Below are 72,089 nucleotides of genomic sequence, written 5' to 3' on the forward strand. Positions count from 1 at the left end.
CATGGCACCACACAAAATCTCCTGAAAGACATCCAACCTGTGATAGCATGTCTCAACAAAGGCACATGATGTTTGCATGTCACCTTAATCCTGATGGAACTACACTGACCCCTCCTTCCAAGTCTGCATCATCTTCAAGACAAACTGTATCACACACAAGGGCAAAAGAACCAGCACACCTCCATTCCTTGCACAGAATCAAACCATCTCCAGTGATCAGTGAAACACCTGAAGCTAGGCCTTTGCAGGACTGAAAACAAAATATGGCAAAAACAAATAAATCCAGAAACCAGCCATTCTTCATATATGGTGCAGAGATCTGGTTCAATACCCCCATCAACATCAGAACTGTCCTAATCCTTCTGCACTTCAGAAAGGAGAGACCTCTGGAGAGACCACTACATCTCTGCATAATTGGATTCAATACCCGAGAAAATAATGCTTGATTTGAAACAATCCTGAACTGTAACTCAGGGTTCTATCTTTCGTGTGTACTCTATTACGCCCTATAAAGATTTGTGCTCTACAAATGCTTATTCATTCAAGGCAGGAGTCTGGGGGCACCATGATGTATCCCCAATACAAATAGTAGGAAATATATTTTTAAGGTTCATTTTAGCAGTTCCTCAGAGCACTTCAGTTTTTAATTGCCACGATGAATTGGGAATCCCCTATATTTCTGACATGATTAGAATACAACCCCTACTATTATGACATAAAGTATGGACGACTGCAAACACAGGGCTGAATGGGGAAATCATTGGAGACGCCATGAGTTTATGCTATGCAAATAAGATCCCCTGATTGAATTTTATCAGAAACTTTTTTTAAAGATTTGGATAAACTTGACGTTTTTACTCACCCTGAAACTATGAGCACTATTTCCGGGAAGGACTTCAAATTGTTATGCCTGCCGCACTTAGAATCCTTAAGAGTCGCAATGGAAATTAAAAAAAGTACTGTGACCCAGCACCACCTAATTCTGACAACTTTTAGTATACAACCATATTTGGTCTGGTGCATAGGAGGGTACGACAGGTATGTCCTTACTAGACTAAGATTCAATAATTTCCATCGGTTAGTTAGCTTCCCCTTGGCAAATGACTGGACCAGAGATTTATGCCAATGTCCATTTGATGATAGGTCTACCCCATTAACAATACATGTGATTTTGTTTGTAAATTTTATCATTGCGAAAGAATAAGATGGATTTTACCAGTGTTAAAACGAGGGGGATGGAAGCAATGTTGCCCTGCTTTTTTATATTTACAAAAGTTGGAAAATGTCTACTGCGTGGGAATTATGGCCGTTTTTTAAAAAAGTGTATTGAGAAAAAGGAAAAGTATAACTGCCTAAAACTGGATGTTGGTCTGTTTTTAATTTTTGTAGATTGGTAGGATTGTGATCTCTGTAACAGATGGAAATAATTATATATATGTATTAAAGTATTATCTTTTAACCATGTTACTTTTATGATTTTTAATGTGAAAAACAAAATTGAATAAAGTATATTTTGATTTGCCTATTCATTCTTATACATACATTTGGTCACACTGACTATGAGATAGAAAATGCTGAGTAATCAAATTTGCTTTGAGATTTTGTCCGTAGGGCTGCCAAAATATGTCTCTAGCCTTTTTGTATTGTACCTCCTACACAGCTATACTTTTGTTATGTGTATGCACATGAGATTGTGCTCATGAACCATTTGATGATTGCTCTTAACACTTAGTGAAACGGAAATTGTAAAAGAGTGGTTACAATGATAACTCACAACTAAAGAGTGGCCAACAGTGTCCCTTCCAATTATTTGTGATGTTTACACTTGCCAGTTGTATTGCTCAGCCTTAGGAAAGATCACTCCATCTTTAACTAATATAAACCATGCATGAGGTATGTGGCTGACTTTCTTGTGTATTTTTAGTTGTTCTTCATTTTAGGACAGTTAGATTTTTTATTTGGGAAAAACATGGATCTTGAACACATCCCAAATCAAGTGGGGAGGGATGTGGGTGTGTGGGGTGGATTCTGAGGGTTCTGTGCATTTCACCAGATGGTGACATTTTAGTCCCCCACTAAAAACCAGTGGTTAAAATACAAAATGACTTCTTACAGTCTATCCTGCTTTCTTTCTAGACAGGCACACTTAAAATTAAAGACTCAAAAGATTAATAGATTGTTTATTACTGTCCAGAACAAAACATACAAGAAAAAAATAAAGTGGATTACAGCTAAAGTATTACAAATTAATAATACACTGACCAGGCCTCAAAAAATCATAACCATCCTTATTATAAACAATGGTTATAAGAACTGAGAAAATTAAAAGTATGTACGTATACAGCATAGAATAATGTAGAAAAACATCCTAAGAATTATCTTTTGTTCAGGTTATTGTCAGGAATCAGTCTCAAACTAAGGATTCTCCGGGGGCCAAGCCTACAGAAATGCATTTCCAACCAGGACAATTATTTCCAAAAGGTCCTAACAAATTACAAAAGTGGCATGTGCACAGGCATGGGAGCTCTGGAGGATGGGCAGATGGAAACTTTGAAGACCCATCACTGCTGGGGCTGCGAGGATCAGGCCTGAGGGGTCAACTATTGGTTTCACTTCTGGTCTATGAGAGGCAGTGCCAGTTTAAAGGACAACACACATGGAGTACAGTGCTTGGTAACATCGGTTGTTGGGTTTCATCTCCTTTCAAATAATGGCACCCATTTGGCAATCCCTCTTTTTTGTGTGTTTTCCCATCCTACAGTTCCCTTAGTAGATAGCTCCATTTTAGACAGGGCTCCATCACTTTCCCCACATCCCTCTATGCCCCTGCTACTTACCAGTTGAAGTTCTTTCAGTATTTGTGCTCTGTTACCAATACCTCCATGTCCAAAGCCCTGCCGGACCAATGCACCTACCTATTCGGTTCTCTGTTTTCAACTGGGTAGCTAGGGGGCTAGTTACAGAGCTACCCTTACTTTATCTTAGTAAGCACCATATTTAGTCTTAACTGTGGAGTGAGGCACTATTAACATCTGTCTCTAATGTGCTATGTTCTATTGCAATAGAAACCCAAAGGTCTAGCAAGTCTTTGTGACTTCCCAAAACGTGCTGCGCTATCTTAACATCAGTACCCCAACTGTCTCTTCCTGCCACCTGACCACTCATTTCACCAGTGCAGCATCATCTTTAGAGGTGATCTTTTCTCACAAATGTGCTCTCTTAGGAAGCAACACCTTGACTGGATTATAGTGTCATATCACTTTGTATCATGCCATTGTCCCACCTTACCAGGTGATCCTACTGGGAAATATTAAAACATTACAGGATCTAGAACCTGATGCATGCTCTAGTTTCTCTGACACACTTAGGGTGGTCTTCCCTCAAATCTTTTGCCTTCCTCCTCCATTTTTGCTGATCTGTTTTTGCTGGCCACTGCTATCTAGTGTTAAAGTCCACATGCTCACTCTCTAAAACATGGCAACTTTGGCTTATCCTTAATTGTCATATTCAATTTAGTTATACGTCCCTAGTAAAGTGGTACTACATGTGCCTCCGGCCTGTAAATTAAATGCTACTTGTGGGCCTGTAGCACTGATTGTGTCACCCACTTAAGTTGCCCTTTAAACATGTCTCAGGCCTGTCATTGCAGCCTGATGTTTGCAGTTTCAAAGTGCAGTTTCAATCTGGCAAAATAAGCCTCTTGAAAGGCCCAAACCTTCACTTTTAATGCAGATAAGTAACCCCTAGGGTAGGCACTGAACAGTCCAGAGGGCAGGGTGCAGTGTATTTAAAAAGATGGACATGTACTTTTAGATTTAACATGTCCTAGTAGTGAAAAACATTTACATTTGTTTTTCACTACTACAATGCCTTCTTCTCTTATAGGATAACATTGGAGTTACATTATTATATTTAATCAGCTATAATTTTTAAATGGGCTCAAGTAACCAAGTCATGTTTGATGTCTTTGGAATTGTAATGAAAAATCCTCTCTTATGGTAAAGTCAGATTTGAAATTATATTTTTAAAATGCCACTTTCAGAAAGTTGACAATTTCCTGGCTTAGCCACTTAGTGCCTGTAGCCTATCTCTCGGTCAAATGACTGGGTGTCGCTGATAGTTGGGCTTTGTGCATTCCTACTAGACAGGCACACACAATAGCGAGTGTAGGTGTGCCAGGATGACCCATCACTGGCAGGATGGGAGGGTGGAGATGGACCCAGCCCTACTTACATTTGAATAGGCTGTGTCCTACTTTCATGCAAAGGGCTGTATACCCCCTGTAGTTAGGCTGGAGCCAAGGCTGAGTAGGCAGGATGCCTGGGGACTTTCAACGGATCCCTCTGTAAGCCACTTCCCCACTTCAAAGGCACAACTGGGTATAAATACTGGACCTCAGACATCAATTCCTCACTACACTTCTGGGCCTGTGGATGTGCCACTCTTCTCAGCTGCTGCTCTGAAGGACTGCTGTCTTGCTGTGCTGGCCGCTGCATGCTGCCCTCTGGCCTGGGTGAGAAGGACTGGAGCTGCATCTGTTGAACCCAGGATCCCCAAATGACTCCAACTGCTAGTTGGCTGTCCTCCTGGCTTGAGCTTAGGGGTCAGAAGGCTCCAATAACCTTGGTCCAGCAACTGGGCTCTGCCATTTGTGAGTCTACCCTGCCAAGTGGTGCCATCCCAATCCTGGACCCTTGGAAGTGGGCCTAAGGTGCTCTGCCACCTCTGTGGATCCAGCAGAGCTGATGTATCTCCTTTGCTGTGATACACAACCCCAAGCAAAATTGATGCGTTCTGCTGCTGCGTGGATCAGAACTGCTGCAAAGACCGGCACTGCATTGCAGCCAGTTGCCTCATCATAACCACCACTGCCGATGCATCTTCAGTGCAGGCCATTGCATCCCTCATCGACGGCATCCGCGATGACTCCGCCGAAGTCTGCATTACAGCCTTGCAGCTCCTCAGAACCGACACATCACCCTGACTGCACAACACACCCTCTACGCCAGACTTCACATCGCAAACCCTCATAGACGGGATCATCAATGACAACGAAGGGCCTCACACAGCAGCCTCACTGCATCTCGGAACTGACGCGCTGCTTCAACTGTGCAACAGATCTTTGGCGCGGATCCTCGCAACACTCCCCAAACCATGATTTAAGGTAATTTGTTGTGCGGTCCAACTGGGTCCCTATAGCCAGCCTGTGCTGCATCACGGTCAGCCTGAACTTGTGCCTGTCCTGGTGTGGCACGACTAGATATCCACAGTTGGTGTTTTGTACTTGTTGATGCTATTTTACAGAAACTTACAAACCTGCATATCTTCGGTTCTATCGTTTAGGTCTTGTTTTATTTAATAAAAATTACTCTATTTTATTTAACTTGTGTGGGATACTTTTGTTTTATGTTTTCACTGTGTTACTCTTTGATGTGTTGCACAAATACTTTATACATTGCCTCTGAGTTAAGCCTGACTGCTCTGTGCCAAGCTACCAAAGTATTGAGAGAATGTTAATTTAGGGTTTGCTTATGACTTCACCCTGACAAGGATTGTTATTCCTGATTGAGAAGGGTTTCACCCCCCTCAACTAGTAATGCACTTTCTTACAATAATGCACCAGCCGCGGTCGGTAGTAGGAGTAACTGCAGGGCGGTGATGTGGGGAGGGGGAGGGGCAGGGTGGGGGGTAGTAAATTATGGATTACAGAGGTTTACAGGTAAATTAACGTATAAATTAATAAAAACGAATTTCGTTGCGTGCACTGCATCCCCAAATGCGATGCAGTGCACGCGACAAAATTTGTTTTATTAATTTATATGTTAACTTACCTGTAAATATCCGTATTCCATAGTTTACTACCCCCCACCCTGTCCCTCCCCCTGCCCACGTCACCGCCCTGCAGTTACTCCTACTACCGACCGCGGCTGTAATGCACTGTGAAACACCTTTACAGATGCAGTCCTATCTTCGGAGTACACATGCAAGCCGAAATCTAGCCAGAAGCATGGTTCTTCTATTTCCATTTCACAACTTTCAGGGCCACGTTTGTCTCACATGAAAGACTTTTACAATGAGATAAATCACCACAAGGCCCCTTTGTTGAAGCTATTGCGCACGCCTCTGCAAACAACAGCATCTGAAAAATATATTCAATTACATTGCACCTGAACCCAATGTCATATGTACTGCTGAAACAAATGAGCTGCACCTGACTTTACAACCATGGCTGCACCCGTACTGCACCCATATCTATGAGGCACATGCAGCCTCTGTGACATGCACCAACTTGCCCTTAATGCCCCCTGTACCTGCATACTGGTCTGTAAGATATAAATGCAGCGATCAGGTTACCCATTCGCAGAGATAGTCAGACCTAGGGAAAGGTTATAGACTCAGAAACCGAACAAGGACACATGGTCACTGGGAGAGGGATATATACAGTCTGGCCAAGGATGCACTGAATATGGGACTGGGAGACATAAACACTGGGAGAAGGAAACGGTGGAAAAAGAAAGCCAACTGAGGTACAGGTCATTCCACCAACACACATATTGTGCTGGAGCGATTCTTTAGGAACGTTCGCCATACTGGTATTTGCCTTTGTGTGTGATCTGTATTATGGATGTGGGTGCAGAACCATATCAATTGAGACTAACAGGAGGCACACTGACTGTGCACCACAAAGAGGTGGCATAGAGTCATTCCACCCACTGAGCCTGACCTCTACAAAAGAGGAAAAGGTATTCCATGGACCCACCCAACGTCCCCTTGCATGTGGATGCAGTCACTTCCTTCAGCTGCCTGCAAGAGGATCTTTGTCTCCTTTTCAGAAGCAGGCTGAGGGCTGCCTGCATGGTGAAAGGCTGATCACTTACTCCAAACAGCCAGCCCACCTTTCACTAATGTGTGACACCCAGGGCAGGCACCCGCTATTGGCTTTCCGGGGACGGAACATTATCTGTGATGGAAAAACCTGCATAGAGTGTTCAAATGCTATTGCTGCTACAGAAATTAAATATAGAAATCTGGATCACACCTTACTTTGTTTTATTTCTGTACAAAATATGTTCACAGCTGCACTAGGGACAGGACTGGTGGTAGATGAGATAGTTCAACCTGTTCTTCATCATTCCTAGACAAAAGAAGTGAAATATTAACCCTTCCTTCATGTTCTTTCTGAACAAAATATGTTCACAGCTGCGCCAAGGACATGATTGGTTGTAGACAAGATAGAGCAACCTGTTCTTCATCATTCCTAAAAAAAAACAGAAGTGAAACACGTTTGGGAAGCAAATGAGATTTACATCAAGACATAGGAGTGGAAATTAATATTTAATGCTGCAGCATCCCCAGAAATCACCATGCTGGAGTTCAAAAGGTGAATGAGAAATAAAGATGTCTTTACATTTTGTCTTTATCTTGTCCCATTTGCTTTGCGTTCAAAGACAGAGATCAATGTCAGACTATGCCTTATGCCAAATTGATGCTTAATCCTTTAACATGGAGATTGGTGTTTAATTTTCATTCTCTAACCACAAAGCGAGAAGACTTTGTGAACTATGTGACAATCTTGCTAGAAAGTCTGTAACATTTAAATACTTGTGAATGGACTGTTCAAATATTTCAAAATATATCGGATAAGCAGATAAGACAACACAAATGAAGCACATTTTTGTTATTCTGAAGGGAGATGGAAACATTTTAATAGGATCAAAACAAATCAAGGCACTTTACTTAGTGATGTGCAAATGATAAATATTCACTGAATCCCGATTTCCACACGTTGTTTGTGTGCTATATAGTTTTATCAGCAAAATTGCATGTCTGAGCAAATTTAGTTTCCATTTCAATGAACTTTGTGCTGTTTGTAAATGACAGTGCACCACGACACCATGCTTTAGTAATAAATTTTCGACTGTGTGCTACAAAATACACTACATGTACCATGGCCTTACCACTCTCCTGCTGAATCGGCGTGGCTCATTTGTTCTTTGTCTGATGCTTGGATATTTCACAATCCCTATGACTTGGGTAATGTAACACTGATGGCTGCACCCACACTCTGAAAAGTGTTCCAGCTCCACTGTTCCATTTCCAGAAGTACAGGTATAGTATTCTTAACTAATCAATAACCATCCCTACTCCAGCTCCCAGACTATTTCCATTCTGGCCCAGAACACTGTCTCCCCATGCCACTCTTAGCACAGCACCCAATAGGGGCTATGCCACTGAATGTGCCAGAAAAGAGCAAAGAAGACCAGTCCCCTGCGGTCTGACCTGCACACACTCATCTAAAATGATATTCTGCACAAATTGATGCTCACAATGGCCAAAGCACCTGTAACATCTTCCATTCTCCAGAACTAATTATCTTCCACCCACAGTGCCTCATGAGTGCCCCTAAATTTGTCTCACTTTTGCCCGTTCCCCCCTCCACCAAACTTTCTAATTTTCACGGCTTTGGTAACTCTAGGAGGGAGATATTACTGAGGAGTATGAGGTGTACCCGAGGGTACCCTCAGAAATAAGGAATTAGCTGGAGAATCTGGAATACTGCTCCTAATTCCCCTAATAAATCAAATTATCCAGGTGAAGCACCCCAGATCTGCTGATTTACAGTGCACCTCATAATCCTGATGTGCAGCTCCAGAGACCAGCCCCATGACAATTACAGGTCATCATGTAATGAATGCCATAGAATAGATTCCATGATTTCATCTCTACATTGGTGAAATATGTGAAAAAACGAATGGCCCTTAATTGGCAATGAATGATCCCTGAAAGTGATGTTTAGACTCAGACGGGGAGTGTCCAGGCAAGATGGCCACCTAGAAGCTTTCCACAAGGGCTCTGCCGTGGCAACCATTCATCTGCAGCAAAACAAGCCAAAAAGGAGTGATCTAATGTTGGCTGCAATTGCCTGCAACATAACCTGCTGAGAGCTATTCAGATGGCAATGGTGAGATTTTTGCATCACAACTGTGAATCAAGGGTAATCCAGCTGTGAATGTAGTCTGTGCGCAGTGCCTAGGAACTAGCAAGATGACAGCGCCAATGGAAAATTAATCCTACCGCAATACAATTTAACCACTCTGGGCCCTCAGAAAACTTTGGCTCTGGACCGGCAGCACTAGATGAGGCATGCAACCAGGTGGGGGGGGGGAGCAGATGATGAATTGGCAGCAGAGGCGTGCCTGGAGGGTCTGAAGGGAGCAGTACAGTGAGCCTGAGCAGGGAGATTCGAGCTCCTGCTGAAGCCCAGCCAACTGCAACGAGTCTTGCTCCTTAAGAGTGAACCTGCCAGCGTGGGTCCAGAAGGAGAAAAGAGGCATCACACAATTTAAAATTGAGCACTGCAGGATCACTGGGACTGCCCCCTAACCCCAATAGGTATGCCTTGGGCTTCCCTACTGACCCATTGACGCAGTCTGCAATGAGGACGGTCCGCTTGTCCCGGGGCATCGGCCAGTTGCAGACTGGGTAACCAAACAACACTGGCACTAGTTGGGACTCACTCTGGGGCATCAATGAGAGGTATGGAGTGAAAAGAAAACACATGGCATATACATGTGAATTAAACTTGTGCTTATGGCAGTGGTGGAGACCAGGGAACCAAGTATGGACCACTCCCTGCTTTGAGTCTCCTAGCAGTGTCTAGGAGGCTATTGAAAGATACCTGGCATGGTCAACTGATTCTCTGTGATGAGAAGTCACTCACTGTATCCGCTATGATGCACTCAGACCAGGAATAAGTGTGCAGAGACACAGCAAGGGTTTTCAATACCGCCAAAAAGCACATTAAAAAAAGGTTACACATGATGACATTAACCAAGGAAGACCTTCTTTCTAGCCTCCTCATTTGAAAAACAAACCCAGATAAACAAATGTACCAAAACCTCTGAGAAACCTGAAAACTGACCTATTTGCATCAAGATTGAAACCCTTCACGCTGATGTGGACACAATATGAACTAGGCAGTTGAAAAACTGGATAACGAGAAGACCACCATGCACCGAAATGCCGCCTCTGTAAAAACTCAAATAGAAGCAGCTAACATGAAGTGCAAGGACCCCGGCAACAGAGGCAGGCACGACAACATTTGTGCTAGGAGAAGTGTAATCTTAAGGATTTGGGGGGCTCTGGGTAAGACATTGTTTTGAGGCCCCTATTTGGAACAACGTTGTGTTTTATTTTCAATTTTTTTGTATTTATTATCAATTTTTTGCTAATTCAAGCCCCATGTTGTCTAACAAAATTGAATTAAAGTGAAAGTTTAACATACCAAAAATACACTGAAATGAGCTACAAACAAAGTTCACTTTCAAAGGGGACCCTAGAAAGGAGGAGGGCCTGGGCAACGGCCCACTTTGCCCATGCCTTAAAACGTCTCTGGCTGGGGCCTGAGAGAAGAAGTGGAAAGTGTGCCTTTGGAATCATTCTAGGAGAAGGCCACTCAAAATTCCCTACTGATAGGGAGCAGAGTTGGACTGAGGCAGAGAGGAGAAATTAAATGCCCCAGTGGCATACATGCTAACTTGCAAGTTTATAAACTGAAGGCCTTGTTGGTGGCCAGACGCAAAGATTCAAGTGCCTTCCAAGGCCATACATTGTCCTTGTTTCAGAATATCGACCCATCCACTATGACATGGTGCCAACTTTATAATCCAGATACAACAATAGGGCAACCCACTCTTCCCCAAGGAATTGGGTATATTCAGTAAAAACACAAAAATAAACCTTGAGGATTTATTCACCATATATTGATTATTTAGATAGTCACCATAGTGAACACAATTTATAAGAACTCAAAACCAGTATTCAAAAAGACCAAAGTTCATTTTTTGTATTATTTTATCAAAGTTTGAATCATTTGATATATTTCAATATTATCATTCAATAGAGTAATGAACATCAATCAATATCTCTTTTCATGAATGGCAACACAACACTACTGTCTCGCTTTAAATCACATATGCAGTAGTATATGATACTTTTTACACACAATTATGAGCCATACACATTTGGTCATACAATGAAATCAATTAGTTCATACAGATGTAATTCTTAATAGCATCAAATGATAATTGTATGTATGAAAGAAGTGTCGTAGCGTCGACGTTTCGGTCTCAATATTGTCAGACAAATCACCAAGACAATCTTCAGGACAAAAGTTGCACCATGAATCGTTCCTAAAAACAATATACATATATTTATATATTTAATAAACCAAATTTCAACATGTATAATCATCCGAGTTCAAAAGTTTGTATTATCTATATACAAAAGGAAAACAGGTGTGGTCTACTTCAACCACCCGAGATAAAGTGCCAATCCAATGATCCCTACAAATTTGGAAACACCCATGCTGTAATGTGAAACACAGAGAGACCAACAATTCACCCTCCTGTGAAAACTGCATTTTCCAAGTAAAAGCCAGAAACTCACTCCATCGTAATTTCAAGACTCTCCGACCTGTTTAATCGCTTTACAACGTCCTTCAATAAGGAAAGCACCAGAGCCTAATCAAGAAAAACCAAGTCAGTGAATCGGCTCACCACATTGAAGCGTATTATACCATCAAGCATACACATCACCACAATGGGGAAACCGGCTGCTACTTACATATGAGACGGCAACGTTCGTCTGCACCACTTTAATCTGTAAGGTAAACATAATACAATCCATTCAGACCCGAGTTCTGCTCGATCATAGGAGTCAGATACCACTAACTCACAGATAACTTACTTTTTTATTCCTATACCCACGACTTAACTTTCGTGTGTTTCACTCGCCACACAGACTGAGCAACAAACGCGTGCTGTCTGAGAGAATTTAAAGCTCCGCCCTGTCGGCGTACCAGCGTTAATGAGGCAACGTGTCGGCCATCTTAACACTATGCAGACATTATCATATTCTCTACGTAAACTGAAGTTTACAGGCTAAAATCCCCCATCATCTTTATTTTCTCACCTATATATGGCTTTTTACTCATTGCGAAGTCTCAGTAATAAATAAAAAGCAAACTATAGAGATAAAAAGATTTTGTTCATAGAACGGCCCAAGGTGTAGCGCAATTATCACGTGATTAACACCCGTGATCCCCAAACAGCAGTATGGGTCCACTACCAGTAATGCCATCTATGATGATAAGAAAACAGTATCTTGTTGTTATTGGTTGGTGAGGCATAAAATATCTTACTAGTCTCTATTATATCCAGGTAACTCAGTTTTAATGCTGATAGTATCGCCTTAGGATTCACTAAAGTTTTCAGAAAGTCATAAGATAGATGCAACACCATCATACCAAAGGTTCCAATAGTGAACACCAAATCCACTTAACTGCGCCCTCATGGCAGTCGTGTAAGTGCATAAAAGCCAACTAGGACAAGCAAACTAAGGATTTACAAAGTGGCCAAAGCGTGCCATTCAACAAAGGAATTTAGTCCCCGTTCTAATGTTTTGGCTGACCAAATCCACCTGTTTTCCTTTAGCGTAAGAAGACGGTCTACATTTTGCCTTCGTTTAGTATTCTTTACAGTCTCCAACACAAACCATTTCATGTCTGAAGGACTATGCTCTTCTGCCAGATAATGTTCGACCATTGGTGCAGTTACAATTTTACATCTGATACGTGATTGATGTTGAATTATTCGTTTTTTAACTTCCTGTGTTGTTTTACCAATGTAATATAATGCACAAGGACATTCTATACAATAGATAACATTTTTGGTGAGACAATTTGAATGTTGTTGCAACGTCCATTCTTTCCCATTAAGCACGCATGATTTCACTACTGATGGTGTAGGGTAGGCAGTACAATATCCACATGGATAGTGGCCAATTCTAGGCGGCAGCCCCCACAAATTTGTTATTGTATTGGGGACTGGTTCTTTATATGCCTTCACTAGATGATCCCTAAGATTTCTAGCCCTCTTAAATGCAAAACGGGGTAATGCCATCTGTGGTTCAGCTTTCTGAATCAGATGCCAGTTCTTTTTCACTATCTTTATAATAGAGTTGGACTCAGTTCCAAACGTAGTTAAACAAGTGATTAACTCATGTTTGGGTGCCATCTTTACTCTGAAGTAGTGCCTTAAGATCATAATACCAGGCTCTTTTTAGAGAGCGTTTCACCAGCCTGTACGGATACCCTCTCATGACCAATTTCGTTTGCAAGGTTTTAGCCTCTTTAAAATAATCCTCCTGTCTGGTACAGTTTCGTTTGATACGTAAAAACTGGCCAAACGGAAGGTTATCAGGTAAATTACGTGGGTGATGACTTGTGTATTTAAGGAGAGTATTCCTTGCCGTTGGTTTAGTGAAGAGACTTGTTGATAGCTTACCATCATCATTCCAGATTTGTAAATCTAGAAAGTTGATTAATTGCTCATCAAACTCCATAGTGAATTTTAGATGGTTATTCTGTTGGTTTAGCCACAGATGAAATTCTTGTAGTCTAGATATAGATCCTTCCCAAATCAGAAATATGTCATCTATATATCTGAGGTACTTCTTTATCTGATCCCCAAAGGGATTTTTATTGTAAATCACCTGTTCCTCAAATGCGGCCACATAAAGGTTCGCTATATCTGGAGCAAAAATTGCTCCCATGGCGACTCCCTTTATTTGGCCATAGAAGTCCCCATTGAAAAGAAAGTAGTTCTGTTCCAGTGCAATTCTTGCGCACTTGGTAATGAAATCTGATGGTACCTGGTGAGGGCGTGATCTCTGTTCTAATATTTCATTGATCACTGTTAAGGCCTCCACCTGGGGTATGCTTGTATACAAGCTTTCTATGTCCATTGTTACAATGATGTTGCATTGTGTGTTATATGGTTGTCCCTCCAACCCCACGATCACATGTGTACTGTCTCTAGTGTAAGATTTGGTCAAAGGCACGAATGGTTTTATGAAAAAATCAACATATTCTGCCAATGGTTGTAAAATTGATTGACAACCTGCCACAATAGGTCTACCGGGGGGTTTTCTGTCATCCTTATGAATTTTCGGTAGCGTATAAAACGCTGGTATTGAAAAGTCATTTTTATTCAGATATTCAAATTCTTTTGGACTGAGTCATAGGCCATCTCGTCTCAAGCTGGTAAGATCTAAGATCTCTCTTCTGATCCTATCCGTGGGATCTCTCATTAACTTAGCATAGTGATTAGTATTACTGAGCTCAAGTCGATGGTAATGAGCTTTATTTGGCAGTGGCCTAGAGTGAGTGAGTCATGAATTGCTACGACTTCCCAGATCTGATGGGGCTTTAGCACTCCTAGATTTTCCAATTATACTTTAAGGCTGCACACCTCTGGGCTACTGTGGACTGGTCACTCAGAGTTACTGACAGGCACCAGCAGTGCTTAATTTGTAAATAAATAAGAGCCAGGGCCCTCATCAGGAAGCCACTGCATCTTGCATCACCCATGGCCCTGATCAGTGCTGCCAGTGTCAGTACCTACACGAGTACTAACCCTCATATACCTAAAGGTTTGACAATGTATACTATTCCAGGCCCGCAAAGCTTAAAGAATGGCTTGGGTGGCAGGCATTAGTATTTTGTAATGTAAATTGAATTAATTCACAATGGTGGTTGTGCTCATCTCTAAATTAGACATAGAGTGCCACCGTGTGGCAGACTGTCACAAGTGCAAGTGTTGACAGTTAAGTGCCCTTGTTCAGCAGTGGAAACCTCTGGCTCAAATTAAGCACTGACACCAGACACATGTGGACAGAGCAGTGGTTGGCAGAACACTCTGGGATTTGATTTGGAAACTCAGGGAGAACAGACTGCCAAACCCTTTATATCAGCACACCTACTTCCCCTTGCTGGGTTTTGGGGTCTCTCTTTTCAAAAACACACACAAGGAGCTGCTTTCCCTTCACTATATAACCCCTTAGATACCAACCCATTCTATACCCCGCCTCACATCCAGGCCCTTCTGATAGATGGAGAATGGGGGAGTGCCTCATGATCTCGGACACATTTAGTGGACAGGAAATACTGTGTTTGACTTTTGGTGGTCCAATATAGACGAGACTGAAAGCTATCATTATGCTCGGCTACAGCACAAGCTCATTCACCCCCAGATTAGGCTCAGTGACCTGCAATGGGTCCTCCTCAGAGACATTTGTGAACATGGCGGGAGCAGCTCGAGGGCAAGCAATTTTGTCATGGGGAGCCATGGTGAAATATTGAGAGGATGCTTCTTAGTACTCATGGCATCTCGCTACATATAGCTATCTGTACTCTTCAGCAGTTGTGAACTCTCTCATAAAAAACGATATGGTTAAAAAACAGGGTTTGTCTATGAACAGAAAACAGGAATTGTATCATAAAGCTGTTTTTTTCAGGTTAATTGGTTTCTGCTACCTGAGTAACAAGCATTTGCAATGCAATCGGTCTCGCCTTTGGGACCTTCCATGTATTTAGCTATGCAGCACATTAGCCTGGGTGCTGAAACATCTACTGTTCTTTCTGTTCTTTAACATGGAGGAAAAGTAAGCACCAAACTGCATGGCACGCCAGGTAAGGAACACATGGAGAGAAATATTGCCTTTCAGCGGAAAATGGTATAATCCAAAGCTCAGTTTTTAATATAAAATCAGGGCCTACGGTGGTCATATCACTGAAAATACAAGATTTGAAAAAAATATTATTGTATTTTACTGACCTATGCTTGTCGTTTTCCACCAAGTATGTTGAATAGAGGCAGTTGTCAGAATTTTTTTTTAAAGAAAGTCCCTCAGCAGGAAGCAATTCTGGTATTTTACTGACAGCTGCTGGTCGTTTTCTATCAAGACAGTTAAATAGAAGAAGTTGAACAGAAACAAAGTCCCTAAGCGGAAGCAGACAAGTCCTAGGGCTGATCTCCAGAGCCCACAAAGTACATACACATAGAGGTATGTAATAAGTATAGACTAAAGTATATACAAGAGGTCTTAAATGCTCGACCTAAAAATGGAAGAATGCAAGTTTTTTTGCGGGAAAATGAGACATTTTTTTCAATAAAAGCTTGATTCTAATAGATGGGATCTTGCGTTCAGTCCAGCCCGAACTGCCAAGCCATGTCTTCCCTGGACCAGAAACAAGCATCCTGGGACTGGTTTCTGGCTAATTAGCTGTCATCAGCCAGGCTAGCTTGAATCCAGTGGCAAAGTGAGCAAGGGAACCACGTCTGGGCATACCCTGTCAACTTAGGGCGAACAAAGCAAAACCAAAGGGGATGATGGACGGAGTGTTGAAAAAAGTCAACTGATCTGGGTTTAATCCATCATCATTCTTTAGCTCACTCCGCCACCCCAGTTCCGACATGGCCATATGCAAATCAGTCTGACCCTGTGCCTCACGGGAACAGTCCAGCCCGAACTGCCAAGCCATGTCTACAAGATTTCACTGCGCCACTTCTAGGACACCACTGCGTCATAAGTGACGCAGTGTAGTGGGAAAAGGCCTCAAAATACATTGCTGAAGTTGCGTCATACTTGCGACACGACTCCAGCAATGCATGACTTTTGCCCCAACAGATGCATCAGAATTTCTGACACATCTGCCAATCTTTGCGCCTTGATGAGCTGTTTTGTAAATACGGCTCATCCATGGTGGCGCAAGGGTTTTTCAGGGTGGCGCTTCTCTACAGATGCATCACTTTCTTGTAAATTCCCCCCCACACTTTTGTAATTTCATGCTGGTCCCTCTAACACTGCCAGACTGCCCAAAAGGCCTGTCCAGCACTGGTACTATCCATTAGCAAAATACCTTTTCACCTTGTTGGGTGTGAAAAACTATATAAACACAAGCACAAAGCCCTCGGAATATAACTCTTAACAATATATAAGGGTCCAAAATTATTAACGCACATGGCGGAAAATAGCTGCATTTTGCATCCTAAATTACGGCAAACAGTGCTATATTTTTATCACTGTGATATATTTACACAATGCCAACTGAACCGATACTGAAGATTCATAGCAATGATATTCAGAAATGTTGCTTTCCTGACATTGTTGTTGACTTCTGCTGAGCTGCCGGGCCCGAGGTCTCTTATTACAGCAATCACTCACCTGCAGAAAGTAAACCTCGCATTTGACACATCTGTGATCCGTCACCCTTTGCTGCCTTGCAGACGCCCATCTTTCAGCGCACAATTAAGCACCTCACGAAGGTCGGCCTGCGTGCCCAGGCTTGCCGGTGCTAACACCATGTGCTATAAAGACTGGGAACCTTGACGTACCAACCACAGTCAAGACATTCCGTACCTGTACACGTCCGTTGAATCCAAATATGATCATTGATGACAGTTAGATAGCTATATTTTATTTTGTACCTACATTGGTTCTTGTTCAGCGACCAGGTGTTTCCGGACTCCAAGGCAACTTTGTTTCAGAATGTGGAGTTGTTCAGCTTTTTGTTGCTACAACGCCTGCCTCCAAAATTCCTTTTATTTGTAAACCTGGGAGAAATTTTAATTACGCTGGAGTAATGAGAGACATTTCAGTTATTAGCATTGTTCTCGAGATGCGAAATTACGCGATTACGCCAGTTTGTGTAACTAAGAGTAATTTGGGGCAACGATCCTACTGCAGGAGCACAGGAACAACAATCCAAGAGAGCGAGCGGCTTCCGGCTACTGTGGAGTCTAGTACTGCATGTGTCTCGTAGCATTTAGTGCTATTTTTTTAGCTCAGAATGCATCCTCTGTCCTATTTTAGACACAAGGGTACATTTTGCACTATGAAAATCACGCTAAATGCTAGATTACGCTGCTCATGTTATTACGCATAATTACAAGTATTTTTTCTGTAATTGCAAGTAATTACGCTAGAGAGAATTACGCCAGTCCCTAATTATTTGGTGTTCTAATGTTTCTTCTCCTCGTGCACTACAATTATGACTTTGCATTTAATGCCAGTGACTAAAGCCATATTTATGTAAGGCTTCTTAGAGAACCTGCTTATTGTGGTAGTACATTGTTTCTCAGTTATTATTGCATGTGTCCAGTGTGGAATGTAAGATTACTTTCTTTCAAGCACAGCAAGGACGTGAGACTTCAAGGCTAGGGGGCAGATCAGAAAACATTTTTGATTGGCGCTAATTCCTTATCAGTAAGTATGGTAGTGCTTGATGCAAACACCTTTTGTCAATGTATCATGAAAGAAACTTTGGGGCATATTTACAACGAAGTGACGGAGCGTGGCGTTAGTCTTCATGGCTTAACGCCACGCTCTGTCACTTCTGAAAAGCAGGACTGCACCGTATGTGTGCTGCTTTGTGCAGCACACATTAAAGTTGCAACTCGTCATTTTTAAAATGATTGTTTACATGCAGAAAGAGAAACCTTCCTGCACATAATCAGGCATGGCGTTAGAAACAGCAAAAACGAGGAGAAATAAAGCATTTCTCCTCGTTTCGCCATGTTAAGACCAGGTTTTCCCTGGTCTTAATTTTGGCGCTGCCTCCTATTTACTCCATCCTTGTAAATAGGGAGGAGCGTCAAAATCAATGGGTGTTGCGGCGGAACACCCACCGCAACACCCATTGCCCACCCATTTCACGCTAAGTATAGCATGAAAGGGATGCCTTATTTACAAGGCAGCGTTAAAGGCGAAGCCCGTTTCGCTGCATGAACGTCTTTAAAAGTGACGTTTCTGTGGCGATAGGGGCTTGTAAATATGCCCCTTTGTGTAGGTGGTAATATGTAACTAGAATATTGGTTTATATGTGTTGTGTATCATTTTGTAGAAGTGGTGATCTTTTCTATTTTGTGCTGTGTATTACATTATGTTGTATCATGTTGTGCAGTCATTTCTTTTACCTCTTTTGTCATGTGTGTCCTGTTATAGTTTTTTGATGTGTTGGCCTTTTGATTGTGTTAGTTATTGTGTTCTATACTCACTTTAGAGATGCCAACATATGCCCCTACATTTCCTAAAGCAGCACTTTTCTTTAAAGTGCCAGTGACAAACAGCCACTTACCGTAGTCTAAGCCTGATTCCAAGTTGTGCAGATTACGGTGGGGTATTTACCATACTTGGTAAATACTATTACTTTGGGTTTAAGATTGTGCAGACAATTTTCAGCCCACCAAATTCTGCATGTTTTGCATTTTTCCTTGCCTTAACCACCAATAAATTTCACGGATTTGATCTGCAATAATGTATCAGGAGACAGCAGCTGAGACGTGATAATTGTCTCATAAATCCGAATACCACCCCCTGCTCAAATTTCTGTTTGCACAAGGATCATAATTTTACCCCCAGTTTGTAATCAGCGCCAAAGATGGTAAAATACTGCTGTCCAACTTTTCAACTATTTAAGACACACCAGCTCAAAACTGTAGCAGAAGCCATGCCCCAAATTAGCACTTTCAGTGATCAATGTATGTGATACGGCCCAGAACGCAGAGGCCTTACTTTTTTTGTCAGGTGCATGAATGGTGGTTTTCATCACCAGAGATGGAGGGGGGACATAGGGCGGCTGGTGGCTGGGATCTCATAGATGTCATCTTGGGCACTCCATAACCGACTCTCTCAGGAGTTAAACTTTCCTCTTTTGAAGTGCTTGTTAAAATCTACAAGTAAATAAGATTTCCACAGAGAAGTGGCAACAGACAGACATTCCTTATTACAGCGTTGTACAATTCTTCATATTTAACCTATGTTTTAATGGACACATTTTCCCATCTGTTATCTGATCTCTGTAGAAATGCCATCTTTATGTAGAATGATTTCAAAGTGCATCAATCTATTCAATATGTAAGGAGTTCTTCGTAGAAAATCTGACGACAGGTGCACTGTATCTGGCATTAGAGCTGCTTCATGTAAGGAGTCGAAAATGAACGATAACACGCGTATCTTTGCATAGGAAAGACAATATGCATCTGTATGTGAAGAAAATGAATCAATAATGTTCTCCTGCTTTGACACATAATACTGCGGATATCTATGTCCATGGGTAAGTTGTCTCTCTTCTTTGCTACCCAGCGACAGACAACTGGTTGCCTGTTACTTGCAAGATCTTGGCAAATCTTTAAGGGAGCAAAAGTAATAACGCATTTGAACATTCCATACACATAGATGTGATTCTCATACAGGAAAGTGCTGTAGGAAGAGAACTTTCTGGTTGCCATGTGACTGTAAGCATTTTGGATAAAGAAGATAGGTGATGGTGTCGGGAGAGGATGACTGTAAAGAATTTACGAATGTGTGAAATTTGTGTAATTTGCTTTTGCATAATTATATAACCATTTTGGTAAAATTATATGGAGTTATGCATAAATATGCAAAATGCAGATCCATCTAGTAAAGTGGTACTATATGTACACAGGGCGGTAAATTAAATGCTACTAGTGAACCTGCAGAACTCATTGTGCCACCCACTATAGTAGCCCTTTAAACATATCTCAGGCCTGCCACTGCAGCCTTTGCATGCAGTTTTAAACTGCCATTTCGGCCTGACAAGATAAACATATTGCAAGGCTCAAACGAAACCTCCCTTTTTATTACATTTAAGTTACCCCTAGGATAGGCCTTAAACAGCCCAGATGGCACGGTGCAGTGATTTTTAAAAGTTGAACATGTAATTTTAAATTTTACATATCCTGGTAGTGAAAAACTCTTACATTTGTTTTCACTGCTGTGAGGCCTACCTCTTCCATAGGATAAATAACATTCAATTCCGTCATTACATTTAATACGTGGTAACTTTCAATTGATACAGGAAGCGATGTTGAGTTTAGTCTCTAAATAATTGCAATGTAAAGCGCGCTTTAATGACAAAGTCAGATTTTGAGTCACCATTCTGAAAATGCCACTTTTTAAAAGTTGGCATTTTCCTGTCCCTACCATTTGGTGTCTGCAACCTTTTTCCTTGGTCATATGACTAGCTGTAGTTGGTTTTTGAATATTGCACCCAGACAGTGAAATAAAGGAGCATAGGTGTTGGCAGGCTAGGCCATATCTGACTTGGTGAGGGGGAGGAGCTGTCACCTACCACACATGCACATCACAAAGGCTCTGCCTGAGCACACTCACAAAGGGGTCTGACACGAGTATATTGTGACCCCAGACAATCTAGGGACACGGCAGGGAGGGAGAGAATTACAAACTCCTCTGTTGGTGGAAACCTCCAGAACCTTCTTCTCTTTCAAAGTGGGCACCGGGTATACATATTGGACCCTCAGATCAAACTCTGCAGTACATTTCTGGACCTGTGGAAGACTCCGAAGGACTGTTGTGATGTGCCAAAGTGAATGCCTGGACCTACATTTTGACCTCAGGACCACCAGAGGGACTACAAGGGCCAATTGGCTGGTGTCCTGATCGGACCCTCAGGGACAGAACAGGTTCTAACAACCATGATCCCCGCACCTGGACTCTGACAGCCGGGAGTCCTGCCCTCTTAAGTGGTGCCACCCATGTCCTGGACCCTTGGAAGTGGGCTTGAAGGTGCGCAGTGAGCCCATCTGTGGTCCCAGCAGAACCAACATAGCACAACACATCACCTTGCAAGACCGCATCAGACCTACTGGGCAATGTATCCCTGAAGCAGGACTTCGTATCGCAGCCCGCAGCCCTCGGAACTGCCTCTGTGTGACAAATCTCCACGCAGGATATTGCATCACCACCACAGCTCCTCGGACAACGCATGTCCATGCACAGACCTTGAATTGACACCACAGCTCCCTCTGAACTGCCACTGTGTGATGCATCTCCACCAAGACCTTGCATCGCCTTTGCTTTGCGACGCTTCTACGCATCGCTCTGCAACCAGAATTTAAGGTATTTTTGTTCAGTGGGCTTAACTTTGCCGATGTAACTGACCTTGACACCACTGTGGAAGGCTTGAACTTGTGTCATTGTCCTGGTCCTGCGCAACCAGATAACCACAGTCAGCACTTTGTATTTCCAGGAACTATTTGTACTTAAAACCTTGAAATTGCATATCTCCAGTTCTCCTGATTGGCTTTTTGTTGTTTTGGTCTCAAATAATTTATTACATTTTTCTCTACTTTTCTCAATTGCTGTTGGATTTTTCATGTGTTGTGTTTGCACTTTATTAATGTTTGAAGTGCGGTATAAATACTTTACACATTGCCTTAAATTTAAGCCTGACTGCTTTGTGACAAGTTACCAGAGGGTTAAGCGCAGGTTAATTAGGGGTTTGGATGTCTTTCACCTAGATCTGAAAGCAGCTTTTTATTTAGTTGATAGAGAGAAGCTGTGGAGAACCTTGATAGATTTCGGAGTTGATATCTCCCAAGTGATGGCTATAAGGGCGTTTCACACCAGTAACACGGCTAGAGTTAGGTAAGGCCTGGGTGGGGTGTGTACAGAACCTTTCCTGGTTGAAAAGGTTGTCCAGCAAGGGTGTGTGCTGGCGCCCTTACTTTTTAGCCTCTTTCTAAATGATGTAGAGGACTAACTGGTGGAAGATCCCCAAGACATTTCTATCATAACTGGGAACAGGGCACCAATATTACTATACGCGGACAACGAAGTACTGATGGCGTGAATGGAAAATGCCACCCATAGGCTATTAAAATGCTTTGAGGAATACTGTGACAAGAAGTCACTGCCCATTAATGGCAGCAAAACAAAGAGTATGGTACTGAGGCTGTCCTGCAGCTTTAAGTGAAAGTCTTCAATTGAAGGTGTACCCTTAGAAACTGTTTAGCTGTTCGACTACCTGGGAATACAATTCTCAGAGAAGCTACACTGGGGCAGTCATATACAGGAGGCAACTTTAGTCCTGAGACAAATGGCAGACGCAGTTTTGAAGTTCAGGCGCAAGGCCGGTTCTAGAAGTCTCAGTGTCATATTGCAAATATATAAGCAAAGGGCATTGGCGGCTGCATTGTATGAGGCGGAGCTCTGGGGGTTTGGGAATGTTAGATCACTCCAAGTAGCTGAGAATAACTTTCTAAGAGCTCTGCTGAGGCTGGGGGCAGTCACCCCTTTATTGGCACTTTATGCGTAGCTTAAGCTCACCCCAGTATCGGAAATTTTAGCTGTTAGGCCAGTTCTTTTTTGGGTTAGGCTAGTAAAAAACCCTAAGGCAGAAATATATCTGAAAGAAGTTACTTACACCGGTGTCAACGGCGGGCACACATGGTTGTCCCATGTACAGAATATTTTAAACGAGCTGCAGATGGAGTCTTTGTGGGCAGTTTCCTGTAGAGTCAGGCAAAATACTGCAGATTTGATCAAAGATCGGTATAACGGATACATGCAGATAAGAATGTGCCTGGCATTGAGGCCTGGTTCTATTACGTGGGATGAATTCAGTAATACTTCTGGTTCTCCTTGTATTGAATATCTGAATGTGTTATTCCCGGAACTGAAGTGAACCCTGTATGTAAAATAGAGGCTGGGTATCCTGCCAGCTAGGGATTATTTAATTCAAACCCATAGGATTGCTGTTAGATCTGACCACTGTGACTGGAGTTCTAGGAGGATAGATAACTTAACCCATTTTACTATGTTCTGTAATAAATATGATTCTGCAAGGCGGTGATGGCTCCCCCCCTTTTAAAATCTATGGGATTAGATCTGTTAAATCGGCAATGTTGCTATACATTAGATTGGATGAAACATATGTGGTCAACTTCGCAGCATGGTTTTTATGGGTTACGCGGCCCCGCATGAGTGAGCTGTGCACCGCGCCTGGTCAGCCACGGACTGTGAAGGTAGGAGCGGTGGGGCAGTGGGGTTAGGTGGGGGGAAATTTCGACAGGTGACGATGAGGGAAAATTAATTATTTATTTAACTTCCCCTCGTGGTCGTATGTCGAATTCCCCCCCAACCCGGCCTAACTGCCCTACAGCTCTTATCTGCAAGAACCGCTCCTGCGCCATTTATCAGTTTAACCTGATAACCTATGCAGATCTATGTATGTTCCATCACACACTGTACTGTTAGCTCTTGGTTAAATTGTACGCCTCCACATTGTACCTCTGCACTTCCACTTTTACATGCTTGGTGAATTGGTTGATTGTATTTTTGGGATGAAATATAGCTCCTAAATGCTTTTATGTCACCCAGTTAATAGGAATGTATTTGCTTCTTAGGCAGTAAGATTTAGTTTGAATTATATACTTTTTTAATGCTGACAGCAACATAGAATGGAAATGAGGAAAATGATATGGAGTAGAAGGAGCAGGGCTGGAGGTGAGTCCTGGGAAACAGCACTCAGGGGGCAGGAGGCCACGTCTCCTGAGTTGGAACTCCCTTCCAGAGCAGAGAGCAGTGTGTCTTCCCAAGGACTGCCCCCAAAGGAGATGGCAGACAGGAAGAATGAGAGGAAATTTAGGTTTGCCAAACTCAAAATGGAGGAAAGGAAACTGGCCATTGAGAATTTGGCCTTAGAGCAAGTGGCTCAAGAAAGGAGCTTCAGAGAGCTGGACTTCAAAGCCAGGCTGGCAGAGTCCAGCAATAAGGGTGGCAGCATACCTGCAGTGCCCTCTGGAGACAATAGTGTTCACATCCCAAAGGATCTGATACCTAACTTTGGAAGATGACATTAACAAGTAGTTTGAAGCCTATCGGGTTGCTCTGGAGTGGAATAAGTTCCGTAAGGAGGATTGGGGAGCCAGTCTCTAGTGGCTCATATCTAGTGAAGAGAGGGATGTGTTACCGGCCCGAGAGAAGAGGAGCAGGATGAGGTATTTCTCATGAAGGACACCCTTGTCAGAAAGTATGGGTCACCCCAAAAAAGTAAAGACAGAGGTTTAGGGACAGCCAGAAGCTGTCCTGTCAGTACTGGGTGGAATGGGTAGATTCCTTTTGCAGGGCACTGGATGATAGGGTCATGGGCAGTGAAGTAAAAGATTACCAGGGGCTGTACAATTTGCTGGCAAGAGTGCATATGTTCAGTCTTTATTTTGCAGATCTGTGCCAACGCCTGATTGATAGCAAGTTCACTGACCTCATAGAGCTTCCCAAGGAGGTAGATGGCTGGCTCAGCACCAAGGTCCACAAGAAGCTATCTTGGGAGGAGCAACCCAAGGGTGGGAATGATCTCCACCAGAGTAACGAGAGGGGAAATAAAAATAAAAAGGAGTTCTCTAAAGCTCTCCAAAATAGTTCCATGGGACAGGATTCCCAAACCCCACCTGATCAGAAGAAGAGTAAGTTTCCTGACCATCAGTCCTCAGGCAAGTTCACCCCTTGGTCATATCAAGTGTGACACCAAGTGCCTGCTAGTGTAGCACTTCGGGAGGAGATTGCCCCAGTTAATATGGGTGACAGTGCAGAGGTTACTCAAGAGTCCCTGTGTAAAGGTGGGACAGAGCCAAGAGCCAAAGTGCTTAGCAAAACTAAGTAAAACAGGCAGTGGGTCACCATCAGTGAGCAGAAGGTAGAGGCTCTAAGAGACACAGGAGCCAGAATGACAACCTTCAGGTGTCATTTGGTTTCCTCAGAACAGGTAGTCCCAAATGTAGTCCACCAGGTGGCAGTAGCCGAAAACTGGTTCCCTTTGAATAGTGGTGGGGTGGTTCCAGGTTCCTTGAGCATAGCTGTGAGTCCATCCATGCCTGTGGATTGACTGCTCAGTAATGTGTTTTCACTTTACTACTGCTTGAAGTGGTGCATACATTCTTTACACATTGCCTCTAAGTTAAGCCTGACTGCTTTGTTGCCAAGCTACCAGAAAGTTAGGCGCACATTAATTTGGGGTTTGCTAATGTTTCACCCTGACAGAGGTAGCGGTTTCTGGTTGAGTAAGGTTTCACCCCTCTCAAACAGTACACCATTTTTCAATGATAGGCTAAACTCTAAACTCCATTCTTGGAACATGACATATGCATTGCTCTCACAATCAACCAATGGCAAATTTAAATTGCCAGCTTCAAAATAATTTTGTTTTCCTCTAAAAGATTTAGAATAAATGTCTGACAGCAGTCAGGGGACCATCTAGTAGACAGGGGCAGCTGGGACCAAACCTTGGTGCTTAGAGTTGCTTGATGTCCTGTGGTCAGTCCTACTAAGGCTCTGCAAACATGGCCAAGTACAAGCCATTCCACACTTGTCACTCATGATAGCAAAGGCAAGCAGTAAAAGGCTTCTCAGAGAGGTAGTGTGGGAAACAAGGGCCTAGAGCTCAATAGTCAACCAAGAAGATACAATAATATATTGTTCCAGCCTAGTGTCATAACATAAGAAAATACTACACAACCCAATAGGAATCACATTTTATAGGATTGTAATCTCAGGTAAGATCATTCATAAGGCACTACAACCCATATCTATACCCTCTTCCCATTCTAAGAGATTTATAATGTCTACTCTCCAAAGGATGATGCAGGTATAAATATTAATTAGGCACAGGCACAGATCACTTCTATTTACCCACTAGATAGATATTAACATTCCTTCAACAGTTCTCTCCCTAGACGTTCATTCCGGTAACAAAAGTCTTATATCATTGCTCTAGATTTCTCTGTATGCTTTCAGGCACTTGTACCACTCGCAAGTTAAGCCCTGCTTTACATGCTTAATGTTCTTTGTCGTTGCAGTTATAGTGGTGCGGCGAGTGCAGCTCATATTTCAACTTTTTGCAGTGGCAGCTTCTCGAACCCTGGGGCCTGTATAGTGAACACCCTTTGGATCAGGAATCGTTGACATAATTTTTGTGGCAGTTCCTGTGCCACTGCACAAGGTCTTCGTGAGTTGCAGCTCAATCAATCAATCAGGGATTTATAGATCGCAATACTCACCCGAAAGGGTCTCAAGGCGCTGAGGGGGAGGTGGGGGCGCACAGCTCCCAGAAGATTATGGAGTTCCGTCGAAGAGCCAGGTCTTAAGGTCCTTCAGGAACTTGGGGAGTGATGGAGTCTTCCGGAGGTGGAGGGGGAGGGAGTTCCATGCCTTGGCAGCGAGGAGAGAGAAGGAACGTCCTCCCGAGCTGGTCTTCCTCTTTACGCATGGTACCGTCGCAAGGGAGAAATGGGCCGAGCAGAATGATCTTTGGGTTGCGTGGAACGTGAGGCGGTGGTTCATGTAGGCGGGTCCGTTGTTGTGGAGGGCTTTGTGGGCTTGGGTGAGAAGCTTTAAGGCGATTCTCTTCTCGACGGGGAGCCAGTGTACAATCCATAGGTGTTGGCTGATGTGGCAGTGGCTGGGTAGGTTGAGGACTAGTATGGCGGCAAAGTTCTAGACGTTCTGTAGTTTGCGGGTGAGGTTCTTGTTCATCCCGGCGTAGAGTGCCTTGCCGTATTCTAGTCTGCTGCTGATTAGGGCGTGGATGATGGTTTTCCTGTGTTTGAGGAGAATCCAGTTGAAGGTCTTTTGGAGTAGGCGGAGGGTGTGGTAGCAGGAAGAAGTAACGGTGTTGATCTGGCAGTCCATTCGATTTCGGAGCCCATGATGATTCCAAGGTTGCGTGTATGGTCCGTGGGGGAGGGAAGTTTTCCAAGGGCAGGGGGCCACTAGGTGTCGTTCCAGGCATCAGGGTGTGGGCCCGTGATGAGCACCTCCGTTTTGTCCATGTTGAGTTGTAGGCAGCTGTTCTTCATCCATCTGGCGACTGCTTCCATGCCGACTTGAAAGTTATGTTTGGTGAGGTTGGTTTCGGTGGACAGGGAGAGGATGAGTTGGGTGTCGTCTGTGTACGATTCGATGTTGAGTCCGTGTGGTCAGGCGATGGAGGTGAGCGGGGCCATGTAGACGTTGAACATGGTCGGGCTGATGGAGGAGCCTTGGGGGACTCCGTAGTTGGTCGGTGCGGGTTCTGAGAGGAAAGGAGGGAGTCTGATCCATTGTGTTCTGCCGGAGAAGAAGGAGCAGATCCAGTCAAGGGCCTTGTCCTCATTCCGGCTATGTGGGGTCTGCGGGTTAGGGTGCGATGGGAGATTGTATTGAAGGCTGCTGTCGAGGAGGGAGCGGATGTCGTCTGTCACAGCTAGTAGGGCAGTTTTTGTGCTATAGTTCTTCCTGAGGCCTGATTAGGATGAGTCGAGGATGTTGCTATCTTCTATGAAGGCGGTGAGTTGGTTGTTGACGGCTTTTTCCAAGACTTTCACTGGGTACGGGAGCAAGGAGATCAGTCTGAAGTTTCTGAGCTTGGTGGGGTCCGCCGAGGGTTTTTTCAAGAGAGGGTTGATTTTGGCGTGATTCCAATCGTCGGGTAAGGAGGCATTCTCGAAGGAGAGGTTGATGATTTGTTGAAGCTTGGGGGCGATTATTCCTTTGGCTCTGTGGTAGGTGTGGTGGGTGCAAGGGTCTGTGGGCCCCCGGAGTGGGTGGTCTTCATAATCTTTAGGGTGTCTTTGATGCTGAGGGCAGTCCAGCTGTCTGGTGTTGACTTTGTCTGGTTGGGAATGGTGGGAGAGGGTTTCACATGGAGGTTGTTGCCATCGAAGTTGTCATAGATGGTCTTCATTTGAAGGTGCTGTGTCTGTTGCAGAGGTCCTGGGAGGGTGTGATGTTGGTAGTCTCACTGTTGGGGGGGCAAACTGTTTGTTGATGCCGAAGAGTACTTTGCTGTTGTGTGCATGGTTGGAGATTCTATCCTGGAGAACTTTCTTCCTTGAGTGTCTGATGAGCTTATGGTGGGTGGTGGTGGCTGTTTTGAAGTTGTCGAGGTCTTCTGGGGATTTGGAGTTCCTCCATAGCTTTTCGAGGCATCTGCAGGTACGTCTAGATTCCCGGAGTTCAGTGGAGAACGAGCTGGATTTCTTGGCATGAGGGTTATAGACTTTCTTGAGGGAGGTGATGGTGTTGGCACAGTCGGTGATCCAATTGCGTAGGGTGTGGGCAGCGGTGGTGGGGCTGTCGTCTTTGGGGGTGGGAGCGGAGTCGCTGAGGGAGGCGGCGAACTGGTCTTTGGAGATCCTGGTCCAATTTCTGCGCTGGAGCTGGTGTGGACGTCTGCGGGAGATGTTAGTTTTGAAGGTGAAGTGTACGCACCAGTGGTCCCTCCATGGGAGTTCGGAGATGTGGCTGAAGGTGATGAAGTTTCCTGCTGTGAAGATGGGGTCGAGGGTGTGTCCTGCTGAGTGCGTTGGTTCTGGTATGATCTGTTTGAGTCCAATATTAAAGGAGGTTGTCCAGGAAGGAGATGGAGTTGGGGTCTTGGGGGTTGTCGAGGTGGAAGTTGAGTTCTCCCAGCAGGGTATAGGTGGTGGAGGTGATGGCATGCGGGTTGATGATGTCGGTGATGGAGTCGGAGAAAGGTGCGCAGAGTCCAGGGGGTCTATAGATGAGGATGCCACAGACGGTGGTGGACGGGTTGGTCTGTATCTTGAAGTGGAGGTGTTCCATCAGATCTGTGGGCCCATCAGTGTAGGAGCTCAGGTGAAGGTTGGCCTTGTGGGCGATGGCGATGCCTCCCCCAGGGCGGTCGGGCGATTCTTCTGGGTGATTTTGTATCCTTCGTGATGGCGATCGCGATGTCTGGTCCTGAGGTGCCGTTTGTCCAGGTTTCGGTGAGGAAGGCTACATCAGGAGTGGTGCTGTCTAAGAGGTCCCAGACTTCCGCTGCGTATCTGTGGAGTGAGCGGGCATTGAGGAGAATGCAATGTAGGGTTTGGGGTGTGAAGGAGTTGTGGCTGGAGGGTGGAGGAGGGTCCTGTGTCTCGGCAAACGTAAAGGGACGGCAGCAGTGTTGGCAGGTGAAAGGTCCGTGGGTGTCGAGGGGCGAGGCGAGCTTGCAGTTGTTGTTTTTGCTGGCGTTGAGTGCGTGGAGAGCCGAGGAGCTGTAGTTTTGGCAGGTCAGAGGACCTGGGTTCCTGGCGCTGGTTGCAGTCGGGTCACGGATGGGCACAGACGGGCTTGCAGTGGCCGTCATTAAATAGGGGTCGGGGGAGGGCAGGGCAGCTGGGCGCCTAAGGGTGGGAACCGGGAGAACGAGCGGGGGAGGGGCCACAAGGGCAGAAGCAGCAGGAAAAGGAGGCAGAACGAAGCAGTGGAGGAAAGGAATAATAATAAAAAATAAAGGCCAAAAACAGCAAAATGCAAGCGAAGGCAAGACAGGCAGAAAAAAGGAAAAATGGGCAAATAAAGGCAAGATAGGCAAGTAATGGCAGGTAAAACAGCTGTAAGCAAGCGAAAGGCAGGGGCAGGCTTGAGGCAACACCAAGGCACAGGGGCCTTGAACACCAGTCATGGCAGCACAAGGAGGCAGGACACTTACTGCGGGGCTGTGAGGGGGTAAAGCAGTCTCCTGACCAAGAGGTCAGAGGTCTTGCTCTAGACCAAGTGAAGATTTGCACCCAGGCATGGCAGTTGCAGCCTCCGGGCTGATTCATCAGCGATAATGGGACTTCAGCAGTTGTGATTGGCCAGGCTGATTGAGCTTCCACTTCAGCAGCAACGCAGGTCTTTTTCTTAAGTATCAGCAGCAGCACCACCACTTCTCACACCTGTGGGGACTCTTAGATGACACAAAGCTGCGTCACTGACCATGTCATGAGTGATGTAATATGTGACGTCATCAGCAGTGCATTGCGGGGGCGTGAGTTATAGTTAGCTGAACTAACTATAACAGGGGAATTTCTAGGGTTTTGTATGAGGGAAATGTCCAGCTAACTATAACGCCCCTGAAACCTTTGGATTTTTCAGTGAATATATATATATTTATATATATATATATATATATATATATATTACCTACTGGCGGTCGCCAGTAGGTAGTTATAGTTAGGACCCCTTTTCCATAGGAAATCCGCAACATTCTATTTTGAATAACTTTGGCGCCGGTCGACGAATCCTCGCGAATTTCTCAAAATAGGTGGGGCGCTACGCTCCGCTCCTACCCTGAAAGTCTCGGGAGGATTCGTCAAGCGGGGGCTGAGATAAAAGGGGGGTCCCAAAACGCGTTTTTCCCATGCATTTTTCCATAGGACCTTTAGACAGGGCTACAGCCCGAACGGCTGAACAGAATTACTTGAAATTTGGCAGAGAGGTAGTCCTCAGGTCAAGGAAGTGCCTTTTGTAGGTTTGGTGTAAATCTGTTCAGTAGATTCTGAGGAAATAGCCTTTAAATCAATATATATATCTGAGCCAGCTTACGGTACGCTTACCGTAAGCTTACCGTACGCGTACGGTGGCGTGCGCGAGCGCGATTCTGATTGGCTCTTAGAACTTAGTAAACATTCGAATCGGCCGAAACCAGGAAGCGGCGGCCGCCATTTTCTCTCTCGCACTGAGAGTTAGGTTGTTAAATAAAACCAATACACATGTAAAGGAGCTGTTTTGACAGCTCACACACACATAGCCATGATGAGGGAGTCCCCCAAGACCCCCCAAGGCCAAAAAAGCCATTTTTAATTTTTCGCTAATTTCGCCGATTACGCTTACCGTACGCGTACGGTAAAAAATGTAAAAAAAAAAACACTATCCACACTCTCCCCACCCCCGTGTGCTTTTGGTGGCCGCAGGCCACCAAATGTTCAGGGGTTATCAGTAGTGTGAAAAACCACAATATTTTTAACAAAAATAATCAAAGAAAAAATTATCCACACTCTCTCCACCCCGTGTGCAAATGGTGCCCGAAGGGCACCATTTGTGCATGGCTTATAAGCACCGTAAGCACAGTAAGCACCGCGTGCTTACTGTGCGCGCACGGTGCGCGAAGCGCACCGTGCGCGCACGGAACGAACTGCGTTAAGTGGGCGCGCACACCACGAATGGCGTAAAGTAACTTAGCATTTAAAAAACCGTACAAATTCACTGAAAAAATCATAGGTTTCACACACGTTATAGTTAGGAATTAGCATTTAAAAAACCTTGCAAATTCACTGAAAAAACCATAGGTTTCACACATGTTATAGTTAGCGGAAATTTTACTGATAAAAAACCAGTGAAATTCCCCCGTTATAGTTAGTGCAGGCAACTATAACTCACGCGACCGCAATCTTCTGCTGATGACATATGTGTCTTTATGAAAAAAAAATATTTGTAATATATGTATAGCTAAAAATGTATGGAAGAAGACATGGGCAAATAAGTGTCTAAATACAGTATTAGCATCAGCAGAAGATTGCGGTCGCGTGAGTTATAGTTGCCTGCACTAACTATAACGGGGGAATTTCACTGGTTTTTTATCAGTAAAATTTCCGCTAACTATAACATGTGTGAAACCTATGGTTTTTTTCAGTGAATATATATATGCATGAATCCTCAATAAGTGCGCTCTCAGAAACACCAACTCCGTGTAACGTATGAATATCACTGTTTTTATCACAACACGTTTCACTTAGACAAGCTTGATCACGTGAATATTGTGCACCCAATGACAGCCAAACTTATAGTTATCATGTCAATCACAGGCAAGAAAGCAAACATGAAGAGGGGACTAAAGGATTCAACTTGGCAGACATCTTGGAATGGAGCATAATCCATGATAACGGATAAGTGCCTTGGATGCCCCTAACTGAACAAGATTAAATGCTAAATGCAAATGAAAAAATTATTAAATTAAAGCATCCTGCTGGGGCACCTCTATATGCGTAAATGCAAACAATTAGTCATCAGATAACTCCAGATGAAATCGGTGTAAACATGTTGAAACTGAAGCAATAAATGTGCCTCGGTGTACAGTTAACTCGTATCAAGTTAGGTATGTACTGTGTCAATGATACATGTTTACAAATGGCCGGTCGGTTATAACGTATCTCATATGCTACAATTGTGAGACAGATAAGCTCGCATAGTGTGTATCTGTATCTTGCTCAAATTTGCTGAAGTATCGAACAGATAAATGTATATGTGCACATCAGACATCTTAATAGGTAAAAAGGTTGACAATATTGATGTATTGCTGCTCCATTGTCGTTGCATAGTGTCAAAAAAGGGGGCTAATAAGGCAAGTGCCCAAGGCCTTAAGAGTGAAGTGCACTGTATCAAATGCATATTCCTCCATGAGTGTCCAAGACAGTTCCCAAATTCACAGATTCCAGAAGATGACACCCCTTGTGTGAACAGCCTAAAAAAAGTTCGTAAGGTGTCAAGGGCCGGTAATGTTAAGCTGATCCTCAGCATTCAGCCTGCATCTTATATATCAGTTACCTAGTGAGTTCAGCCATCAATAAAGAGTGAGTGACATACGTGCTCTTGATTTGAGAGAAAAAGGGTAGGCGGCCCGTGCTGGTGAATGCTGGTGAATGGGCCCCTTCCTTTCATCCTATGCAAAAACAGATAAAAAACAAGAGAAAACAAATTAAAATAAGGATCACTCGATCCTGAACATATCAATGTGTAAATTGTACATTAAGTAGATTCCGTAGATCACTACGGAGGAAGAGGAAGATAAACACTATCTACTAAGAAAACACAGAACAAGCTGCAGGAATGGAAAACGGCTGTAGCTTCTGAGTACAACCGTTCTACGTAATGCAAGCAGAGTCATGAGGCTTAATAAGAGAGCAAAGATAGAAGCATAGAAACAAAGAGAAAGAAACAGCAAAAATAAGTGGGTACTCTGTCTGTGAATAAACTTCAGGAGTTATTCTTTAAGGTGTATCGATAGCTCTTCATCTTGGTTCAGTCCTCCTGGATTTTTTGTTTGGAAGTCTATAATGTATTTAGACTCCCTCTGTCTTAACATGAGTAACCTATTGCCACCCCTGGGATGTTTCTCGATCTGTTCCAGGATGAAGAAACTCATATCATTGGTGTTAGAAAAATGTCTCTCTCTAAAGTGTCGCGCTACGGGATATTTGGGGTCAAAATTGTTAATGGCCCTCCCATGTTCTAAGATGCGCTTCTTTGCCATGCATGTGGTGCTGCCTATGTACCATAGAGCGCACGTACATTCGATGGCATAAACCACGAACGTAGAACTGCATGTGAGAAATTGAGTGAGTTCCTTGCTGACACCATTATATCTGACCTGTTTGCGGAATCTGCTGTTGTTGCAGGCTTTACAATGGCCACAGGGGAAAAATCCCCTGAGTCCATGCAAGTCCCTGTGTGGGTATAGCGTGACGTCACTGTGTATCAGCATATCCCTAATGTTTCTCCCTCTTCTGAAGGTTATATTGGGTCTATCAGGAATCATCCCCCCAATAACATTGTCACTTTTGAGGGTATCCCAGTGTTTGGAAAGAATGTGCTTGATCTTGTTGGCGTCTGAGCTAAAAGTCATAATCATTCTGGTGTTAGTCTCTTCACATGTCTCCTTGATAGGTTTGTCAGTAATGGTGGAGGATCTGACTACCTGCTCTGCTCTGCTATATGCTCTTTTTAGTACCCATCTAGGATACCCTCTCTCACTGAAGCGTGAAATGATGTTGTTACTTTCATGTTGGTACGCATCCTCAGTGTTGCAGTTCCTTTTTGCCCTCAGCAGCTCTCCGTACGGAATACTCAATTTCAGAGTGTCAGGATGGCTGCTGAGGGCATGCAGGATGCTGTTGCCTGTCGTGGATTTCCTAAACAGAGAGGTGTATACTCTGTTTTCTTTGACTTCTAGCTTGACATCAAGGTACTCAGCTTGGATGTTACTGATCTTCCCACTGAGTATGATGTTTAGATCATTGTCATTAAGTTTGTCAATAAAATCCTGTGCTTCCTGCTCCGTCCCTCTCCAAATGATGAACAGGTCGTCGATGTAGCGCAGCCACAAAGACACATGTCCAAAACCAGAAGAAAGAGCCGGATGGGATCATATGCTCTCCTCCCAGCTCCCCATGAACAAGTTCGCGAAGCTGGGAGCAAAGCACGATCCCATCGCGTTACCGGTGACCTGTCGAAACAGAGAACCATTGAACATGAAAATATTATTCAGTAGACAATACTCAGTCATGCCAATGAGCATCTGAGTATGTTCACGAAACCTGATCGGCCTGTCCTTCATGTAATGTTTGCACGCTTCCAATCCTCGTTGGTGGTTAATGATGGTATAAAGGCTGTGCACATCAAGAGTGATCATGAGCAGCCCATCATCCCATGCCAAATTATCAATTTTTTTGAGGAAATCCTTAGTGTCCCGGATGTAACTAGGTAAAGTAGTGACATATTCTCTCAAAAAGTGATCAATATACTTAGAAATGTACTCTGCCACACTGCCTCTGGAAGAGACAATGGGACGCCCAGGAGGATTCTTGGGGTCTTTGTGTATCTTCGGGAGAAGATAAAGGACAGGAAGAACTGGATAATCTCTCTTGAGATATCCGTATTCTTCCCAGGTGAGAATACCTTTGTTCTTCCAAATTTCAAGTAAGTCCCAAATGGCAGTGATGCTGTTGTTATACCTGTCCATGTTGACTGGTTCATAAAAATTGCCATCTTCTAGTTGTCTACAGGCTTCATTGATGTATTGTTCACGATCACTGATAACGATATTGCCCCCTTCATCCGCCAGACGGATAATAATCTTTTTGTCTTCCATGAGGGATTTGAGGGCCTGTCTCTGTTTGTAAGAGAGATTGGAATCCCTATAAGTGTTTATTTTCTGGTTCTTATGTCTCGATTCATTGAGTGCTTTGCTAACGCACTCGTGGAATGTGTCAATGTTGTCGTGTGCTGACATGGGTATGAAACTGGACTTGGGTTTAAACTGTGTAGAAGTGGAAGCATCAGTAATCATATCTAACTCGACCAAAAGTTGAGTGGAGGTGGTATCCTGCTCATTGTTAGCGTTCCCTTGTCCTAATGAAATCATTGTGTTGAGTACCTATATGTCCCCGATATTGAGATCATTATTAGTGTCAACCGGGATCACCCGAGACTGAGTGTTGTCAGTATTCTCTTTCAATCTGTGCCATTTTTTTAAACTTGAGTTTGCGCACATACTTGAACAGGTCAATTCTGGTGTTGGTGTATTTAGAGGGAAAAGAAGGACAGAAAGAGAGTCCTAGGCATAGGGTTCTTTTCTCTATGTCACTCACAGATCTAGCGGACAAGTTGATTATAGTCATATTGACCATTGCATCATCCATTAGTAATTTCTTTTGGCACGTGTCTTGGCATTTCCCATTGCGCCACGGCCCCTGCACTTGCCTTATTACCCCCCTTTTTTGACACTATGCAACGACAATGGAGCAGCAAAACATCAATATTGTCAACCTTTTTACCTATTAAGATGTCTGATGTGCACATATACATGTATCTGTTCGATACTTCAGCAATTTGAGCAAGATACAGATACACACTATGCGAGCTTATCTGTCTCACAATTGTAGCATATGAGATACGTTATAACCGACCTGCCATTTGTAAACATGTATCGTTTATACAGTACATACCTGACTTGATACGAGTTAACTGTACACCGAGGCACATTTATTGCTTCAGTTTCAACATGTTTACACCGATTTCATCTGGAGTTATCTGATGACTAATTGTTTGCATTTACGCATATAGAGGTGCCCCAGCAGAATGCTTTAATTTATTAATTTTTTCATTTGCATTTAGCATTTAATCTTGTTCAGTTAGGGGCATCCAAGGCACTTATCCGTTATCATGGATTATGCTCCATTCCAAGATGTCTGCCAAATTGAATCCTTTAGTCCCCTCTTCATGTTTGCTTTCTTGCCTGTGATTGACATGATTACTATAAGTTCGGCTGTCATTGGGTGCACAATCTTCACGTGATCAAGCTTGTCTAAGCGAAACGTGTTGTGAATAAACAGCGATATTCATATGTTACACGGAGTTGGTGTTTCTGAGAGCGCACTTATTGAGGATTCATGCATTGTTTACGAACCGGTTCTCTCCGCCGGTGCGTGCGCCACTCTTCAGGGGTCCTGAGCTGACCAAAACCTAAGTGAGATATCACATAAACACCTTTACACTGTGGTGCAAAGGTGGCTGGGTGGTGCTAGGCAGCCTGATTGTGTGACAGAGAGCAAGAGCTCCATATCTTATTAGCTTGAATGCTGTTCTGTTCTCTCACTATCACACAAAGTAGTGCAGCAACTTTGGCCATTGCCTACTGCATGTCTTCTACATTATTCAAAGCAGGCATGATTATTTTTGGGAATAATTAGGGATGGATGGGACAGAGTATGTTTGCTCTCTTTGTAAATTCTATTGGTTATACCTTCTTCTCTGTGCATCCACATAGACTTATTCATGCTATCTCTACTAGATGGGTTACTTGAGGCTTCAAGACAAGTATAGCTTGCATTGTTTGCCAGATTGTAAACCATTTCCTTCAACTCTTGTACCCTGGCTTTTAATTCATGGATTATCTCCAGGAGGTCTTTTAATCGAGCCCAATCAATTATGGCAAATAATTGTGGGCTCAAAGTGAGTGTTGGTAGAAGTTGCATGTCAGGAGTAGTTGAGGTATCACTAGCTCTACTGCAACATGGTAATTTGCTGTGGTACAAGGTTTCTTTACTTTATGAAATAACTTTGGAATGCAACATGAACTTCCTTTAGTTTTGCCATTTGAAATTGTAGAACGATTTAGAACGGTTTCATCTTCATCAATAATGCTATTTCGGTTAACATGCAGTTTTTAGACTCTTAAAAAATAAGAGGTTCCTGACCGAGCCCATAGCTGCTTCAACCAATTTGCGCTTCACCACTTCTCCTGGGGGATACCTAGAGTGAAACTATACTTCCCTACTGGTTACAGTACAGATACTTTAGGTCAAAATAATGTTTACGTTTATTCCACAAAGGTAATAACTTATGGTCAGAAGGGAAGTATGTGGGATTCTTCAATTAAATATTTGATTAGACATTTAAAAGTACATATTAGGACAGTTTGAGAGAAATAAACATGCTTCTGCTAACTAAAATACCAAAATTCCTTACTATACAAACACAGCAGGATGGTGAAAAACCACTCTATTAACACCTCTTTCAAACTGCTCACAAACAGCCTAATAAGAAAGATTACTTTATAAATCCGGCTGTGAGCCGATTAACCTTCACATGATATTTGCAGCAAATAGTCTTCTTCACTACTTTCCCCCTGGTTGATGCACTCTGGGGCACGAAGTCCCCTACTGCATCTGGATTGCGTCCTGTGCTGCGGGTATGCAGCGGTAATTTATGGCAGCTGGAGTAGCTTGGGAGGAGCTCTTCTCCACTACCCTCACCCTGGCTGGTTCACTCTGGGGGATGGAGTCCCCAATAGCAAGAGCAACTCCAGCGACTACTGAATTGCTGTTCAATTCCTTGTGCTCTCGTGTCTGGATTGTTGAAATACCAACTTCTTGGTTTCCCAGACTCCACACTTGCAACCCCTAGGCTCCCACAGCACGTTACATCCATGAGAAATATGATCACATCACGCCCACCTGATGAAACTGCATTGGCTCCCATTTCCAGCCCGCACTATCTTCCAATCCAGCTGCATCATTTGCAAAGCCATCACAACTAGAACCCCTGGGTATCTTGCAGACAAGCTCACCATCTGTTGTTGTTCTTGGCACATCCACAGCGAGGCCACCACCAGACTGCAGATTTAGAAGTGCAAAAATCAAGACAACAGGTTTTTTCCACCTATGCCATGCCCCCCCATACCCCACGGGCCGACCAGATGTAATTGCCAGGACTGATTTGCGATCCCAGTCCGGCTCTAGCTTCTTCTCTTGTTACACGATCGATCTTAAGCTTGCCTCTGACCTTGTACAAAGCTCTGCCTGCCTTTTGGCTCGGTTTACATTATATAAATAGCATTTACATATATGCATACATAGAAACATACTTTATTGGCTCATGGTTAGATTATGGTTGTGATATGTTTTTGGAAGACTAAAGTACATTCAAAGTCATGTAGCTAGGGTAATTCCTAATACTGGCTATCGCAACACATTTCTACCACCTTGCATTGATCACTCTGGCTCACTGTGGAGGGAAACATATTTAGGCAGCTAAAATCTGTCTACAGGACTGTTCATGCAGTTTGTTCAAACCATTGTAAAGAGAGACAGAGGTGGGATGATCCAGGATGAGATTTATGATTAGACAAAAGAGATTATTGATTATCCCTTGGTAAAACAAAAGCTTCCTTGGTGGTAAGATGCTGCAAATGGAGGATATTACTTATGCATTAACCTTCTACATGACATAAGAAAGGTAAGGTCTTGAGAGATTGTTGTTCATCCAGCCTACTATCCTGAAGTGATGAACAAGCATCTACATGTAAATGTAGGTTTTGAAACTAGTAGTCTTGGACTGGACAGGACTCGTGACTCCCAGTAAGTTCGCAGTTCCTGCTACAGGGCCTTATCAACAGTCCCATATTTTGTTTGCATAGCCCAAAGGACAAAAACCTCCAACAATAACATTTGGTGCATGGATTGTTCCCTTTCTGAATGGTGATTAGCATTTTTACATTCTAATATGTTATTTTAGCAAGATTTTTGGTCATTGCTTAATACGTAATAAACAAAACATGTCTTTTAAATTTTCAAAAGGTTAGCAATTCAAAATATTTGTGCTTATATTTTATCTAATACTCCTGTATTTTCTGCTACTATTTAGTTCTTAACAATGCATGCTCACTATAGTACTTGTTAATAAACTATATAGAGTTAACAACTTGTGTTTACCATTTTTCACTAAAACCAATAGATATATAGCTTAAAACTATAAGATTATTCATTACTTAACTAAGCAGCCTTGGAAACCCTTATTCTCAGACATGATATAGCCCTGGATTTTACCATTAAGGCATAACGTTTCCCAATTAGGGGTGCACCACCAATAGAAGGGGGTTATTTTGTGGTGCCAATCTGCACTGGGACAGGTTCACATCTTGTTCCAGCATGCATATGTATTATAAGGACACAAACATTATCGGAGCATAGCTTCAGGGGGGTTTGGGGTGTTATATCCTCCAGATAAATGTATTATTTAATAAATAGTTTGGTACCGGAGCTTTCAGTCAGCTATGATAAGGTGTCTGTCAGATTTCATCTGGAATTTATAAATGCTCACGCAGACAAAAACATTCACACACATGCACTCTTGTCTCTGTTTTGAAGGTCTTAAAACATTATTATTTTATTTTACAAAACAGTGATTTTTAAGTACCCCTCACAATCCACACTTGTATCCCTGTCAACTGGCCCTTAAACCCTCCCATTGCTCTGCTTCTCTTATAATAATTACCATGAAATACCAACATGATTGTCAGAAAATCAGAAGCCCCGGAACATTATCAACATGCATAGTTTCTCCATTCTGGTAAGTCTTACATAGACAGAAAATCCTTACCTGTCACCTGTGTAGACTGAAGAGGGAGCTTTGGATTGCGAGCACGCTGGAGCGGCTCTTCCTTTCATCTACTCCTCGCGGAACCCGCTTCGCGGGTCCCGCTTCGCATCTGGTTCTCTAATTTAGCGCTGCTGGAAGCGCGCTGTGCCTGCGAACTCTTATTCCAGACTGAGCCTCTGTGGCGGTGGTGTGTGCAGGGCTGCGAGCGTGGTCAAGCGAGGACTTCAAGTCCCAGGAGCGCCTGACCCTCGGCATCACCAGCAGCTGACCCGCTCTCCCTGCTGGCTCCTCCCCCGCCTCAGCGCGGCTAAAACCAGCGCGTCAGTTTCTCTGTTGGTTTCCTTACCTGTCACCTGTGTAGACTGAAGAGGGAGCTTTGGATTGCGAGCACGCTGGAGCGGCTCTTCCTTTCATCTACTCCTCGCGGAACCCGCTTCGCGGGTCCCGCTTCGCATCTGGTTCTCTAATTTAGCGCTGCTGGAAGCGCGCTGTGCCTGCGAACTCTTATTCCAGACTGAGCCTCTGTGGCGGTGGTGTGTGCAGGGCTGCGAGCGTGGTCAAGCGAGGACTTCAAGTCCCTGGAGCGCCTGACCCTCGGCATCACCAGCAGCTGACCCGCTCTCCCTGCTGGCTCCTCCCCCGCCTCAGCGCGGCTAAAACCAGCGCGTCAGTTTCTCTGTTGGTTTCCTTACCTGTCACCTGTGTAGACTGAAGAGGGAGCTTTGGATTGCGAGCACGCTGGAGCGGCTCTTCCTTTCATCTACTCCTCGCGGAACCCGCTTCGCGGGTCCCGCTTCGCATCTGGTTCTCTAATTTAGCGCGCTGTGCCTGCAAACTCTTATTCCAGACTGAGCCTCTGTGGCGGTGGTGTGTGCAGGGCTGCGAGCGTGGTCAAGCGAGGACTTCAAGTCCCAGGAGCGCCTGACCCTCGGCATCACCAGCAGCTGACCCGCTCTCCCTGCTAGCTCCTCCCCCGCCTCAGCGCGGCTATAAACCTCCCTTGTGACACCGCAACGCGGGAGCGCGCGGGAGCGCGCCGGGAGAAGCCCGGGACAAGGGCGGGACCGTCTGAGGCCGTCAGAGGCTGAAGAAGGCTGGGCTGGGCCCCCTCTCTTGGTTCTCCGGTATTAAATTTGTGTGACACTGCTTTTATAGATTTTATTGTATTTTAGGATTCTTAGTTTTTTAATTCTACAATTGTTATTAATTGACTTTTTACTCCCCGTCAAATACAGTCTCATGACGGCTAAAAAATTGCGCTCTGGGCGAGTGCTTGTAGGGAGATCTGGGTCTAAAACCAAATCTAACCCCCTTCGGAACAAAATTGCAACTTCCATGCAATTGAAAGGTCAATGTCAGCTTTTCAATTTTTGGGACAAAGGGAAAGATAAACCCATTGATTTGCAGTCCCCGAATGAAATCCCTGGGGTCATCGATGTTTCCTCTAGTTTGAGCTTGGTTGCTAGTCAATCTGTGCCTATTTTAGTTAGCCCCGAAGTACTAAGGGGCTCGCCTTCGGCGTTAAACAATGTACATCTGAAACAGAATGTACATTCGGGTAATATGTCCTCAAAATCGGATAAAATTGTCCCCTCCCAAGTTGCAACAATGGATGTTCCTAAAGTATCTGTGAATACTGATCTTTTGTCAGCCGCGTCAGTTAAATCCCCTGTAGTAGGGAACGATTTTACACTGCCTGACATTGATTTAACAGCTCATAGGGCGCGGGTGGGATCGTTACATGGGAACCCTAAAGGTGTGCCTTTAGAGGAAGCAATAACTATCTCGAATACCGGTCCTCTAAGAAGCACACCTTCTAATAAACTAGATTTTTCCCTTTCTCAATTAAACTTTACATCTTGTTCAGGTCCAGTGTTGAACAATTTAACTGAGGGGTCTCCAAACATTAATGGGAGGCTAATTTCTAATTCTTTGTCCTCTCTGTAATCAATTCTTTCTTCGATTTTGAGTTTACTCGAAAAATTTGTGGGAGGTTCGGAATGTATTTTTGATACTGTAACGCAAATTTTGCAAGTACTTCTGCTAAGGAAAAATGAGTTAGTGTTAGATCTTCCCATACCATCGGTCTCTCTGTTGATGACCCCAAAAATAAGCGCTCCTTCCGCTTCGGCAGTTTTGGATTCAGCTCAATCTTCTCCTTTGACAGAAGGTCAAAAGGAAAAGAAACATGTAGTTCTTCCAGCTGTCCCCAATCCTGCCAAAGTGGTTTCGGCTGGTGCTAATTGTATAGCCCCAATGAGTGACAAGATAGAGGTAATAGCAACATCTCCTCTCATTCCCAAATCTGAAATTCCATCTCTTTTTCCGATATTCTCCTTGCCTTCAATTAAAGAAGAGGAGATCCCCAAAGTAAATACGGGATTGATGGGAAAAGTGAGTCCCCTGAAACACAAAAAGATTAGAATGAAGAAGAGGAGACCCATTCGAAGATTCGCTAAAAAAAGACAGAGGAAACTTCTTTTTGATAAGAATGCTGAGTTAAGTGCAGAAGATTCCCCGCAGGTGGAGCAGTCTCCTACCTCTCATGTAGAAGTTAGAGTTGTCTCGCCTAAAGAAGTCGCCCCTGCCTCTGGTCTAGGTTCTATAAGCTTTACCAATTCTTTCTTCCCCAAGGTTTCCCATCCTTCCGCCAATCCTTTTTCAGCTTATTGTAATGTTAATACAGGATCTTCCCAAGTTAGTTCTAAGGTTAACACTTCATCGGTCATCCCGTCCTCTTCTTCCTTAAATCCTTCAGCAAGAACCTTTCAGGTCCCATCCTCAATGTCAGTTATTCTCCCAAAAGAAAAAATAAGTGTGGATACTTTATATCTTGATTTTTCTCCCTTATTTGAACCAGATTTAATTTTAAATAGATCTGCCCTACTGATCTGTTTTAAAGAGATCGAAAGTTTGAAATTAATTCAAACGTCCTACTTAGATATTGTATTTCTCCTTAACTCCTTCGTGGGGAAACCAATAAGATCAACAAGGGTGAAATTCTATTCGAAAGTTGTGTTAAATCTTGTTCTACAGTGGGCAGAGGAATTTCAAGTTAGAGGGATAGATGTTATGCCACACTTTGGGGAAAAATGTACTCAAGGGATTCTTGCCAATTCTTCACTATCACTTCCCTCTAATACGGGTGTGCTGTTGTCGGATTGGTCTAATCCCAGATCAGAGGACCTAAAAATTTGTGTGGCTAGGAATGAAAGGCTAGTTTCATACAAAAACGCTCCCCTTAGGCAGACAGGGAAGGATGACCATTCTAAATGGAGTTGGTTACCTGGAGTTCTAGCGAGTAAATCCGCTCCCTGTTCTAAACAATCTTCCAATTTTTAACAGAGAGCTGAAATTTATCTCATGGAACACTGCAGGATTCAAGGATTATAAGGAGAAATTGGGTTTCTTGCATTTTCAAAAGGCAGACATAATTTGTTTGCAAGAAACCTGGGTTGAAGGAAGCTTAGCTTTGGAAAAAGACTATTTTGTTTTGGAATACAGCGCAACCAGCACTAGAAGAGGCCATGCTAAGGGAGGGTTAGCATGCTTGTTATCTAATAGATTGCAATGGAACTATTCTCACTATCTAGATCCAGGGAAACTGTTTCAAGCAATAACCCTAAAAGAGGTTTTTGAGGATTGCCCTAATAGATTGTTGATTGTGGTTAATATTTATATTCCCCCCAATTGTAGTTTTAATGCTGGTTTAAAAACTTTGTTCACTTTTTTAACTAAAGTGTTGGATGTCTCCCCAACCCCGCATGTGTTAATGTTTGGGGACTTAAATTGTAATATATCTAACTGTGGGTCGGAGTTGTTTAAAAATATTCAATTGGAAGAATCTTTGAATATACCACCTGCCCAGTTTCCCTCTAAAATTAAAACTAACAAAAGAGGTAAACTTATTTTAGATGGTTTACTTAAAGTTGAATGCTTAATAGTAAACGGGAGGCTTCCGTCTGACACCCCGGCAGCTTATACTCATAAATCTAATAAGGGAAAATCTATTATTGATTTTATCATGGTAGACTATGCCGGTTTTCACCTACTAAAGGATATGAAGGTCATTGAGTCTATTCTTAGTGACCATAATGCATTGATGCTTTCTGTCTCCGTTAATCTTCAGAAAGTGGATCCGTGGAGTCTGGATACAGATTTTGTGAATTTTGATTCCAGTTCTGGGAAATGTTTTTGGAACACTTGTACTGTTGAAAATGTGGTGCCTCTTTTGTATTTTGCTGTTGAGAATTTACCCCTCTGGGAAGGGAGAGAGCTGTTGAGTTTTATTAATTTTTTAGATTCTGTATCTGCTAGCGCAAAAAAGAAACCAGGTGTGAAACAATCCTTCGTAGTCCCTCATCCTCTACGGGCTATAAATAGAGAAATAAACAAAGTGGTAAGGGGACAATTTTTATCCTTTACCCAAGAAGCTAAGTCTAAGTTGTTTATCTTAAAGAGAAGGAGAGTTAGACTTAAGGCCCGTTTAAAACGTTTTAAGGAAGATGCCCTCTGGATTCAACTGAGGGAAGCTTCTTATAATGGCCAACCCAAGACTTTCTGGTCCTTAATTGGCAAAGGTTGTGGTACCAGAGCCAGTCCTACGCCTATTGCCATTGAGGAACAGGTGTGGGTTCATTATATCGAGAAGTTGTACAGTAACAATAATTCTCATGTTTTTAATGCTGAATCTGAAAATGTCTCACATATACTTGACTGTCCTACGGAAAGGGAAATTGAATATGCAATTAGGAATATGCGTTCCTCTGGTGCGATGGGTCCTGATAAAATCCCTATTTCAGTATTAAAACACCAGAGTGAACTTTGGAGTAAAATACTCTTTCCAGTGTTTAAATTTTGTTTTTCTAGTGGAACAGTCCCCCCCTCCTGGAAAGGAAGTATTATTGTCCCTTTATATAAAAAAGGGGCAAGAGATCTACCGCAAAATTACCGTCAAATCGCCTTGCTTGATGCCATTGGTAAGGTTTTCGCAAAATGTGTGCTTACTTTAATGAATCAATGGGTATCTGAACATAAAATTCTTCCCATGGAGCAAACAGGTTTCAGACATAATCATGGAACTTTAGATAACCTGACTGCATTGCAAGTTATTACTGAAAAATATGTGAAAATCCGTGGTGGTCAGGTATATGGCGCCTTTATTGACTTCTCCACCGCCTTTGATAAAGTAGATAGAATTTTGCTGTGGAGAAAGTTATTTAACTTAGGTATGCCCCCATTCCTGATCAAGTTAATTCGCGCCCTTTACTCTGACACCTGGTGCAGAGTTCTACTTGGAGGTGAACGTGGTGTATCTAAATTAATTCCCACTTCCAATGGGTTGAAGCAAGGTTGCCTTTTGGCTCCATTGTTATTTTCTTTATATACAGTTGATTTACCCGTCACACTTTCGGCTTGCGCCGGTATTGCCCCTTCCTTGGGTGGTGTTCCAATTGCATGCCTTATGTATGCAGACGACATCCTGATTTTGGATCTCACCCCAAGGGGCCTGAACAATCGGTTGCAAGCACTCTCTGAATTTGCGGAAAGTCATTTTTTAGCAATAAATACGGCAAAAAGCAAGGTGATTTGCTTTTCCGGTAGAAAGAAGCCTAAATGCCTTAATTATCCATGGGTTGTGGGGGGGAAAAAACTGGAATGTGTGAAATCTTACACCTTCCTAGGTAAAATTGTCACTTATAATTTAAGTGACAAATTACACATTGATAATAACTCCCGGAAGGCTATTTCTCAGGGAAAGAGTTTAGTTTCCCTCTATAAAGCCACAGGTAGAAGGCATTTTTCTATTCTTTTAGATGTTTTCAGAGCGAAAGTTCCGGCCTCCCTGTTATACGGAATTGAGTTAATTGATGTAAAAAAGTGGAATTTTTTAAATTCTGCGGAAGGGAAAATTTTACGCAGTTTAATGTCTGTAGGTACAGCAAATTCGACTGCTTCCTTGAGACAGGAATTGGGCTTACGTAGTAGTTGGGTTCAAGGTCTGGCAAGTATAATACGTTGGGTAGTAGCTTTATCTAAAGGTGAACCTAATACCTTAAGAGATCTTATAAAAAATGAATTATTAGGATCTTTTAATGATTTCTCCCTGATTGTAAAAAACTTCAGATTTGCCGTGCTGCAATTAAAATTGGATGAGGGGACTTTATTTTTATTATCCTCTCATCAATTAAAAACTGTTCTGAAGTCAGCCTCTTGGGAATTGGGGTTTTGTCAGGATAGAGACTTCTGTTTAGCGAAAAAAGGTGGTTCGCCTGTTATCGAATCTTATACCCGGCGGAAAGCTCAATTGTATATGTCTTGGAACATCTCTCATGGCGTCAGACGCCTTGTGTACTTAGTAAGACATAATTTGCTTCCCCTGAAAGCTCTACATGCCAGCTGGTATGGTCATTCGGCATGCTGTGATCTTTGTCAATTGTATGATCAGGACTTAGATCATGTCATGTTTGTTTGTCCTGCACTGATGTCTTGCAGGCGTAGATGGTTAAGACCAATTTGCTTACAACTCAACATATTATCTGCTTCTTTATTTAAGGCAGCCTTGATTAATCCACCTAATGAAATGTTTGCTTTTAAACTGTACAACTTTTTTAAATGTTTTTTGGACCTGTATTAAGCTTGAGTAATTGTGATGGAATAATATATTATGTATTTTTTGTTTTGTATGTATATGTTGTTTTATGTGGACCTCATAAAGAGTTCCTTATCATAATAAAATAAACTTGAAACTTGACAGAAAATCTCAAAAAAACATGTGAGGGCGGGTCTGGTCCTCACAATGTGGGTTAAACATGCCTCCCTGGCCCCAGTAACACACCCTAACAAGTTCTAAAGTGCCTGTACTCCCTCCTTAAAATACAGTGAAATTGGCTTGCACCCAACTGCCACATTTAATTTACTTGTAAGTCCCTAGTACCAAAGGGCCTGCAAATATAATGCTACTAATGGCCTGCAGCACTAATTGTGCCACTCACTTAAGTGGCCCTTTAAATTTGTCTCTGGCCTGCCATTGCACCCTGTGTGTGCAGTTGTAAACTGCCATTTCGACCTGGCAAAATAAACCTTTCTCCAGGCCCAAACCAAACCAAAAATCTCTTAAATTAGTTTTTCATTAATGCAAGGCCTGCCTCTCCCATAGGATAGCATTGGGTTACTTTATTACATTTAATAAGTGCCAACGTTCAATTGGGATCAGTTAGGAATATTGGGGTTGGTGTCTAAAGAATTATAATGTAAAACCCTCTTTAATGGTAAAATTGGATCGTAAGTCATAATTCTGAAAATGGCACTTTTAGAAAGTAGGCATTTTCTAGTCCCAACTATTTGGTGCCTGCCAGCTGTATTCTGGGTCACATAACTAGGTGTAGCTGGCACTTGGGCTTTGTGTATTGCTTCCAGACAGTGAGATTAAGGGAGAATATGTGTGGGCAGGATGGGCCATATCTGACTTTATAGGGGGTACGGTGCTGTCACCTACCACACTTTTACAATAGAAAGACTCTGCCCCAGCACAATCACAAAGGTGCTCTGCCAGCCCAGCTATGGTCCAAGCAGAACCGACATAGCGCAATGCATTGCCGTGTGTCACCGATTCGGAGCTGCCGCTGTGTGACGCATACACGACTCAGCACTTTGAATCCATTGCTGCGTGGAGCCTCCTTGACACAGGACAGCACAACCCTACAATTCCTCAGAATCACCGATGCGCTCCCAGAATTCCCGCTGTACAGTGCATACCCCAACATTGGACCTCACATCGCAATCCACAACCCAAGAGAATCACCCCTGAGCGATGCATTTTCAATGCGAGATCTTGCAATGCTCCTCAACCAGGGTTTAAGGTATTTTGGTTCATGGGCCTAACTTGAGACCTGTATCAAGCCCACACTTCATTGCAGTCAGCCTGAACTTGTGACTTTATACCGGTCTGGCGAAACCAGATAATCAGATAATCACTGTTGGCGCTTTCTGCTTTCAGGTACTATTTTAACTTAAAACTTTAAAAGTGCATAGCTCCGGTTCTACCGATTGGATTGTTATCATATTAGCCTCAGATATTTATTACACTTTACTCTATTTTGTTAACTTGGTGTAGAAGTTTTATTCTGTTGTGTTTTCACTTTATTGATGTTAGAGGTGCTGGAAAAATACTTTACACATTGCCTCTAAAATTAAGCCTGACTGCTTTTGTGCCAAGCTACCAGAGGGTTTAGCACAGGTTTATTTGTGTTTGCTTGTGACTTCACCCTGACAGGAATTGTAGTTTCTGCTTGAGTACGGTTTCACCCTCCTCAACCAGCAAATTTCCTACAAGGGAGGTGCCTAGAATTCTTACCTGAAAAACATGAAGCTTGCACTGATAGACGTGGGTCAAAGTCAGTGCATCTATCCTCCTGTTTGCTGCTGAGAATTAGGATCCCACCCAGCAACCTTCGACTGACTCTCAAGGATTTGGAGACCTAAGTAGTGTAAAAGAATTGATAGAAACGTTTATTTTTGTGCATTTTTACCAATGAGCTACATGCAATTTCAGGTTTGATTTCACATGTATAGACTGATGTAGCTCAATTGCTTTCAACACAAGGTTTCTATGAGGTGTAGAACTGTTTTCTACTATATGTTAAATATGCCACATTTTAATACAAAACACCATCTTGAATGGGATGGAATTCCTCTCTGTCACTCTTGTGTCTCTCACTCCAGCACACATCCTCTCCCTACAAGCTCTGCAACACACAGTCAAACTGAAATATAATGGGTTATTTTCCACTGTTATTGTTCTGCTTAGAAATAATCTTTATCAGTTCAGCTACAACTTGTAACATGTTGCAAAGTCCTCCTCTTGTTTACTGAGACCAATTCATTCACATAGTATGGTATTGTTAATGTATCTTTTCTGTTTGAGCATCTCCAGTTGAAATTAGCATAGAGGGCGCTGAAAAATTATTCAGGTAGTTAGTTAGTGCTTAGGTGTTATGGTAATATGGTGTTCATTTCTTCAGTGCTCCTATTTGCCGAAGAAATAATACATTTGCACACCCCAATATGAATCTGCAGAACGTTTGATTAAATATGCAAGAATTGTGCATGAAAACTCTCAATTATGGAGATGGAGCCATAAGACTTTCCTAGTCTACTAGAAATGGTGCCCAATTCTTACCTGATTATGCTCCTTGCTAAGTCCCCCATTTGGGACTTAGAAATGTTCTGATTTTTACATATTCTGTATAGTTCTGCAATTGAAAGCTGTCATGGCATTGACTCCATACCGCTTATTTTTTTTAATTCTGTAATAAAACCCTTTAATTTTTCAGTGATCTAGAACTCAATTATTGAGTGGGCCCAGTTAAGGAATTAATTGTATTTTATGATTTTTTTACTGTCTGCGGAGGTTACTTAATGTGAGGTTTCAAACCGTCCCCTATCCAGTGAATCGTGGGATATCCAATTAGGGTAAAGTTTTGGGTGTCTCAATTTTGAGGTACCCTTTATGCCCCAAAAGTAGTGACTGACTCCTTGTGTAATGTTCACTTACTGCCTGATCAAGGAATCAACTGGTCAAATTCAAGCCACACCTTAACAGACTTAAACCACATCCATGCATTAGCCGGATGGGCTACTGACAGGGTTAATCTCAGAGTACTTGCCTTATAATGGTAATGTCAGGGAAAATGCAAGTAATGGTTAGCCCATCTATTCTCAAAGGGTTCCACTTTCTGCAGGGTATTCCTAAACAGGGGATGGATGTTCCCATGCCACCACTGACAGACTTGGCAAGGTGAAGGTCATGCAGTGCTCACCTTGGCCAAAGCCCATGCCCACCTGCTCTTTGGATATTACCTGTAAGGAAAAATAATTAAGTGGAGAATTCCATTCTGTAATACACTCCTGCACCTGCAAACCTAACCATTCAGCACACAGCTGTGCTATTAATCATCCTGAAAGCTGTCCTGAACATTACCACTTACATCATTCTTCCTTCCTTAAGGAGATATTGTGTAGCTTCCCACATGTCCTCCAAACATGAGGCTTGCCCTAAGGGCAGCAAACCCTTGCACCTGTTCCAGTTTTACAGCGCCTACTCACACATACCTGTGGGAAACAGAGGCATTTCGATATAAATATATTAACATCTTGTTTCAAGTGAAATCTGGTATGTTCTAATGATAACTATATATTACATATCTGCTTGGTGCATACATAAAGAGATGTAAAAAAAGAAAATATATTCATAATAAGATTATACCAAGCGGGATAAAAAGGACTGATTGGAATTTATTTAAACCACAGGAACTTTAAAGGCTTGCAATTACCAACTTACAGTACCCCTCTATTATTTTACAAGGTATGCTTTGGGTTCTAGATTGCAATGTCTACACCATTCTTGTTGTTTTTTGACTATTTGTGTAATGTAATGTGAATTAATTTAATGTATGAGGAGGTCCCTTCTCCCCACACTCATAATAGTGCACTTCCAGAGTTGTGCTTCGCGAGGAGCATGGTCACCTGTTTCTGCTTTATTAAGCTTCCTCAAGTTGTTGCTAGATGTAATTTCTTTCCTTGTACTTTAAAGTGGTGGTATATCTGAGAATATCTTTTCCACAAACGTCACTCGTAAAATAGTGGTTAGGTATCAAGGGCCACTCAACTTCTCTCCTGTGCTTGCTTCACGAGTGACATGGATTCCACCAATCCCCTCCTTCACCGTCTCGACCAACCTATAGCAGGCACTAGGTTAACTTGGCAGCCAAGCAAAGGAAAGTCATTTTATGGAAATGGGAGCAGTCTAAAATCTTCTTTTGTGGAGCTTTGTGTTGAAGAACTAAGGGCCTGATTCACAATGGTATCTTACACTTTTGAGTAAGTTTACACTTTTGAGTAAGTTTACTACTTTCTGGTATTCAGAAACCAAGCATTTTGTAGTAACTTACACTTTTGTAGTAACTCCAGCATTACACATGCCCAACCACTAATTTTGCAACACCCTCCCATAGAAAATATTGGAGGTAGGGATTTAAAATAAAAATCCTTTTTATTTGTTTCCTAGGTCTGGGTTACTTGCTGTGCCCCTTTGGGTTGCAAGGTTTGCTTTTTACCAGAGCTCTAGATCATGCTTGGCCAGGCTCCTCAATTAATTCGTAAAAAATCTTCATCTTCTTGTGTTGTTCCATTGCATCTTCGCTGTTCATTGAATCAGTGGTTCAAATTTTGCTTCCCCCTCACTGATGACCATATAGGTTGGCAGGAATTGAATATACCCTTGATGATGGAAGGGGTGTTCATTTGGCTCCTGCATTAGTTCTGTGGGGAGCAAAAATGGTGTTCTTCATTTGCATGCTTTGGTGGCCATTTCTTGATTTATGTTCCTTTTTTGCAACCGAGTGAAGTCATAACTGGAACACTTATCAACAGGCACAGTGACGGATTGAGGTTCCCCCCAGCCTGGTTTTCTTTGCTCACAGGAGTTGCTGATCTTATCCATTTGGGAATTTTATGTTGGTTGCTACTCTTGGCCATGCTTGCAGGCTCTTATCATATATTTGTGGTTCCTGTTGCTACCTTGCTTTATTTGACCCTTCTTAGTGGTACTGGATTGTGAAGACTCCTTCTGCATATCTCATACTTATGTTAGCCTAGCTTTTTCTCCCTTAACATGGCTTTTATGGAATTAGACACCTTTCAGGTAGTTGTTTTCTGTGGAATTCCCTTGGAGTAACCCATGTGTTCTGTACTGTGGGCTCAGCTTCACTACCTGTGGTTGCCTTTTGGAACTCTATATTGTTAACCCCTTTTTTGTGATTCTGTTTATCAAGGATATTGCTATGCCACTCTGTGGTTTCAGGGATCAACCTTCTGGGAATCTCGAGGGTGTTTGGAAGTGATGTATGTGAATTAATGGATAAACAAAAAATGGAGGGAACCAAATCATGGAAAAACAATTTTACGGAAAGAATTTTTTTTTAAAATACAAATAAATCGAAAATTAAAGAAAACATTTTAATGGAAAGATCATTTTAAGAAAACATCCAAAATTACAATAAACTTGGGTAGAGGTTAGGACTAGTGAGGTTTTTTCGGTTCAGGGTTTGGAAATGTGTTGGGGTGATGGTGGTTGGTTTTTTGGGGGTCAGAAATGGGTAGAGGTCAGGAGTGGTGAGGATTGTATTTTAAGTACTAAGAATTGGTAGAGTTAAGTGAAGGTGAGAGGTTTTTAGAGTTCATTTATGAGTGGAGTTTCGGGGTGTGAAGTGTTTTTAGGGTTTAGGGATGGGTGGATTAAGTTGTTGTTGAGGGGTTTTACTGTTCAATGATGGGTAGAGGATAGGGGTGGTTAGGGGTTTATAGCATTCAGGATTGGGTGGAGTTTAGGGTGGTGAGAGGTTTTAAGGATTCAGGGATTGGTGGAGTTTAGATGTAGAAAAGGGTTTTTAGGGTTCAAGAATGGATAGACGCTAAGCGTGGTGAAGGGTTTTTAGGGTTCAGGACTGTATGGAGTTTAGGGTGGCGAGGGGTCTTAAGGATTCATGGAGTTTTGATGTAGAAAGGGTTTTTATGTTTAGGGATGTGTGGTGTTTAATGGCGGTGAGGGTATTTTAGAGTAAATGGATAGGTGGAGTTTGGGTTCGATGAAGAGTTTTAGGGGACATGGATGTGTGGGGTTTAGGCATAGGAAGGGTTTTATGGTTCAAGGATGGGTGGAGTGTAATGGTAGAAAGGGCTTTTAGTGTTCAGGGATATGTATAGTTTACAGGTCAGGGATGGGTGTAGTTTACGTTCAGTGAAGGGTTTTGAGGTTTCTGGGATGGTTGTAGTTTAGGGGTAGAAAGGACTTTTAGGGTTCAGGAATGGGTGTAGTTTAGGTGTGGTTAGGATCTTGTAGGAGGCAGGGATTGATAGTGTTTAGGGGCTATGATGGGCCAGGGATAGATGGTGGTTAGAGGTGGTGAAGCGTAAGATAATTAAAAGCATCCAAAGTAATTGTTTGACAAATATAAATTGGAAATGATGTCCCCTGAATTAAAGCACTGAAATAAATACTTCTGATAAAGCTGTTTCTGAAAGTGAGACCTGCAACCATTGTATTTACACCTTAAGAAATACACATTGGAAAGCCAATTTTGAACAAAAAGGCATTGTATGAACCTATGAAACTGTAAATGCCATTCATTCTGAAAATGTCCATTAAACAATTTTGGTGAAATAGCTTCTCAGTAATGGTATTCCATGAAATTGTTTTTCTGTGAAATCACATACAACTGTTTGGAAGCGGGTGGGACCTGTGCTCCCTAGCAGTTCTGAGGTTGAACTGTGACTTAGCCCTTGTTCCGGTCTCATGTTCCCCCATGGGTTCTATATCTCATATTTAAAGCTCTACTTATCACTCATTTGGATCCTCTTGGTGAGTGAGAGAGGTGAACTTTATGCGCCTGCCACTAGATGTCCTGTCTCTCGACCATTGCTTCTGCTGCTCTATTGGGAAAAGAAGGTTCATTTCTCTGTGTGCCTCCTGATGTGGGTGTGGGGACTTCCAGGTAGGGGGAGAATTATTGGTCTGAAGTTCTCTGCTCACTCCCCACATGACCATATCTGGATCAGGTCACTGATTCTCCCTGTCATAGAGAAAGATTAGGCTCACTTAACCCAGGCTGTGCACAGAGTGCTGGACAAGGTTTCATCTTGTGATTTCCGCTTTCTCGATTTGGTTTAACTTCAGGTGCCTTCCCTCAATAATTATGTCAGCCCTGCATTTTCTGCAACTCCACCTTCGAGTTTCTGTCCTCCAGCTGTACTTTCAGAGGACTTATATGTGAGATTTCCCTGACTTCTGAAGGGAGGCCTAGAATGTCTCTGACTTGGTTTTGAAAATAGTAGTTTTCATGGACTCTGGTTTCCACAGGCTTTCTCCATTATGGCCTCTGGATGGAAAGTGAAGTGGAGTAGACTTCTATTCCAAGGTGTTCTCTGTTGTAGGCTTGGGTTGAATCTATGTTGTGTTATGTTGTATTGCAAATTTCATGCGGACTAACTGTCCTTTGTTCCCATGTGGTATTTTGTGCTGTGTGTTTGTGTCAATTCAGAGGCAATAGCTTGGTACATCCTCACAGAGTGAGTAAGGGAACGAGGAAGTGGTCCCAGTGGAAAATGATGTGATGATTTATCAGTAATTTTCTAATGCCTGTGTTCTTGCCTTGCAACTGGATCCGTTGGCTTAATAACTGCAGGAAGAGGCTTGGGTGTCTACCTGTTTTATGGCTCCGACGGAAGGGGAGATATTTTTGGAAAACAAATTATAGAGGCCAGTCTGGAAGATGCTTTACCTTGCATACTGAAGGAAAGGACAAAAAAGGCCCAGGGAGTGATGGTGATTACTAGTCAGTAATCAAGGAATTAAATCTATCTCATTCCTTACAATTGCTGAACAACACACAAAAAACAACTCCCTATTGGGACTCATCTTGCTAATATGAAGAATACAATCAACAAATGGCTGACACCTACAATCAATTCCTGATGTGGGGTTAGCTTCAAGCATCTATTTGTATAGATTGCAAGAGCTTTGTCACACTCCAAACATGACCTCAGCGGGCCCTAAAAAGAAGTCAACAAACAAAGTGAAAAGGAAACCGTTGTACATTCATACTAATGTTCCTGAGTTTTGGAAAACAAACACCTTCCATAGGTGAGGGGCAGGGAAAAATATTGCCAAATCAGCAGAAGGGCTGAAATTACCAGTTGTTTTAAGGTCAAGCTAATTTGCCAGCCTCATATGGGGCATTTAAAATCAAGGGCCAGATTTATTATCTGACATAGGCTGTTCTATATAATGACTGCAAAGCAGGTTGTCATTTCTTAAAGCAATGCCAGGAACCGCCGTCACAGCGGTTCCTACCAATGCTTTTTGCAGTTTAGTGCAAGTCTCTGGCAACATGACAGAGCCCTGTACTAAACTTTTTTCTTTTTTCTTTTTCTTTTCAAAAATAATATCCCGAATCAGGATTTTCTTTTTGAAAATAAAAAATAAAATGCTCGCCTCGCAATGGGATCCTTCTCACACGAGTAGGGGAGCATTTAGCAGATTTCCCTGCTAGCCGTGATGGGCAGTGAAAACTGACCTCTAATTCCACCCATCTAAATTATGTGGGTGGAATTAGAGGTCTGCCTTCAATGACCTTTACTCCACTGGGCCATTGTAGGGGTTTAATCACTGTGGAGGCAGATCGGTTGCCACAGTCAATCAATCAAGGGTTTATAATGCACACTACTCACCCGTGAGGGCCTCAAGGCGCTAGGGGGGGGGCAGCTTCGGATCAGTCGTAGCTACGGATCAGTTGAAGAGCCAGGCCAGTGATTAAACCAAGGATCCGCCCACATATAATTTTGGTGGGCAGACCATTATGTTGGTGGTATGTATGCTCCATCGCCATTACGGCGGAGTACACAACAGATATTTAGGATCCCAAGTATTGAATTCTGTATTGTTAGTTATTTTTTTATAGCTAGGTTTTTGACAGAAGGTGTTGGGTAGTATGACATTATTGCAAGGTGGTCACTACACCCCTTCACACCACTTAGAATACACTGACTGAATTCATTTGAGTACATATGAGATTATAATGATAATGTCTTGGTCATTACATTTATTTTGTTCTTGTTAAGTCGATTTTATGTTGGGTCTCAATAATTCCCAACAACTGACACTGTCCCCAAAGTAATGTTTCCATAAAAAGTCTTTCAAAAATGCCAGGAGCTTGTTCATGTAAAATAGAAGCAGTGCCATCTATCCTAAACATAAGACATTATTACTTCTATAACAGGTAATAGTGAAACATTAAAATAGCTTTTAACGTTACCAACTCTGTTCCATGCTAGACTGCAGTCTATGCCTTACACTTATCATGTTTTAAAATAAATTTCCAGTCTATTTATAGTCAAGAAGAAAATACATTCCAGAAATCCACTGTAGCATAACTGTGTGATGGGGGTGCAGGAGAAGCAAGTTAAATATAATGTAGCTGATTTTTTCAAACCGGAAATAGGAGACTTGCTCCTAACTCGACTGACACTTCTCTAACACCTTAACAGGTTATGTGCTAAACTGCCTTTCATCATCCTCGGTACACTTGATGCTCATGTGTATTATTTGGAGAGTGATGGGTTCCTGCATGTGGATGGAAGTGATATAAGAAAACAGTGAACACTGTAAACATCTTCACTTCAAGAAAGAGTTTTACTGGAAACGGTAGTGTCAACAGGAAGGCAGCAATTACTGTGACAAGTTCATGTACCTGCCACTGCTGTTTACTTAGGGTCAAGTTACATTTCATTCCAGAGAGAATCAGGCAACAATTTCTACAGGATGTGAACTGGAATTAATAAGGATTGAATTTACTTTTAAGTGAAAAGGTGAGACAGCAGACAGTGCTTAAATCTTTGAGCCTCTAGCAGAACATTTAGACTATACAACAAGAAAACGTATCTGTAGACTTTCTGTTTCTTCTTTATGCCACAATGTTCCTTTATTAAATTAAGGTAGCGTGTACTATTGTGTACTAGAGCTATGTTAAAAATATAATCCTTTTATTCATTGTTTCTGCCTGGTCCCAATTTGGACCCTTCAATGTGTGAAAATAATAGCCAGTATGCTAGTATAATGTATTTCATTGTTATAGGATCATAAATGAATGGGTGACCAGTACTGTTCATAAAGAAAGTCGGAACTCCTGAGGGTTCCCCTATCTTTGGAGCAGATCTTTCCCTTTTTCAGGATTCACATACCTTTACAGAGTTAGACCTGGTAATTTACGACAGTTATATGTTGCAGAAGTTCTTTCACTGGCAAACATTTACCCTTGCCAGTCATGGGCACCTATTCACCAAAATGCCAGTGATAGCGGAAGTGACATAAAATTATTTTGACCTTAATGACATCACAGGAAGTTACATCATATGACCATTGACTCAGATTTTTTCAGGAAGACGTCACAGTACCCTAACATACAACAATTGACATAGCTGAAGTTCCACAATAACTGCATGATTAGTATAACATCATAACAGAAAAATGCCTGTTTTAGATACCATCTATAATATGATGCTGACTTGATCTTTGAATGTACTGGGGCATAATTCTTGCCCTGAATTGTAATGAGTGAGCAAAGTAAGTAAGCCAGACCTCTTCTAGTGGGATCCTCCACTGAGAAAAATTTGGAAAGAATGTGGCGAAACTGCATTTTAAAGCACAATTTTCACATAAATTTGCCAAAAAACCCATAGGCTTGGAAAGGGCACTTATTAAATATTCAAATGCTTTAATGGTGTGCCAAGCCATTGAAACCTGACATTCCCCAGTAATTGACCCTATTATATTTGTAAATGTTGCATAGGTAGTAGCTTTTGAAAATGTTGTTTCATTTTTTTAAAGAAGAAGCAACATTCTAGACACTAGCATATAACTTGGTGTGTTTTTTTCGCTCCCAAAGCCTGCTCTTTTTCGTTAGGGCTACCAATGCTTCAATTACGAGCACCAATAATCATATTAGATTTTGTTTGCTTCTTTCCCACAAATGAAGTAAGGGATACCTACTTAATTTTGACCTTTCAATTATTTCAAATTCCCTCACTTAAAAGAGTGATTTAAAATTTCCAATTTTACATTTTGCATTCGTAAGTGTATGCACTTCATTAATCTACTAATATATTTAATCTTCTGAACAGCCTGGGGGAGAAAGCATGGTAGATCCCAGAGCTCTACTAACCCCTGGTTAAGAATCAGTACTATAGACTATACATAGGACTCTGCTGTAAGTGCATGTATGCACAGTTTTCTGACTAATAATACAACCTTTGACTAGAACTCTTCACAGAGCACTGCATTTGGAATATTAACCAACTGTGCAACTACCAAGTATTGTAACCAGTGGCCTGTATGCACATCAATAAGTACATTAATCTCATATAGCATCCCACTTACATTTCAGCCTGGCTACACTTGCGGAGGTTTTGTTTATTTTTTCATTCTTTTCTCTTTCCTTAGTCCCTCTTTCCCAGCTGTAGTTTCTTTTTTCCGCAGTCTCTCGTTTCTCTGCATTTAGCCATTTAGATTTTTGAATATGTCTGTCATTTCTTTCTTGTCGTTTTATTCAACTAGTTTGTTTTACCTCTACAGTACTGCCCCCTACTCTGCATTCTCTATTCTCATTTACCCCTCAATCATGTGAGCTTTCCACTTTTTCTCATTGTGCTGTTTTACATTTCCGGTGTCATTTACATGCTTCTTTTCTTTTCACCCTATTCCTTACCATTTTCTATTATTCTGGTATTGCTTGCTGCTGCCCTTCACTCTTTCATTGTCCCTCTGTTGCTCAGTCCCATTAATGACAGTCTTGTGTAGTAATGCTAGTGCTCCCCTCCCGTTCTTCACAGAGCATTGAGCTCCAGCCATAAGAAGCACCCTTTTCCCTCTCTCGAGCTCTGATGCTCTAGGACAGTGAAAGCTGCAGACAGATCGGCGTGGTCAGAGGGAAGACTTGATCATGCAGTGCTGCTTTCAGGTCTGTTCATCAGCCTTAAAAGCAGCCTCACCAACATACAAAGACATCCCCTGGTATTCTAGTGGTCTCCTTGTGGTCCAGACAACCATTAACATATAGGGACCAAAAGAAAAACAACAGAGTTCAGAGCTCGACCCAATGTCCCATTGAGGAAGCAAGTGGCACACTTATGTGCCTCTAAATATTTTTTTTAAGTTCAAGAAAAGGTTTATTGAAAAGATTAATATGATCATAAAAACAATACTTCGTATATGCAGTTATTTGTTAATACGTAAATACATGAAGGTGTAATATAGAATAATAATGATATATAATATCCATTCACATAGTAAAAGGATAATATAGAAGATGATATGAATACAATCAAAGATTCACAGAAATTGTAAATAACAGTACATTTCAAAAACACAAAATTTTTAAAAATATTATAGAAATTGATAAATTAAACATAATTATAAATAAACACTAGGAGGTCAAGGAGGCTTGGTAACTTCTTGTTGTGGGGGAGCAGGTAAAGAAGTTTTCTTCACGGTATCGTCTAGAAATTGTGTGAGTGGGCCCCAAAGGTGAGAACGTTTAGTAGCAAGAGAGATAGGATGAACGAGTGATGTATCGAGGCGATGATTGTGACATACAGCATACCACCAAGCTAAATAGGACAAGTTAGAGGAATCTCTCTAGTTTTTTTATATTTGCTGAAAAGCTACAGCTATTAACAAATCAATAAGTGGTAACTGGGATTGACTCGTTTTCCAGTCCAGTGTTAAACTACCTAGGAAAATGTTTGTGGGGTAGAGGGGAATTGTGGTGTGAAATATAGTGTTGATTTGGTGCCAGACCTGTTTCCAGAATATAAAAACATGTGGACAGGTGAAAAGCATATGATGGAGATCAGCGTCAACCTGGGAACATGCCCAGTAAGTGTTGAGATTTGTGTTGTGTATTTTATGTAGGTATGTGGGGGTAAGAAACAATCTGTTGTAAATAAAGAAGAGTGTTTGTGTTGTGCTGGACGCCCTGGATGATTTCCTAAGTTTCGTCCAAATTCTGTTCCAAAAAGAGATAGGCCAAGTCATTCTCAGATCGGATTCCCATGAGAGTTCCACTTCGGTTTTATCTCGGATCGCAGGAGGTACCATTAAACGGGAATTAATGGTGGACGCTTTGGGGTTTATGTGCAAAAGGTTATGCCATGGGAAAAGGGGGTGGGAGGGTGAGGAAGGTGAAGATTTGAGTTTAGCATAAGTATCAAGTATTGCTTTCTGCAAGGTCAAAAATGTAGGTTTATAGGAAGAAGGCAAATGATAAAGAGTTTGTAATTACGTAAATTGAATGGGTGTGCCCTGATCTAAAAATTGATGAACCCAGAGTAGACCTTTATTTCTCCAAGCCTTCCAATATATAGGTTTCCTATTAAGAAGGATTTGTTTATTGTGCCAAATTGTGGAATTAAGAAAACTGTCTAAATTGTGTACTACTAAGTGGAGTGCAGTGTATAGTAGTTTACAGGATTGCTTAATTATGGGAGTAGAGAGATTTTCTGGTTTGCGAGTAAAGGAGAGATATTCCTGAAATGAGAAGGGAGCTAAAAATGAGGTCTCAAGATCCACCCAGAGAGGTTTACCTTCAGATTGATTAGTGATCCAATTCGATAGTTGACGTAACTGAAAGGCTTTGTGATAATTGGAGAAATGGGGGAAATTGACACCGCCTTCAGATTTTGGTTTTGCTAATTTCTGTAACGCCACTCTTGGTTTTGTAGCGTTCCATAAAAAAGAAGTCAAAATAGAATTAATATTTTGAAAGAATTTAGATGGAATGGAAAGTGGAATGTTAGAAAGGATATACAAAACTATCGGAGTCAACATCATTTTGAGTGTGTCCAGACGACCCCACTAAGAAAGGTGAAGGGGATACCATCTTGCAACCAATGTTTTAAGTTTGGCAGAACATTTGTCTATGTTTAAAGAGATAGATGTCTTTATAGAGGGAGAGAACCAGATGCCAAGATATTTTATATGTTTAGGGTTGGAGATCTTAAAATCATCCTTAAAGGTATATTTGGTTAAGGGTAGTATCTCACATTTTCCTCTATTCAGTTTATAGCCAGATACCAATCCATAGCTGTAAGTGAAGATTGTGGTTAGGAGAGAAAATCTAAAATATCGTCAGCATATGCTGCTAGCTTAATTTGTTGAGGATCCGAGACGAAACCAGTGATTGAGTTATTCTGGCATATTCTTGAGAGAATGGGTTCTAGGGCCAAATTAAAAAGAAAAGGGGGCAAGGGGCATCCTTGGCGTACTCCTTGTTTAAGATTAAAGTAGGGGAAGATGAGGCCATTGGAAGATATGGCGGCCTTGGTCTCAGAGTAAAGTAGGGCTATTAAGGAGATGATTTTCAGTCCATACCCAAACCACTTGACAGCGTGGAAGATAAAAGGCCAGTAAACCCTATCAAAGGCCTTTTCTGCATCTAACGCAATTGCCGCCAAGGAGTCTGGATAATGTGATGATTTAGATAAAATGTCAAAGAATAAGCGTGTATTGTCAGTGATGTTGCGGCCTTTGACAAAACCTGATTGTTCTTTTCCAAGCAGCATGGGAAGATGTGGTTCTAATCTTAGGGTCAGAGCTTTTGTGAAAATTTTATAATCTACGTTAACTAAGGATATAGGTCTATAATTCTTACAGTAACATAAATCCTTATCAGCCTTTGGTATTAGACAGATCAAGGCTTCGGAAAAAGAGCCAAGTGGAATTACAGGAAGCGATAAAGGAAGAAAGAAGAGTGTGTAGGTGTGGGAGTAATAGATGAACGAAATGTAAATAAAATTCCACCGTGAAGCTGTCTGGGCCTGGGGCCTTGTCTTTTTTAAGAGTTTTTAAAGCATTTAACAATTCTGTATGTGTAAGTTCAGCTTCCAAAGAAGCTAAATCTAATTGGTGATTAATATGTTTTTCAATTAGGGAGAACTATTAGGATATGTCTATATCTGAGGGTGTGTTTTCTGGTGTGTAAAGGGATTGATAGAAATGACAAATTTTTGAAGTATTTCAGTGTCATTAAATTACGGTGTTTGGCTATCACCTATAATGGAATCAATATGAAGTTTCTGTTGTTTAATCTTTAGATAATTGGCTAGACGTTTGCCTGATTTGTTTTGGACACCATAATACTTTGCTGAGGATTTCAGTAAAAAACGGATGCCTGTTCGGTAGTGGATTCGTTAAAAGCAATTTTTGCATTGATGAGATCTTTAAGGGAGTCCTTCGACTTGGAGATGTGGAAGGCGTGCTCAAGTTTTTTAATCTTAGCAAGAAGTGTGTTATGTAATATGCGGGAAGCTTTACGTTTATTTGACACAAATCTAATGATGAAATCCCAAGCGGTGGCCTTAAAGGCGTCCCACACTGTATGAAAGGAGACATCATTCGTTAAATTAATGTGAAAAAACTCTTGAGCAAAAGAGGTAAAAGATTAATTGAAATTAGGGACAAGGAGTAAGGAATTATTGAAACGCCATTTTTTGGGCAATGTGGATTGATTTAAAATGTCTAATTGAATTGAAACAGGTGCATGATCTGAAATGAGTATAGGGCCTATGTCAGCAGAACGTTAGGATTGGTAAATGTTTTGTGAAATAAAAATATGGTCTATTCGAGATTGTGTTTGATGTGGAGAGGAAAAAAAGGAGTATTCTCATGTGGATGGGTTGCAGAGGCGCCATGAATCTAATAAGTTTCTTTGTTGAATAGTTTGTGTGAAAACTTTGTGTGGCGTGTTTGGGATAAAGGGGGATTTAGAATTTCTATCAATAAACAGGTCCATCACTTGGTTGCAGTCTCCTGCAAGAATAAAGTTTTCTGATGGGTACTTGAGCAATAACTGAGATATACGAGGCCAAAATGTGGCATCACCGCTAGTAGGGGCATAAATGTTAAGCAAAGACAGAGGGGTCTTCCCCAGCGGGAGGTTAGTGAGAACCTACCAACCCTCTGTGTCGGATTCTTGAGATACAAGCTTGGCATTCAGTGCGTTGTGACAAAGAGTATAACCCCATTCCTTTTGCCATCTCTTGGTGAGAAAAAGATTTCACCAACCCAATTTCTTTTGAGTTTTAGTGATTCGCCTTCGGTGAGATGTGATTCTTGCAGTAACGCAATATTAACATCTAATTTGGAGAGATGAGATAAGACTCTCTGTCACTTAATCGGGGAGTTCAAGCCTCTGACGTTCCATGTGACAATTTTCAAAAACATGTGTGAGATGAAAGTAATAAAAACATAAGTGAACCAATAAAATCTCGTAAATTGTGAACAATAGTACATGTGAAAAATTCAACAATAAGAACTATAAAAACATTGAAGTAAACCTTACATTAGGTACGAAGATATTAAAAGTTAAAACCAATTGAGAGAAGCTGAAAAGGTGGGAAAGATGAAGAAAAGGAAGAAGCAACATTGGAAAAAGAGGAAAATGATAGCAACATGTATGATAAGAAGAAAGAAGAGGGAATAAAGTAGAAGGGGTGAGAGCTGTAAAGAAGAATATAAGAAAAAGGATTATATCCACATAGAAGGCAAAACTATGGAAGGATGGGTGGGGGAGACCACATGGAACAATGATGTACCCGGACTTCATGAGGTAAGGCGGGGAAGACGTCGGGATGTAAACAACATTAAAAACTAAAAGGTCAAGCACATGAGGTTAGGTCCTGCGTAAAAAGAAACAAAAAATGGTTAATACAACACATTATGACATCAGACATTATAAGGTTATAACCTGAAATGGCAGAAGATAATGAGAACAAACAGACCATTATACCATGACAAAATCCATTCTGGAATTCTGGAAGTAAAACAACATACTGAAAAGCTAAACCCTATTCCAATATATAACAGAAGAAGAGCTATTTAGAGATTAATGAGATCAAACAAACCATTATACCATGGAAAAAGCTATACTAAACTTCTATAGTTAAGACAGCACATTAAGGATTTAATCCCTATTCAAATATATTCCAGAAGAAAAGCTATTTACAGCGAGTGCTGGAAATGTCCATCTTTTCTCGGCATTGTACATTGAGGAAACTCTTCAGCTTTGTTGGGTCCTCATAAGTCATGGTGTTATTGTTGAGAGTGACTTTAAACAAGCAAGGATGAAGCAATCCGAAACGAGCTCCAATTGAACGCAACGCTGGACGCATATCAAGGAATTCTTTGCGTCTATCTGCTGTGGATTTGGCATAGTCTTGGGAGAAGAACAGTTGAAGACCTGAAAATGAAATACGCTTCAGGAGCCGAACTGCGGAAAGCACTTTGAGGAGGTCTGTATACTCAAGTAAATACAATATAACTCCTCGTGGTCACCTCTAAATATTAAGTGTATCCCAGGAAGGCATAAATGCCATAAAACTCCAAACTGGACAATCAGCTAAACGACTACCCAACTGAAACACCGCATAATGATATGATCAGCAGGATTACAGTTGTGTGTATTTATTTATTTGGGGGGGTTTGTAGAGAGTTAAACACTCCCTTTTGACTACTTCAGAGTGCTGAAAGTCTAGAAGATGGGAGGGTACATGGAGGGGTAGAGTCTGATCAGTTAGTTGAATTCTTCTAATGTTCTTCAACTACAGCCTTTTTCCTACATGAAGGACAGTTATACCACCAATATTAAAGTTCAGTTTTAAACTGGTTTTTAGAAAAACTGTAGTTTGGTTTGCCACTCTTTTATGGGTTCACTGCATTGCACAGCTGTGGCAATGCAACCTCTTCTGTGTGTTCTCTCTAGAATATTTGGCTTTTTGTGGACTAATTTCTTCTTGCATTATATCTCTGCATCATGGCACTGCCATTTACAATCACAGAGCATGTGCTATGTTCCTGGAACATGGGGTAAATTGGTTACACCAAACGGCTTATCTAAATTTCTTGTCAGACCATGGCATGTTGGTGCAGGAAATGAAATACTGCAATCATATGTTGGCTGCAATGTATATTTACATCAGCCACATATATGACTAAAAGGTATGGCTCCATGGCTCCATCGTGGTTGGCTAGATTGCAGTTTTACAACCCTGCAGGAACACAACAAAGAAAATTGTTTTTTTTGTGTAGAAAAAAAAGTTTTCTTTTAATTTCACAGCAAAGTGTGTGTCAGATAGCACTAACCTTGTAGCCTGGATCCAACTGGGAGCATAGTATACTTCTGCACTTCACCATATCCACTGTCAACATAGGTGCAAAATGTATACTAAGTGTGGACACGGGGAAAAATAAATGAAATAAGTGGGAAAACAGAGACACTGGATACCATCACTTTGACTTGTCACTCTGCTGGACACAGACACTTAATCACCCCTTGTAAAGCACATATATTAAGGGCAGGCCCAGATGCCAGTTACAGCGGAGGCTCCTCTGCTATGGCGATGGAGCGTCGCCCCCCTTGCCAGCACTTGAAAAAAATTAAAAATAAAACCGTTTGAAACTAGTTTTATTATTGTTTTATTTAGTTGTGCTGGGGCTTGGGGCTGGGCCAGGGTGATGATTGGCTGAAAGGGGAGTGGTGCGCTATACCTATACTGCGCATGTGGTTTTTGGCAGGCCGTCTCAGGATGGCTAAAAACCACACGTGCAGTGAAGCCCTCCCCAGCCTCATTGCTAGGGTTGGAGAGAGAAGGCACATACTCCCAGTATATTCTGGAGCGCACATCATCAGTGCTCGGGCCAATCCTGAGCTTCAGTATTGGCCGCAAGGCAGGCTGGGAGCCCTTGCCTGCCTGCAGCGGTGGAGAGGAGCGGAAGAGTGAGATGCAATGCTGGTGGGCAGCAGGTAAGTTTGTTTTTATCGTCTCTGTCAGCCCCTGTCCCCCCCACCTCCCTGGCTCCCTCCTCCGCCCCACCTCTTTTCCCCAACACCAGCCTCTCCTGGTCAGTTATAAATCACAACAGGACAGCTTAAATAAAATTTTCACCTGCACCTCTGCCAGCGGAGGTCATGAATCATGATAATCTTCACAAAACACATTGTACTACAAGGAAATTGAATTTACCAATAGATATTTCACATCGTTAACCCCTTCAGTGCCACGCCCTTTCCCCCTCCTGTGCCGGGCGTTGCACTAGTGGGTGGGGTTCATGACGAGATAGTCTCGTCATGGGCACAGCGCAACCGTGCTCCATGACGAGACTATCTCGTCATGCGCACTGAAGAGGTTAAACCTGCAACACATGTGTAATTGGTGTTCAAGGGTAAAGACCACAGATGTAGCAAAGTGCACCAAGGTGCACAACACTTAAAAGGGCATGACACCCCCCTACATACAAATAGGGTCCAAATTCCCATGAACACAAAACCAGAGTACAAGTACTAGTTCAAGATTAGTCTTTGTAAATGCCATGAACTCATACATTGAGCCATTTCCGCAGGTGGGATGAATTTACACACAAATGGGCTTGTGACATTGGCCTTAGGAAAACCTTATGTTTCCCTATCTCCCTGATATTGTCACTCCAGAGCTGTTGTTTGTAACATGTGCAGTTGCTGCATCTGTCTCCCGAGATCAATCATATGTGATCTGTTTCAAGGAGAAAAGTTTTAATCTCTAGTTGCCGTACAAGACACCATGCTACTTCAACTGTGTACATTTACCATGGGTTAGCCAAAGTACACAATATGATTATGGTGTGCTAGAGTAAAGAAACGTATTTCATATTTGTGCCTAAAAATGTCACATAGCTTAGTTACTTTTATGTGGCCATGCTGAAAAACGTCCTCTAAGACTAAAACAAGAATTAAAACCCTTTGTTGTTATCAATCGACAGACAGAATGATGATAATATCAAGTCTGCAGTGGAAATGTAATGAAAGTGTAAAGATTGATAGACTGGTAAGATGTTGATTACCTCTAGTGCTTTGTCCATGTTTTAAATATTAAATATAACCTGCCTGAAGCTCAGCTGTAGTGTTTGAGAAGAGGTCAATAATATTTCTTGTTGACCTCATGTTATTCATGTATAATCCCCACATTGGCTAAGAGAGGTAGAAGCTAGGCTTTGTGCACTAGATGGATCATTAACATAGATAATCATAGGCAAATAGCGCCATTGTCTCAGGCCCTTTTCTCAGCCTATAGCTGTGCCATATACAGCATCTCTATATATTTTCAAGCAAACATTAATGAAACGAACACAGTGCAACATTTGACCACTTTATTCAAGTTCTCAGAGGCAATGCCCACCTACATTCATTCAACATCCCACTCAACATATTGTTCCAAGTGGTCCAAATCTTTTCCCATTTCTTAGGGCACCCCTGATCCTCATATATATCACCTTTTCCATGCCTTTACACCAATTCCTACCATGGCTTAATCTGCCCGAGGTAGGCTTTTCTGCTCTTCCCTAGCTTTTACCTGTGTCTCTCCTCATTATCATCAGACCAAGATTGCCCAACAGTTATTATATTTTAGTAATTTAATTCCATCCCACATACCAAGTTTGGCTAAGTGTTGGACCGAAAGTTTCAGATTGTGTGGTAGAATGTACCCTCCTGTAGCTTACGCGTAATGCATGTCAAGTCAGGAACCAAGTCCATCCTGAAGAGAGCAGATCAGAGCAGATTACTTTATATAATATCTTGAATTAGACAATTGTAAAATGAACTTTATGGTCACCTCCCTGGAATAAGCCAGTGCCTTGTCCAAATCTATGTCATCAAAGTAGCCTAAATTGTACATCCAATTATCTTCCAATTCACCCATTGAAATTTGTATGATTCAGCAATGTCCTATGAATGTCAGATGTAGCTTTTTCTGTTATTTGCTGCCTGAGGATTCTTGCCTCAAGTGGAGTCTAATTCTTAGGGGTACTCCAAGTGAGCACTTTTGCTGTGCTCTGTGCTGTTCTGTCATCTGCACAGGTTGCACTTTTGAAGGGACATCAAAACTGTCTCCCTGTGCTGCATGGCTATGTTTGTCAGAATCACTAGAAGAGGAGACATAACTAATGGAACTCCACCATCTGTAAAACGTATTATCCTCTACCTCCGATGCAGTTTCCCTATCTAAACCAGCCTCAGAGATCTCCTCCATAGTTTAATTTAAGCCACGGGCATCATCTAATGAGAGCCCATGTCTATTTCAGAAACTCTTCTGGACAGATGCCCTCATCTCCTCCATTCAGACACCTCCTCGGACATCCAAAAATCCATCAACAAAGTCACCACCTGGATCTCCGAGGCAGGCAACAAAGTCACCCCCAGCAAAACCTCCAATTCCATCAGACCCACCAAACAAGCCAACTGGTTTACCCTGGAATTAAGAACCTCAACACTTTGCTGCAAAGAACTGGAAAGAAGATGGCGCACAGCCAAGGAGCCCACTGCCTGGACCGCCTTTCAACCAATACCACAGACTCCTGAGAGATGCCAGGAGAAATGCATCAGTTAACCGCATCCAATCCAACCACAGCGAATAACTCTTCAGCATCGTCAGAGAGTTATCTAACCCCTCTGCAGCCGAAAACTGCATCAACCCCTGGCAAGACCTCTGCGACTCCCTTGCCAAGTACTTCTAAGACAAGATATCCACCATCTACAGAAACTTCACACTCAACCTAGCATCACCGACATTCTCAACCTCCTAGACCCCACAGACACACCGCCAACTGCAAGATCACCAAATGCAACCAACTCACCACTCAAACCACCACCGTCCTAATGCACTCCATCCATTCAGGATCTCCATTGGACGCTTGTCCGCACTGTATGCTCAACCTCGGCAGCAATGCCATCAATAGCATACTCACAGAGGTCATCAACACTTTCATCCCCTCAGCTACCTACCCCGGCGACGACTGGAAACACGCTGGAATCAAACCTCTCCTGAAAAACCCCTCTGCCGACCCCAACAAACTCAAAACTTACCAACAGACCTCAGTTTTTCTGCCAAAGTTCCTGAGAAAGCTATCAACCTGTCATTGAGCACTGGTACCGTCCCTGATGGAAACGGGGGAAGGTACTTCCTCTTTTAAAAAAAACCACGGCCGATCCAGCAATCACTAAGAACTACAGGCCTATCACACTGCTTCCTTTTTTCGCTAAAACCCTGGAAAAATATGTGAATGCAGTTACTACTAAGCATTTAGAAACCACCAATGCTCTTCATGCGAGCCAATCTGGCTTTAGAGATAATCATAGCACGGAGACAGCTCTGTTAGAAATCTCTGAAAGCATTAAGCACACTCTGGATAGAGGAGGTAAAGCAGTTCTTGTACTGCTTGATCTCTCCGCTGCTTTCGATACCGTGCCCCATGACCGCCTCCTTCAGAGACTGAGGGAGTGTGGCATGCGGGGCCCTGTTTTCAACTGGTTCTCCTCTTTCCTTCAAGAGCGTCAACAATCTGTTTGGTCTCCTCCTTTTTTGGCTGTTATTCCCCAATTAAATGTGGGAGTACCCCAGGGTTCTGTGCTGAGCCCTACCCTTTTTAATATATATATGGCCCCACTGGCCCCTCTCGCTGAAAAATTTGGAGCCAAAATGTTAACATACGCTGACGACTCTCAAATCCTGTTTACTTATGGGAAAGACGAACCTTTTAACGAATCTCTAATCAGGGAATATCTGTCTAACATTTTTGGATAGTTTCATTTGAACCAGTTGTCCTGCAATTCGGCTAAGACTGAAATTATTTTTTTCGGACACACCCCTGGGGACGAGTGGAGAAATTTGTGGCCTCTGGATCAGCCCTCTCCACCCAATCCTGTGACTACAGTGAAGAATCTTGGAGACTTACTGGATTCTGATCTCTCCATGCAATCGCAGGTGAAATCTGTGACAGGCGCTGGTTTTAGGCTTCTTAACATGATGAGGAACTTTCTTTCTCTTCTCTCTATGCCCCATAGACAGACCGTTGTCCAGGCTCTCATCATTTCCAGATTGGATTACGTAAATGTTCTTTATTTGGGTATTCCAAAATTTTTGCTGTATCGTCTGCAACTGGTCCAGAATGCCGCGGCTAGGGCTGTCATGAGGGTTGGGCCTAGGACACATTTGCCCAGCCTTTTTAAAACACTTCACTGGCTCAGAATGGAACCTAGAATCCATTTTAAGGCATTGGTCCTTGCTTTTAAAGCACTTCATGATATAGGGGCCTCGTACCTTAAAAAGAGAATCACCCCATACTGCCCTGTGAGGACCTTAAGATCGTCCACTCTTTATCTGCTTCAGGTTCCCAAATTCTTTCTAACCAGGAAGGGTGGTCGATCCTTTCAGGTGATTGTCAGTAAGTTATGGAACACCCTCCCTCTGGCCCTCAGCGGCGACTCTGAACTCTTTAGCTTCCGACAGCATCTTAAGACCTGGCTGTTTCTACTTTAGACAGTTCGTTGTCGCCTGAATTGGTCATCACGTCGTGTGTGAGTGTTTGTTGTCAGGCAGGTTACTTTTAGCGCCGGGACACTCTTTTTGAGTAGCCGAGCGCTTTACAAATCTGTCTTAACATAACATAACATAACATAACTCACAGACTACCTAGAAGACAATGATCTCCTGTATTCATTCCAATCCGGTTTTCACTCCAACCACAGCACTGAAACCGCCCTCATTGCCACCACAGATGGCATCAGAACCCTCCTGTCTCAAGAAGCATTGGCCGCCCTCATCCTTCTAGACCTCTCAGTGGCCTTCGATACAGTCTCCCACCACATCTTAATCTAGAGGCTCCACAAGATAGGCATCAAAAACAATGCTCTCAAATGGATCACCTCCTCCCTCTCCGATAAAACTCAGAGAGTCCTCCTCCCGCATTTCTCATCTGTGGTGTCCCTCAAGGCTCTTCACTCACTCAGCCCACCCTCTTTAACACCTACATGCCCCCCCTGGCCAGCATCATCAGGAACCACAGACTCAATATCATCGTCTATGCTGACGACACCCAGCTCATCCTCTCTCTATCTAAAGTCCCCTCAACCGCGAAAGCCAACTGCCCCCTCTGCATGACCAGCATCGCCAACTGGATGCAAGACAACTGCCTCAAATTCAACTCAGACAAAACAGAAGTCATGATTTTTGGAAACTCCGCTTCACCCTGGGATGACTCCTGGTGGCCTGCCAACCTGGGTCCCCCCATCCCCCACAGATCAGCCCAAAACCTCAACATCATCCTCGACAACAAACTCACCATGGGGAACCAGATCAACACAGTGCCCTCCGCATGCTACTTAAGATCTTCAAGTGGCTCCAACTCTCCTCCATGCGCACCGTCACGCAAGCCGTCATCACCAGCCACCCGGACAATGGCAACACGCTTAATGCCGGAATTAGATCACACCTCACAAAGAGACATCAAGTCATACAAAACTCAAATACCAGAATTATCTTGGACCTCCCCAGATGGATCCACATCACCCCCCACCTGAGGAAACTCCATTGGCTCCACATGCACAAAACATGCCAATTCAAGTTGCTGACACAAGCCTAAAAAGCCCTTCACATTTAAGGACCTACATACCTCAACCACTACCTCAGATTCCACCTTCCCTCTAGACCCCCTCACTCTGCCTCTCCCTCCATCTATGACACCCCATTCATTCACCACTGCAACAGGGGAGGACGATCCTTCTCCTACCTCCCCGCCAAGGTATGGAAAAATCTCTGCATCCACCTCAGGACTTCACCCTCGCTCCAGAACTCTGGAGGGGACTCAAGACCTGGCTCTTTGACTGATGCATCTAGCAGCCATACCAAGCACCTGGATACCCTCGCGGGTGATTAGTGCGCTCTACAAATCCATTTAGATTGATTGATTGAGTCCTCAAATACTGTGTGCTAGGTAGAATGCAGTGGTTAATGTGATTAGAGACCAAAAACCAAATAGGTAAAAACTTTAAGTGTTGTCAAAATAGGATTCCAATTCATGGGTAAAATTCACCTGACAGAGGACTTTGAGCATAATTTATATTCACCCAGGATGCAGCGTAAGGTTCACAGTAGAGAGTAGAAAAATCCAAAATGGCTGCTGCCATTTATCCATTTTCTTGAGGGAATGCAAGGCTTCTCAGGGAAGAGGAACTGTTTAAAACTTGATACATGTGACAGATGAATGTTAACATGTTCAACAGACAAGGATCATTCAGTAATTAGGATTGATTTGTATTGTTCTTGCTGCCTTATCAGTGCTGGAATTATGCAAAGGTACCATAGCATAACCAAAATCACTTTGAACTGATATGCATGAATCAAATTAAAGCAAATCTTTTCTTGCTGACTTCCAAAGCATACCAAGGAGATAATGTGCATGTGAAGAAAGACATACCCTGATGATCATTTAGGGCCATCCACTCCCTTAACGTCTCCAGGAACCTTTTTCTTGAAGACTGTGCAAA

Source organism: Triturus cristatus, chromosome 9, assembly GCF_964204655.1.
Source record: "Triturus cristatus chromosome 9, aTriCri1.1, whole genome shotgun sequence".
Classification (NCBI taxonomy): Eukaryota; Metazoa; Chordata; class Amphibia; order Caudata; family Salamandridae; genus Triturus; species Triturus cristatus.